General features: G+C 48.3%; 1 protein-coding gene across 1 annotated transcript; it reads left to right on the top strand.

Annotated features, from left to right (window-relative positions):
- Positions 1-19918: 19918 nt before the first annotated feature.
- Positions 19919-59143, top strand: NEIL3 (nei like DNA glycosylase 3). Its single transcript, XM_028526913.2, has 10 exons — positions 19919-20177; positions 34064-34191; positions 43598-43732; positions 44008-44221; positions 46429-46503; positions 48734-48900; positions 49968-50137; positions 51534-51954; positions 57441-57600; positions 58677-59143. The coding sequence occupies exons 1-10, from the start codon at positions 20022-20024 to the stop codon at positions 58857-58859; spliced, it is 1809 nt and encodes a 602-aa protein (XP_028382714.1). The 5' UTR covers positions 19919-20021; the 3' UTR covers positions 58860-59143.
- Positions 59144-71375: the final 12232 nt, after the last annotated feature.

Below are 71375 nucleotides of genomic sequence, written 5' to 3'. Positions count from 1 at the left end.
GCTCCTCATTTCCAACAAACTTTTAATAATTGAATCTAGCTCATTATTAGAACAGATCGAAAACCTGAATGCCTCCGTTAGGATATTTCGGCAGCAAGTAGAAGAACACACAATTCGTAACAGCCTACACCATAAAGCCACATAATGACAGGACTGAAGCTAGGTGGTTCTGAGGTCAGCCCAGCAGCCCAACAGCCATCAAATGTTAGGTCAGTGTTACTATGAATTATTGGCACCTTCCTTCACGGTCAAAGGCAACTGCCAAAGGTCCAAAACATGTCAGCGCGTAACGAGGTCCGAGGGCAGAAAGAAAGGAGGGGGAGCAAACACGCATAATTTTTTCTGTGTGTTTGTTTTCAACAGAGGAGTAAAACCCTTCCCAGGCATCACCCTGGACGCTTGCCCCTCTGTTCCATCTTCAGGATTGAGCCGTGCATCTACCCCAGATGAACCGACAGTAAAGACGAATGGGACTTACCAGGACTGGCTTTGACCTGCCACAGGTCATCCCTAGAGGTGGGTGCCATGCAAACCAAACCAAACAGGAGTGAGTCCTGTTCATGAAACAGAAGGAGACGGACTGTGCGGGGGCAGCTCCGAGGGGCTGCTCCCTGGCTGGTCTCACTTCGCAAGGTAGTCTGAGTTCTGACTATGAAGTACCCATGAACTGTCACCGCTGGAGTTTCCCGTGCAACAGTTTCAGACGCAGTTGTCTCTGGGCAACTGACACTGTGGAAAGCAAAACCACAGATAACAGGGATTACTGTATAAAACAATAGCCACATACTTAAAAATATAAATGGGTCTGCAAGCATTTTTCCATAAAGGGCCAGGCGGTTAATAGTTTAGGCTTTGTGGCCCATGTAGTCTTCTGTCACATACTCTTCTTGGTTATGTTGACAAGCCTTGAAAAGTGTAAAAAACGTTCTCAGCTTGCAGGCATACAAAAACAGGCCAGCGCCAGACTTGACCCTCACGTGTCAGCCCATGGACACGCTAGGTATGGTTCCGTTGCCTTTCATGCACTTGGTTAACGAAACTTGATTGAGTGTTTCATAACTGGCTGAGTGTGGACGATACAGCCACGTGTTACATATAATATGTTCCCCAGGAAAGCTCGTCATCAAGATAAACAAATTCCACATTGAAGCCCACCTTCACTTTCCCAAAGTGAATATGCCGGGAGGATTTTTTTATAACTAGGAATACAGACATTGATTCAAATCATCACAAAGTTACTTACAAACTTCCTGATTTCACATGGAAAAAAATCACACAGTTCCCAAGGAATTATGCATATTTGGAGCATTTATGTCCTACCTACAAGGACTGTAGGGAAGATGCAAAGCAGGTGAAGGAGAGCGGAATACACCGCCCTAAAATGTGCTGCATTGGCATATTGATTATTTGGAGCCCTAGGCACTTGGGAAACAGCAAACACAGGGAGAGGTTTTCTCGGAATTCCCTTATCTGCCTCAAGACAGACCCTCCAAGAGAGGCCAGCTGTCACAAATCAGTTCCCGGAGTCACACCAACCAGGGGAGTTGGACTCCTCACAGGAGAGGAGACTAGAACTGGACACCACACTCAGACACACATTATTGCAAACTATCGTGCCTCCCATCAACATGTTCTATTAGCCCCGGCTGGTGCAGCTCAGTGGACTGAGCACGGTCTGCTAACCACAGGGTCACCGGTTCGATTCCCAGTCAGGGTACATGCCTGAGTTGCGGGCTGGTTTCCCAGCAGGTGCCACGTGAGAGGCAACCACACACTCAGTGTTTCCCTCTCTTCCTCCCTCCCTTCCCCTCTCTAAAAATAAATAAATGAAACCTTTAAAAAAACACATGTTCTATTAAGTCCCATTCATTTTTCCTAAAAACGATTTCCCCCCCACCAAGGTGCTAGACTCCCCTCCCCTTGCCCCAGGAAGATGTACTTATGCCTGAATTCTAAGCCACCTCTCCGAGTTACTCACTTCTCTCTGCATATAGCCCAGGTATACAGGAGGCATCGTGTTTATCAGACGTCTGTGTGTTTGACCCTTGTTAATCTGTCTTTTAACCCAGGGTTCCCAGCTAAGAACTCAGAAGGGTAGAGGGAAAATTATTTTTCCTCCCTTACATAGTCAACGCAGTATAGAAATGTCATAACATATTGATGCAATTGCTGGTCCTGGTGCTCAATTCCTGTTCATTTCCTCTCTAAAAAACACATACATTCATATACATGTATATGCACTAAAGCCTAACACAGGGGTGACAAACTCATTTTCACCGGGGGCCACATCAGCCTCATGGTTGCCTTCAAAGGGCCGAATGTAATTTCAACTCCTTGACAGTTAAGGAGTAGTTACATTTATTCAGCCCCCAAATTATTCCAGCCCTTTGAAGGCAACCGCAAGGCTGATGTGGCCCCCGGTGAAAACGACTTTTACACCCCTGGCCTAAAAGCTCAAGTTTAGAAAGCACAGAGTTGGCGATTTTAATAGCAGTGGTTGTCAAAACAAAATAATCCATAAGATGAATGTAATAAAAGCCAAGACTTGTCACTGTGAGTAAATTTAATCCAACTCTTAATGTTAGAGATTAGCATCTTATTGCCAGGATCTCAGTATTTTTAAAGGGATTCCTTTAAGACACTGTGGAAAATAGACATGCTCTAGGAGCAAAAAAAAAAAAACAAAAAAACACACGTTTCATCTGAATCAATCTGACAGGGTCCGTGTTTGAAGAGTATGTTATCCTGATTTTCAAAGTCTCTCCCAGAATCTCCTGGAGTATCTGTTTGTGTTTAAGAGACACCCTCACCCCACCGCCTGGAACCCCTCACAGGGTCACTCAGTTACTTGCTCTTTTCTTTCTTTTTCAATATTTTATTTATTTTATTTTTAGAGAGGGAAGGGAGGGGGACAGAGAGAGAAAGGGAGAAACATCAATGTGTGGTTGCTGGGGGTCATGGCCTGCAACCCAGGCATGTGCCCTGACTGGGAATCGAACCTGCAATGCTTTGGTTCACAGCCCATACTCAATCCACTGAGCTACACCAGCCAGGGCTCTTTCTTTTCCATGTAGATGGAAAAGCACACTAAGCAGCCCTTCTAAGCAAAACAAAAGCACAAACACAGTCACCCAGACATATCTGAAAGAGAATACAGCGATGCTTTGGGAAACTGAAATTGCATTGGGGGGCTGCCCGAGCCGTCTGTAAAACGAAGTCAACCAGTTTGTTGCTCTCGTAGCAGCGGTTTGCTTCTGATAAACGTGCCCACTTTCTGAGGAAGACTTCCCCAGAGAAAGCTCCCACACCCACGTTTTCTTCCCCTGGACCTCGGAAAACAGAGCCTGCCGATGCCATGCCGGCTGCGGCCACACAAAACCGTCAGGGGACTTCTGAACAGCTTGGGGAGCAGGACCCCGCCGCAGAAGTCCCTGCAGAGCACCCCCACACGTCCAGGGGCAGGCACCCTGACGCGCTGCAGATGCACCTGAAAAGTGTGTGGCAAGTTTCCCCACCCGCCTTCCTGGTGCTTTTGTGCTGAGAAAGTTTAAGGCTGTTTTATGATTCAGAGCCTCATGACAGTGCTAGAGATGAAGTATGAAGTATTCATCATACAATCTCCTAAGAAGAACATGGCTTCGAGGGTCAGCTCTAAACGCCGGACCGCTTTAATGATTTGCCAGTGGAATCAGCCCCGAGTAATTGAAAAGATAATGGCTCTCGAGCCTGAAGATGGGTTTAAGCCTTGGCGTAATCACTTATCATTTCTGTGACCTTGTAAAACATCCCTTAATTAACCTGCCTGACCCTGCCTTTCCTCATCTGTCTAATGGGGATAGCGCGACACGCATCAAACGTGATGACGCTTTCATTCACTCCCCTCTTCGGTGAGTCTGTGTTTGAGTCCGGCTCTCAGCTTGGGGCTGGCGACATGAGTGGGGGGTTGGGGGGAGACAGGCCTGGCCCTGCCTGGCACAAGCAGAAGTGTTGGGGAAGCTGGGAAGCAATGGACGTGTCCTGGTTCCTGTCTACAGCAAGAAGGATGCCGTGAGCTGGGCGCATGGAACAATAAGCAGTCCCCCTTCTGATAATACATAACAAAAACCATCACTCAACATCGCGTTGATTCAAAGAAAAATGTTCATGCAGGCGGGATTAGAGTTTCTCTTTATTGTCTGAGGCCACTCAGATAAAGCACGTTTCTCGGAGGTAACAGGAAACCCGACTGGGTCCCCCTGCCAGAGCCTGGTTAGTCCTCCTCAGTCAGGGCTCCCGGCTGTGCCCTCGGGACGCACCGCAAAGACCCGGGTCCTACCGGCAGCGCCGTCTGAGCGGGGTTTAAAAGCTCAGTGCCGGAGCCGGTTATGCCGCGGGCCAGGCTGCTGATAGGTGCGTTATTGAAAGCTCAAGGAAACAGTTTAGCAAAACTTAGGCCAGATACGGTTTTTTAAGTATTGCTAGCAAAAGATAAAAGGAGTCTACCCATCTTCTAAAAGCATGACAGAGTCAAGATGTATTTAAGTCCTAATGGGTGTCTTATGAACTATTTTTTTAAAAATATGGATAATATAGAGTCTATTGTCAACACTGAAACTGATGCTTTAAAAAGGATCACAAAATTTCAGAGTTCAACATAATCTTAATGGTAACCTTTAGAAAAGGAAATAAAAGAATGGACAAGTAAAATCTTTACATACAGCTTTTCAACGGCAAACGTGGGACCGGAACACGAACACATGTTAATCTACGTGTTCCTTCTATGAAAGGTTTCATTGACTTCATAAATAAATAGTACAATATAAAAAAGTTGAACATAGTGAGTGCCATGTAATGTACGACTAAAGAGCATCATCAGGGAGGGATAATGATAAAGCAGCATTTTATTTGTATAACAACCTTCATTCATTCATTCATTCATTCCTTCGATAACTTTTTTTCTGGGTAACTACTCGGTTGTCATCTCCGCACACACAAACAAATAAAGCAGCTCCTGCCATTTGGAGATCGCCCTCCGTGGAAGGCAAGTGGCGACCCTCGGGGCACGCAGACAGCCCTGCCTCCCTGTCGGCGCCCTGGAGAAAGGACAGCGGCCGGGATCAGCTGGGCGCACCGGCGGCGCAGCGCTGGCGACTCCGGGCTGGGTTCGCGTGGGCCGCGGGACGTGCCCGGTCCGCTGCAGGCTGGCAGCCTCGATTCCCTGCTCTGTAATATGCTCCTCCTGCCTATCGCAAAAGGTGGGTATAAAGAATCAAGAAGAGCGCGCCCTGATGACTCTGTGAATAAAACACGCACAGTCATCCTAGACAAAGAAGCTCCTCCCCAGGACAGGAACCCAGACAGAAGGTGAGTGGTGAGCGGCAGGAGCCCCCACGGCGCCGGCTCGCCCACGTGCATCTCACCAGCTCCGCTGCGCTGAGAGCGCCCCCGTTCCTTGACGCCTACCCCCTGCCCCACTGCCCCCTGCGTCCTCGAATTTTCTGATCCATTAATAGTGTTATGGTGGGTGTTTTATTTTACCACTAAAAACTATTTACCAATTATTTATATTCTTCCATGCGCTCCCTTCACTGAATCCTCCCAGCTCTTGGAGGGGAGAGGCTTTTTATCCTCTCTTAGAGGGTGTATACGGAGGTTAAGGAATTAGCTCCAAGTCCCAGGCTTACACAGGAGGGTGGCCAGAGTCCAGCCCTCGGGGGTCTGCCTCCTGAGGCCCTGTCCATCTCATGGAGAGGTGGGCCAACCAAGGACCACTGGCCCAAAACCCTGCCCGTGGCCTATTTCTGCACGGCTCACACCTGAGAGTCCCTTTCACATTTTAACTTCTATTATCCTACACTAATGGTTGGAAATTGGCTTTTAGTGCCTCCTTGATAATGCTTCTTAATGGCTCCGACACAAAATTACAAGGCAAAAGAGTACGTGTATGCAAAACACACTGCGGCGAATCCATTTCTATGACAACGAATGCTCTTTGGAACAAGGTTTCTCTACCCATGCCATGTGCTGTTAACAGTAAAAACAAAAGACAAGGTCTTCATCCCTGCACAAAGGTGCAGTACATACATTTTCCAAGTTCGCACTGCGCAGCCCCAGCCGCACTTCTCAGGCCTTCATGGAAGTGCGAGGGGAGAAAAATACAAGTCCATATTTCAAAATCCAATTAACTGTGCCTGCCGTTCCTGAGCTCCACCTCATCTCCCTTTGGAAGTCGCTAATATGCAATATAATGGCATGTTAAAATCAAATACCAAGAGGAAAACGTAATAGAATTATATATGCCTTCCAATCGATGATATGCCCAGTTAAAACCACACAGTCCTATATGGGCTAGTAGTGGCAACAGCTCTCTGTGTGAAAAGATGAAATTCGTAAAATCTCATTCGGGATCAACAGTAACCAATGAATACGCAATTGATTTTGATGATAGCAAAAACTGAGTTTGAACCTCAATTAAACAAAATGTTATCCACCCACAAGAGAATTCCTTCCTTCTCATGAGTAGACCTATATTTAAAAAAATTAATTACCATCATTATATTTTGAATTTGACCAGCAAAAAAATGTGTGTAAATTTGTTTTCTGTCTTGCCATATAAATACCAGCACAAAAATAAATAAGCTTAAATCTCAGAATTGCCATCAAGTGGGAAAAAAATAAACCATCCTAATACTGGGGCAAGGATTTCCCAAAATTCAAAGCGGTGCGGATTGATTGCTTTAACTGTGTTGATTCATAGACTGTCTTCTCTTCAACGTCCGTTACCCCGAGAATTACACACGGGGTGACCGGAACTAAGAGCGCGTGACACAATGCGGTTTCCAGCGATGCACCTTACTGACGTCCCTCCGTGGTCAGAATCAGTGGCTCGTGGAAGAGGTACACTTTACGCCAGAATCTCCTAAACTCTAGGGCTCAGATCCACATACTTATCTCCACCCCGAGCCCCTCCTTTCTCGTGTCCTCGTGTGACCCTACCGGTTCCCTCCCCAAACCCCGCCCCCTGGGCGGCCTACATCCTGTCCACCTCCGCTCTGCACGCCTGGGTCCGAGCTTGCCCCTCACCTGACCAAGGGCCGGGTGAACACCTTAGGCTACGTTGTCCAGTCCCAACTCAGCCCCTTCGCTGTAGATAATTCTGCCTGCCGGTTTCCTTTCAAATGTGGAAAACCTGTATCATGATTCTGTGATAAAAACATCCAAATACCCTCCTTTTTCATTCCCATGCTATTTTACGATTCCTTTACATTTCCTTTTATGTTGTTTTATTGTTGTTGTTGTCGTTTTAGCACAAGCCTGTTTTTCCTTTACTAGGTCTATGTATTTCAACGGTACATTTAGAGCTGCTTTTAAATTGTATCTTAGTCTCTATCAGATTATATCACACAGCTGATCATTTGTTTTCTACAAGCCACACACCTTTAGGAAAGCACACGTGCCAAAATGTTAGTGATCGTCCTGGTCAAGGTCAACGCCTGAGTAAGAAGACAGTACGAGGCTAACAAAGGCGGTGCATCTCGTGGGACCAGGTGGGGGATGCGGGCTGAAGGCCAGAGCGCGTGGGATGAGATGCAGGAGAGGTCTGTGCTGCACCCTGGGCCTTGGTCCCTAATCCAAACACTCGCCATCACTGAGTATAGCTGGAGGAAAGACCAGCCCCTTTACGCTAAATTCTGCAAAGAAGGAAACACGCAAAAAGAGGATCCTCTTTGGAGTTTAATATAGAGTCTAAAGTCACTGCAGATGGAGTGACTAGGAGTAGGGGCACCGCGGCACCTGTGCTCGGAAGGCGCAAGGGGAGTCACCCGCGGTTGCAACCGGCAACCGTTCAGGTCCTCACCGAATCGCTACCGAAGTGAGCGGGGGGCACCAGCTTCCACAAGCAGGCGGAGACGATAAACAGGCTCCAGAAAAGCCATCCGCAAGGGTAGGATACAGAGCGGAGACGGGGATTCTAAAACCCGCTCAGAATACTGAATGGGAAGTCGGCACCGCGCAGAAGCGAGGCGGGAGGAGGGCTGACGCCAGGGGGCCTGAACACTGGGAAGGTCCTGGAACAGCAGTGAGAGCACGTGTGTCAGACCCAGCGTCTGGCTAGAGATAGCTGCTGCCACAGAGAAGAGTTAAGGGCAAAGATAAAGTTTAGAAAAACTGTCATTATGATGGAGGTCTCGCTTATGAAGTAAGCAAGCAGCATGAAGACGTGAATATGTGCAGAGGAAATAAACCACATTACACAAGAGCAGAGTGTTTGTGGTTCCGCTGTGTGAAAAAACATAGTGCATGGTACAATCCGAAGAAAGTGATATACCTCATTCCTGGATCCTGGTAGACCTTTTAAGCACTCCGCTTACCTTGTCAAAGACAGATTCTTCCCAGTAACCACTGATGACGCCAAGAGGTGTGGGTCCCTCGGGTTAAATGACACGCACTGGAGAGGGTTGGGTTTGTGTGACCTCCTGGTGAAGTACTACCATAGTTCTTCAAGGCCAACATCCTGTGCTTGAAAGCTCATTAAATTGGGACCCGGGTTCAAGTTCAGTTTTGATCTTTTCCATCTTCCGTGACTTTGGACAGCTCCTCTAAACCCTTTGACATCAGCTGCTTCATCTACAAAACTCACGTACTGATGATGCCCTCAGAAGGATGACTTTAAGAGTGGGCTATCAAGTACTTAATGCTATTCCAGACTGTCTGTTTTGCTTCAGATCCTGGAGTTTCTGGCAAACCCGCGGTGTCCCCGCTGAGCTCCATGACAGAGGAGCCTACGTGCTATTTGACAGGCATGCTGAGTGACTCCCTTAGCGGCGAGAAGCTGAGCTGACCAATGGGAGCTACGTTTCATCGGGTTGCTAGGGGTTTAATGCGCACAGCCTGGGCAGCCTCAGCTCGGGGTGACTGGCGGCCGTGACCGGTGCTGCTCGCCATCGCGGAGGAGCTCAGGGTGAGAAGCTCATCTAACAATTCGGAAGCAGCGACGGGACCGTAAACATTATGCACAGTTTAGCGTCGCGCCCCGGTGGACACTCAACACTGTAATCCACGGCGATAATGACAATGATAAACAGGACCGGACCCTGCAATCAGCGTTTAGAGCCATCAGCACAAAGCCGTGCACTCGGCAGGGGAGGCTGCGCCTGGGCGGCCTTGCACCAGTCCCTTTCCACGCCCCAGGCTGCAGGGCCAGGGCTGGAGACATGTAGGGCTTCTCGGAGACAGGAAATGGCCTGGTTTGTGACCCAAATAAAATGCTGACAAGCTGTCATGGAACCATTTTTGAATTCTGCTCTGAAACCTTATTTACATTCTTTGGTGGATGTTGCTCAAGGCTCTATCTTAGGGATACAGAATTCTCTCAGGAGAAAAAAAAAACGTTTTCTGAAAGTTATTTGTACCAGAAAGCTATCAACTTAAAGAATGCAGCTTGGAAGTGGTTTTAACTATAAGAAGTCAGTCTCTGTTTTTGGCTCGGGTATTAATCAGGAGAGAGAAAAAAGCTCAATGAATAAAGAAATGGAACCCGAAGAACTGAGGGGTGTTTCTCTGTGCTCTCGAGTTTGTCTGCAGTAGGCACGTGGCAGACACTGCTGTCCCCGGCTACTCCCTAGCCCCCGCTTCCTCTAAGCTCCCCAGGCCCCGATATTGGGGTAGATGACCACCAATGTTCCCGGCTTCTCGTGTCAATATTGTCACTTCCCCAAATGGCTTTGCAGCTCTGCGACCCACTTCTGGCCAGCGAGACAACAATCACAATCCTTTTCCTTTCCTTATTCAACCGAATGTTTTCCAAAGCTTCATTTCTCTTGGGACACTTTTTTTGGGGGACACTAACCCCATGTACAGTGCTAATCCCTTTCGAGTTAGCACCCGACTCAGAAGCAGGTTGCAACACACACACGCGCTGAAGAATTGAAACCGTTTGTAATCAGGCGGTCACATAAACGTCCGGTGAGGCTCCCACCCACATCGGACGCAGGCTAGCAGCCGCAGTGGGCCCTCGGGACGCGGCTCTGGGTGCCCTGGCTGAGCTCACACGTGAACGGAGTGCGGCATTTCTCAGCTTTGCCAGCCCAACCTAGGATGTGTCGTAAAGGGGAGTGCTGATCCCTGAAAGACTATAGAATAGGTACATGTGAATGCCCATAAGTGTGTGAGCACGTGGGTGTGTGAGCACATACTCACACACACACATACTCACACACACGCACCCCTCAGCAGTTTTCCAATTGCTTCACAAATGAAATCACTGCAACAGAACACCCCCGGTTTCAGCATTCAGCAAACAAGCCAAAAGTCCAGAATTTTCAAAGTTTAATAACGTTGGGTCTGATAAACCTTTCAAGCCCGAGAGATTAATAATAGAAAATAGCACCTATTATGGCTTAATCACCAGTCCAGACTGGGTCCAAGCCAGTGATAATTAGATCAGAAATGCCAAAGAATCCTTCTTGAGGCTTGACAGATAAACTCTGAACCTTATCTGCATAAATGAACAACTATCAAAATATTGTTCTTGTTTTTATTCATGAGTTTCAAGATATCTACGAATTATATAAGGCTGAGATTTTTCTGTTGATTTCAGCAGCCGATTAAAATTATGGGCTAAAAGTCTGAGCAAGAAGTGAACTTAAATTTTGCTGCTGAAACAAACTCTTCTGTTCTGTTGGTAAATCCATTTTAGTACATTATAGTCAGTCTGTTCTCGTTAAGACATCCAATACAGTAGACTGGACGCACTCAGCTACCTCCTAGATGTCTGCTGGTCCATCATGCAGAGTTGGGTACACACACAGCTGCCCAGTTACCTCTCAGGGACTTAGAAGTGAGTGAGAAGGCCAGACCATGCCCAGCTGTCTTAAACAAGCTCACTGTATTAATATCTGACCTCTGGTTAATGATGTAACCCGCTTCTCCGTGGTCTGCCAAGCTCAGGATTGAGTATTTTTGCTTAAACTTTGCACACCTTTGATTGCTTCACGCCAGCAAGGTCCATCTGTCGCTGTCATTCACAGCCATCAATTCCAGTGTGACCTCACTTCAGATCACGCCGGGACACAGCCAAGCCGAGCTTGGCATGTCCACAAAGCAGATAACATGGCACAGTGATATACCTCATGCACTTTTGTCTTGATCTCCAGGCCCATTTGCAGGCTCGAGACCCGTCCTGTGAGCTCTTTCCCGCCTTTGCAGTGGCCAGAAGGAGCTGGCTGAGCCTCTGGGTCTCTGCTCTTGTCACCTGTCACCTCTCACTCTGTCCTGCATGTCCACTCCTCTAATGGCCTTGCTGTCCCTAAAAACAAGCACACAGGCTGTTCATGGTTGAAGAGTTTTCCAGTTACTCATTATGTGACACCAGTGATCATTAAAAATAACGAGTCTGGCCCCGGTGGGGTGGCTCCGTTGCTTGGAAGTGTTGGCCCATACACCAGAATGTTGGGGTTCCATCCTCGATCAGGGCGCAGCCCAGGTTGGGGGTTCATTCCCCAGACGGGACACGTATGGGAGGCAGCCAATCGATGTTCCCCACATCAGTGTTTCCTCTCTCTCTCAAACCAATACACATATCCTCGGGGGAGGATTGAGAAAGAAATGATGAAAATAATGAGTCTGCAAGTAAAAAGATTTCAAACCTCTCGTAGTCTTGGTTCGAAGCGAGATGCTGGCTGAAAGCTACTAAGATTCCTGCTCCCAGCCTTTACGCCTTAAAAGGAGCTGCTCACTAACCCGCCCCGCGCACGGCGACCCAGCCAAGGCAGGTGATGTCGCCCCTTGGCCCTGAGCGGGAATTCTGCCTTTCGGAGGGAGGGGTACCTCGCTCTCTCCTCTTGCTGGAAGGAACTCGGTCCCCACCGGCAACCTGCTACTCACAGGAACTGCCTTCTGAGGCCGATTCCTTTTTGCCTCTCCATGCGCCCAAGAAGGCATACTTTATGCTGACACACTTAGATTCTTTCCCTTCATGCTCTGGTGGGAACTGTGGGGGAAACTGTCTCCAGAATGGTCGGCAGCCAAAATGACAACGCCACACCAGACACAGAGAGAAAACCACGCAGGTTCTTAATCCTGTCCCAAACTGCCACACACTACGCAGTTCAAAATGCTGCCGTGAAACTTTAGAGCCTGCTTATCTGATGATGAGCGGTGGGGAAGATTTAATAACTCAAACAGCTTCCTCCAGAAAATGTCATCACACGGCTCTGGTGTCTTTCCGCTTCTTCCTCGCTAACCCAGCACTTCGGAGTTTATCAAAATAGGGTCTTTCAGACGCTGATAAGTGAGCCTTCAAAAGGAATATAACTGTATCTCAAAAAAATTTTCCAGAAAACAAAAACAAAAATGGAATGTACAAGCCGTTTTATGAACTTAATAGCATGATGTTAAAATTGGGTAAGGAAAATATAAAAAAAGGGACACAAATAGTTTCCGTCCATTAGTCACAGGTGAGAAAGTACTAAATAAAATATTAACTAAATAAACTCAAAACCTATCAAGGGTAATGCTGCAGGAAGTGGTAGGGATTGTCCCAGGATGCTACAGTGGTTTACTGATCAAAGCTCCATCAGTGCGATTATTCACGAGAGTGGGCTAAAAAAGAAGATTAAATTATTATGATGAGATGGAGAAAAAGCGTTTAATACATTTTACACTTATTTAATGATGAAACAAATGAGAACAGGGAGCAAATACGTCTCCAAGTTGATAAAAAGTGTTTACTTAAAAGGCTCATGCAGATAGTACCGATGGAAGAAATTTTGAGCTCAACAAGGCAAGGGAATCTCTTATCACACTGCTATGTATTGTAGTGCCAAGAGCCCAGGCAACACGATAAGGAAAGGAAAATAATTAGCAATGATGACATTTGGAAGAAATAAAACTGTAATTATTTGCAAATGATAAGATTATCTACATAGAAAACACAAGAGAATGAACAAATTAGTGTAAATGAGTGTGTCTAATAACAGTGTGACATGAAATTGCCAGATACAGATAAACTTTAAAGATGAACAGCATTTGTCGACACTACTAGTCTCAAAATCTTGGTTCCTCCAAAAATTGATAAATAAAAATTAAAACACGTATAACCCTTACCGTTGAAAAGCAAGCCAGTTTACTTTAGGAGACCAGTGTGACCCTGTTAAATATTTATAAACTGTAATTACAAACATCAGATACGGCACAGCACAAGGTTGCCAGGGTTCCAATCTTGGTTCTCCCAGTACCTGCATGACCTCAGGTGAGTCACATAACCTCCACTCTCTGCCTCACGTTTCCTGCCTGGAAACTGAGGATGAGGATGAGGGTGATGACACTGACCACTCACGATGCTGTGAGGTTTAAGTGAATTAATACTGGGAAAGCACTTGAATACCGTCTACCACCAAGTTGGTGTCTCAAAAAAAATCAGCAGCTGTTCTTGTCATTCTAGAACTAACACCACTGGAGTACTACAGTAGGTGGCGTCGGCCTAACAGGTAAGGCAGCACCTGTAGAAGGTGCTGATAGTTTCGTCTTGTCCCCAGCTGGGCGTCCATGTTTCACGCTGGGGTCCAGCACCTTACTCAGTAAAACACAACTACAAATAGAAGGTAATATGCCACTCAGCCCAAACTAATAGTTAATAAATAAGTTAACAGAAAAAAAAATGTAGAAAGGCTTTTTTGACATTGAGATAATCTTGGATCAAGGGGGAGTATATATCATAATGTCAAATATGGGTAAATTTAAACAAACAAGTGAAACTTTCAGGACAGAAAAAGGTAGCTGATGTATGACAGGTTAGGAAAGGAAACCACCGCATACAAGGGCTTATTTTCTGGAATACAACAAGAACTCACACAGATCCCTAGATTCCCCGTTTCAAGAGAACAGGATCAAGCCCTGGCTGGTGTAGCTCAGTGGATTGAGTGTGGGCTGCGAACCAAAGCATCGCAGGTTCGATTCCCAGTCAGGGCACGTGCCTGGATTGCAGGCCATGGCCCCCAGCAACCGCACATTGATGTTTCTCTCTCTTTCTTCCTCCCTTCCCTCTCCAAAAATAAATAGGATTTTTAAAAAAGAGAACAGGATTATTTTTTTCCCGTGACTGCTGTTCCGTCTCCAGTCCTGGGATCAGAAAACCTCCCCACTGGCTGTCCTGCCTCAAGCTTTGCCGCCCATCTATCCCATCCTCTGAGACAGACACCTGAAGCCCTGATGGCTGCTGTGACAAGTCACCATGCATTTCGTGGGTTGAAGTTTACTCTCTGACTGTTCTGGAGGTCAGAGTCCCAAGTCCGGCTCACTGGCCTGAAGTCAAGGCATCCAGGGGAGGCTATTTCCTGGCCTCGTCCAGCTCCTAAACCCTCGTCCCGCTCACATCCCTGGGCCCGTGGCTCCCTCCATCCCCACTGGCATCAGCGTGGCTTCAGGACTCTGCTTTGGTTCTGTCTCTGCCCCTCCTGCCAACACTTATCAGGACCCTTGTGATTCCACTGGGCCCTGTGGACAACCCAGGGCAGTGTCCTCCTCTCGTAAACCTTCACTTGGCCACCCCTGCGGTGTCCCTTTGACCACGTTAGGTAACCTGCTCACGAAGTCCAGGGACTAAAGTGAGCCCATATTTGGGGGGCTGTCATTCAGCCCACCTCACTCAGACTTCTCAGTCTCAGGGCTGCTGTCGCTTTTATCAGGGCAGCTCTTTGCTGTGGTGGCATGTCCCGTGCCCTGTGAGATGCTGGGTAGCATGGCTGCCCTCTGCCCATTAGGTACCAGCAGCACCCCCTTCCACCTAGCTGTCACCAAATGTCACCAGAGAAAACCTCTGCTTCACACCACTTGCAAATCATTGAAGAAAGCAAACCATGCCCCTCTCCTGCACAGAATTATTTGTGTCTGCCATGATTCTCAACATCATGTCCCTACGCAGCATATCACCCTAGTTTCTCACGGCTTCTCTCAGTGTCCTCTGCCCTCATTTCCCACCTGGCCCCTGTCCTCCAGGTATTCACATCGTTCCCCAGAGCACGAAGCTCTCTCACCACCCCCTGCTTTGTGAGTATTCTTCTCCTGCCTAAAAACTCCCCTCCATTGTTCATGTGACAAACTTTTACTTCTTTCTCCTCCAAATGCAGCTGAGGCATCCGGGAGCCCAGGCCCCCTCTCCAGGTCTGCTCGGAGCACACTGCAGCGTGACCTTGGCCAGGGTCCTGGTGTGCCTTGCCTCTTTCCTGTGAGTTATCTCATCTCTTTCAGCTGCCCTCGTCCTGCAGCGCATCCGCTGCTCACATTGTTTGGTGAATGAATGAGCGATGGTGGATTGCATGCCTCGACTTGCAGGAGACGGACGAAAAATGTGGCTCCGAGATATTAACCAAAAATCACTTGCTTTTCTCTTTCCAAACAGAAAAATCAATCTATTCTTCTATCCTCTTTCGTGGACAGAAGTCGTCAGAATTTGGATCTTTTGTGAATGTCTCATAACTATTTAATTATTATTATTTCCTCCCCAATTAAGTTCATGCTCACACCCTCTCTTTACTTACTTAACGTGCTTCAGTGAAAACATGGATGAGAATGCTCCCTTCCACAAAGCATTTGGCAAGACACAGCTGGAATGGGAGCCTCACCGTCCTGTTTCACAGCTCCCTGAAAAGCCTGGGACGTCAGAGCAGTCGTGTGTCACCCAGGAGGCCCGGCGGATGCTTGCACGCAGACTCCGACTTCTCAGGCAGGAACCGTCACCTGGCTCTCCCACCTCCACCCTGCCCCGGGTCCCACCGCACTGCAGAGTGTCAACAGTCAGTGCAGGCTCCAAACACTAAAAGTGTCAACACGGAATCTGTTGCTGTGCATTTTATTACTCTTCTGGTAGTCTAGCGTCAAAAGTTTCTCTTAATGGGCAGAAACCGGAGACTCTTTAGGACATACCACCGAAAACACCTGCAAGTTACGTCCCCTGATGGCTGCGCGCTCCGCTCAGAGCTCAGATTAAGAGGATGTTGAGAGATGATGCATGCTACCTGCCTGCTTGGTAAATGTATTCAGGTAATGTATGCAAAACACAGGAGTTAAAGAACGTACCCCATGCTGCATGTTTATCATTCCAGCTAAAAATCTGTCTACAGGCCTTGTACGGGGAAGGGTAACAACAACGTTTCATTATCCAAAATGTCAAAACTTAATACGCCAAAGGGAGGTTTTTTAGACTGTCTTGAATTCCTATATAAGGCTGACCGAAAATTCTTAAGTTGTTGCTAAAAATATCCGGGGGCGGGCCGGAGTAACACTGACATTGCTGGAACTAGTTGGCGAAGACTAGACCGGAGCCTGCCTGAGCGAATCCCAGCCCCGTGACCCCTGAGCGAGAGACCTGACCCCTCCCTGCCCCCATGCCTTCCTCTGTCCGACGAAGATAAAAATAGAACTAACGTCACAGGTTGTTTTGAGTATCGAAAGAGTTTGTATTTCAAAACCCTTTGAACTCTGCCTGGCACAAGGAAGCACTAAACAAATACCTGGGATTGTTACTAGGGAAAACAGAGAAATGGTGAACTAAGGACTCTTCCAAGTGTTAGGAACTGAGCGATGTGTGAGAAACTCTACCCCCCACCAGAAGGAAATGCGATCTATCTGTTTCTTAAGGAAGAAGGAGCGGATAAGAGGTCCCAGCTGCAGAGGGGCGGGGGAGGGGGGGGGGCTAGCTGGACTGCAGTTCTGGATTTCAGTTTGGGGAAAAGAGTCTCATGAATTTGGGGGCTTGGGGTCCTGACACCTGCTCAGAAGTTTCTCTGGCTGCCGATGACCCCAGGAAAATGAAACCCGCTCTTCCTTATCCTGTGTTCTCCACACTGTGGTCCCAAGGAGTCTTTCCGGTGTCTTCTAGCCTGCCGCCCTGCCCGACATGCCCGCTTCAACCGTCTCATCTCCAGTGCAGCTCGCATCCTCCTCTGCGCCTCCTGCTTAGACTGTCCTTCACGGACCTTCCTCCTTCCTCCTTGCCTAGGGCCCCACTTCTTAAAGGGTCCGCTCGGTGCCCCTCTCTTGGAGCTGCTCCATTCATAAGAACAGTATTAATGACATGAGAAAGGTATCTGGGGGCAGAAAGGTCCAATTTTTTAAATCTTCATCATAATTCAACACACATTGGTGGAATATTGTGTGCAGTCTCCTCGCTACTATGGGAGGTAGAAAGATGAACAGGATACTCACCCTTCTGTCTTTTTTATTGAATGTACAGGGGTTACACTGGCTAACAAAATTATACTGCTGGTGCACAGGTCCAGAGCACAGCGCCTGTACACTGCACTGTGTGCTCACCACCCCCAGTCAAGTCTCCTTCCATCACCATTTACCCCCTTCCCCCTCTGCCACCTCCCCCACCCCGGCCCCACAATCACCACACTGTTGCTCATGACCGTAAGTTTCTTCCTTTTCTCTTTTTGCTCAATCCTTCCATCCCTCCGCACCCAGCCTCCCAACACCCCACCCCACCCCGGTTCTGACAGCTGCCACCCTGCTCTCTCACTCTTCTGCCTTCAAGGAAGGAGAGTCTCGTCTAGCACAGGGCCAGTATGCACCAAGCAACTCGAACGCAAGGGAGGTTTGGTAAGACCAATGGGAGAACCAACTTCACAAGGTCAGAGATTCGTTCTAACTATAACTGGAACGTTTCCTGGAGGCCGCACATTCCATCAGGACTTAAAACCTGGGAGAATTTCAGTAAACTGGAAGGGAGAGGAGCTTTGAAAAAGGTGATCATTTTTGTTTCTGGGCATATAAGCCTGGTTGGAAAGTACCCAGAGTTCTCATCATGGCGGGATTGTTTGTGAGGGTGAGACAACTCTTCTCAGGGACCCTGCAGAGGCACAATGTATGCGGCTTGCTCTCAGCTGAATGTAAGAAGGACAACAAAGAGAAGTATCCAACCACTCAGAGGCCAGTCCCATGTAAACAAAATCTGGCTGAGCCTGGAGGGCACGTGGGTGGAGTCCCTTAATGCCTTACTTCCCAGCTCTTCCTCAGCTCTGCAAGGAGCGCTAAACCTAATTCTACCCAGAGATTACATTTGCTCCAAAAGTGCACCACCATACAGCTCCTACAGAGACGTGAGACGTCCGTGGTGAATCGGATTCACGAACAGTGTGGGGGTTTAAAAACACGTTCACACATTGTTTGCCACTCCTCCCCTCAAGGGATAAAGCCTCATTCCCCACCCCCTCCCGACCCCCTTATGGGCTGTCCTGGACGACTGGGTTGGACAAATGGCAGCAGCAAAGGTGTGGGTGTGTCGCTTCAGAGAGAGGGTAACAGAAATACATGCCAGCTTTCTCCCTGCGTCTCTCTGGAGTCACACACCGTCAGGGAAGTCAGCAGCCACTCCACGGCAGCCAGCCGAGGAGCCCTGTAGATGCAGGGCTGTCCTCCCCGCAGCCACGGGCCGCACGCAGCCCAGGGTGGCTAAGACTGTGGCCCAACACAAAATCATACATTTACTTAAAACCTTGTTTTGCTCATCAGCTTTCCTTAGTGTTTGTGTATTTAACATGTGACCCAAGGCAACTCTTCTTCTTCCACTGTGGCTTGGAGATGCCAAAGGCTATCTAGGCGGGCCACCTTACAGGTGGATCTTGTAGCTACAATCAAGCCTTTAAATAGCTGCAGCCTGGCCAACAGCTTGATTGCCACTGCCCCAGCAACTCTGAGCCAGAGCCCCCCAGCCAGGTCACCGCCAAGTTCCTGACCTGTGGACCCTTAGAAATAACAAAGGAGACCCACCATCAGGTAGCAAACTGTAATGAAAACGGAGAAGTGAACAAGGAGGGCTTTTTTTTTTTTATCAAAGCACAGAGATTATGACTAAATTTCGGTGGTAGGGAGCACGGTTTCTTGATTCTTTAGTAACTTGACCTTGAAGAGCAAATTACAATGAAACAAGGGAACAAAGTACCAAGAATCCTGAACCTGACCCAGCTAACTTTTTAACCACTAACGTCTTGCCACAAAGAGGGAGATTTAATACTTTTCAAATTTTTGAACTCCGGTCTATAGTATAGCACATAGGGTCTTCTGGTTCGACAACAGCGCTGTGATATGCTCATGAAATCACTTATGGATTTGTGTTCTGTTTTGATGTGCCATTATTTTAGTTTTGCCAAAGGAATAGGTTTTTCACTATTCACAAAGTTGCATGGAGTCACCAGCCTTATATTTACATGTACACATCTCTGTGAAAGTTTGAAAAGCGACACATTGCCCTCAAAGTACACAGAGCCCTGCCTTTTACAAAGCGAATGCAAACAGCGTTGGTCTTGGCAAGACCCCTAGCAGGAAGGGAGTATGGATATGGGCGGGGCTCATTCCGGTGTGTAAACAAACATGAAGGGGTTTTTAATGTAGACACTAAAATACTGTCGTTATATAAAGACACATTTTCTAAGACATGTTAAACTTACAGGAAAAATAATAAAAGCTGCTTGCCCTAAAAACCCTCCTGGGAGCCCCTCTCCTCCCTCCCAGGTCCTAACAGGGCACGGAAACACCTGAAGCCGGCCAGACGACAACCTTGGATTTGGGGACCGAAGAAGAGGACGAGGTCACGAAAAGGGCAAAGCCTCAGAGCAAAGGAAATAAAGTTCACAACACTGGGGTTTCGTTCCCTTTTTGGGGCTCCACTGACCTGGCCCGGGGATGAGGAACTGCACTTGCGCTGTAGGGGTCCGGCCCTCACCGGCTAGGGGGACAGCGGGGTGGGGACCTCCGCGGGACCTGGGGCGGGGCCCGGCCTGGGCTGGGCGGGGCCTAGGGTGGTAGCTGGGCAGGGCCTCTGGGAACGGCCGGATGAGACTGGGCGGGCGCTGGGCGGGGCCTGGGTGCGGCTGGGCGGGGCTGGCGGGAGCTGGGCGTGGCATGGGCCCGCCTGGGCGTGGCCTGGGGCGCGGGAGATTTGAACTTCCTGTCCACGGAAGCAGTACCGGCGCACCGATTAGATTGCGCAGCAGCTTTCCCCCAGACTCCTGAAACGGGGGGCCCCCGTGCCGGATCGGGAGATGGTGGAAGGACCAGGTTGTACTCTGAACGGAGAGAAAATTCGGGCGCGAGTGCGCCCCGGGCAGGTGGTGACGGACGTGCGGGGCCGCGCTTTGCAGAGCCCGTGGAGCCCGGGCTTGCCTCACGCCGTCTCGGGGGCTGCGGTGTCCTCGCAGGTGAGCCGGTCCTCTAACTTGCTACGGGGAAAATGGAATAAAGACCCCTTCAGGTTCCCAGGGCCCAAAGTCGCCCTGGTCCTGGTTCCCTGGATCCCGCCTTTCCCAAAGTTTGTCTTGGCTTTATGGGAGGGACGAGTACCAGCTAGCGCACCTGCGCAGTGGCGCACTGTCCAGGGCTGAGGCTGCCAGAGGTGCCCAGGCAGAAGCCACTCCCTGCCGCCTTGCTTAACTTCTTTACAACCCAGCAAAAGATGGCTTTCTTGTGCCACTGTAGCTGCATTTTCTGCCTTTACCATGATCAGATCTCTGCAACCTCTGACTTCTTTTCATCACGCTTTCAGCATGAGGTTCTAGCTTCTCGCTTGCCTAACGTGCCGCGGTTGATAAACGTATAACAACCAATTTATAATTCTTAAACGGCACGTAGGAAATTTAGCACTAAACCTTCCTACGCAACTTAACGTTGTCATCTAATGAAGGGCAGTGAAACCCAGTTGCGGTTCCCTTAAGCGAATTTGTTTCCTTTTGAAGGAAATTGTAGCGCCGCGCCCTGCCGCTCAGGCACTCACTGCAGTTGCTGTCCTGTTCGTGTGGCGAGCTGAGAACTTGTACTGAAAAGTGCTGATGAAGCCATCACACTTTAAAAGCCCTGGGGGCTTTGTATTGCATGCAGACCATCGTATTTCATGGATGCATTCGGTACTGTGCTGGACTTCAGTTTTCTGCAAAGCTTCTTCATAGCTTTTGGTCCTGCAGGAAAAAGGTGCCATATGAACTGGCCTGCAAGGGAAAAGTATACGAAATTACATATGCTTACAACTTGAAAGAAATGAGGTTCTAAGTCTGAGAAAATACAACTTCAGACTTAGAAAAATAATAGGTTTTCCATCTGCTAATTGCCACTGTGTTTTATTTATTTTGACTTAATGTGTCAATAAGTAGCCTGCACCTAGTTCCTTTTTTTAAGGATTTTATTTATTTTTAGAGAGAGAAGAAGGGAGGGAGAAACAGGAAGAGAAACATCAATCTGTGGTTGCCTCTCACACGCCCCCTGCTGGGGACCAGGCCTGCAACCCAGGCATGTGTCCTGTCTGGGAATGGAACCTGCAACCCTTTGGTTCACAGGCTGGTACTCAAGCACATCAGCCAGGGTGCTAGTTTCTTATTATAATGCTTCTCAAAAATCTTTTCAGGATGCCACACTGATGGATCTTGTGTGAGCTCTTAAGAACATTAAAATATTCTTATAAAAATTACTGGTGCAACAAAATTTTGACTATAAAGACAGTGGGGGGGGGGCCAGAAATGAACTCTTCCCCTTGTGGAGTCTGTATTTTGGTTGGGAAGACGCACAGGCATACACTAGATGAGAACATAAAGATAACCTGATATGTTCTCTGAAGGACAGGAACATGGCTCTGTAAGGAGTTACATAGTACAGTCAGGGAGGCTTTGCTGGGAAAGTAACAAGCCCAGGTGAGGTGTGACAGGCAGGTGAGGGCAGATGTGCAGCACCTGGGTGGGAGACTGTTGGGGCAGAATGATGGCAAAGGCAGAGAGCTTCGAACACAGTGTGTGAGCCACTGAACAAAACCAGCGCAGCCGGGAAAGAGAGAATGAGAAGGAAGGAAAATGTTTTGAAATGAGACAGGCGTGGGATTGACAGGCTGGAGGCAGACCTCAGAGATCTTTGTAGACCTGGTTAGGGACTTTGTATTTTTCTTAGCAGTGGTAGTAGACTCTGAAGTGTGCTGAGATCCATTTACACTTTGAAGAGATCACTGGACCTGGGAAGGAAAAATAAAAGGCCGGAGGAAAGCCCGCATAGATCCTGCTCCCACAGTCAGGAGAGGACTGCCGGAGCCTTCGGCCGGGAGTGCTGGGGGTAGAGATGGAGGGAGGGGGCAGAACCACTGTTTTGCAGGTAAAGGCAGTAAGGCTGCAGTGGACAGACCATGCATGTATGTATGGGCCCTGACTTACATCGTCCAGCAGTGATGTATTCTGTGCAGGGTTTTATGCTACTTCCTGAGGATACAAAGACAAGGAAGATAAAGTTTCTGCTGTGAGAATCCAACGTCATGTGTTCAATAGGTGTCACCTCGTTGGTGTTTCGGCCACAGCAACATGAACGTTTTAAGCTTGTTGTGACTGTTACTAGTGGCAAGGCATGAAGTGCTTTTGAAGAACTCTTGTATTTTCCTTGGTTGATGAGAAATAATAATCGTGTGATAAAGGATTAACCTGATTCCGCCGACGAGGAAAGTGAAGCTCTCCGTGAATTTCTATGGGTCGCCCAAGATCACATGACCAGTAAGGGGTTAACCAGGGTTGGGTCTCCCTTCCCTTCCACTGCGCAGCCTCCACTCCTAGCTGTAGCTTCTCTCAGTTATGAAGGATGCGGCAGGAAAGAGGCTGAGCCAGTGGCAGGAGCACCACGTTACTCAGCATGCAGCCGCGATCGTTTATTAACTAGAGAAAAGAGACCTTGGGTCTCCGGCTGCGTCCGCCACCGTTTTTAGTTTTCTTCCATTTAGTCAATTCTCGTACCTACTGTGCTAACTCTATTCCGATGTCTTACACTCCTGTGTTCAAATTGCACAAAAGAGTTCATGCAGCTTAGTAATATAACACAAATGCTTCACCCATGGTCGAGCAATTATTAGCATCACTTGGAAACAATTCTAAAGAAGCTATATCCCTTAAATAAAAAGCCCAGCACTTAAAGCTGTTATGTTTCATACCCTGACATAGAGAGATAAATGCTGGAAGGAGTGTATTAGAACCACAGGCCTATTTTATACCAGTTATATGGGAACTGAATCTGAAAATCATATGGAATTAATAGTCTCTTTGTGATTATTGGGAAAGTCCCGAATAATTTTCCAGGGCTTCACTTTCTGGGCCTTTGGTTTGAAGAAGTAATTTTGTAAACATGAAGGGTCCTTTGCATTTTTGAGGGTGGTTGGATTCATAGCGGATTTCATCAAAATATGGCGCATTGGCACTGGCCTCTGACATGACCTCGAGTCGCAGAGGCCCTGTGTTTCCTGGATGTTTATGTCCGAGAGCTGAAGCTCCTGAAATAATTCTGCCACTGGTTTGTAATCTTTAGTTTTCACAAGACAGCTTTTAAAAGTAAGTTTATAACTGCATGCTGTATATCCTTCACATTGCAGTAAACATCCCAATAGAAAGAAGAGTTACAAAATATTAGTGAGGCATTTTAAATCAATTATTTAAAGTTCAGACAATCATTGCACCAACCCCACCCCCACCCCCCACAATTAGTCTTTTTGCTGTGTCCTCTTTGCTCCAGTTTGAAGTTCGTAGAGCACACGCTTTAATGCGTGTCTCCTTGGGGCAACTGGTCGTCCTTGAGAAGACGGAAGCCCAGCCACAGAGGGTCCCAGCCTCTGCCGGTCATGTGGACGGGACACGGTTTCTCTGCGTCTGACCCACTGTGTGGTCAGCACACGGTCACGCTACTGTGTAAGCACACTGCAGCAAAGTGCCGGAGCGCGCGATCCTTGCGGCAAGAAGTGGCGTTGGAATATAAATGAATGCGTCTGGTTAATAAGCTGTGCCGAGTCCATCCTCCCATTTTAATTGTGGGCGGATGCCATATTCTAGGGAAACCAGTGTGTGATCTGCATATGTGTTCAATCTGACTGCATGAGGCAGGCTGTAGAGCCGTGCTTATTTATTTATAAGCACTCATTTCATTTGGAACACGGTCCTCGGGCTGTTGTCACCCCTTAAGATTTGATACTGATGTTTAATATGCCAGTTACTCATGTATCTTCACATGTCCTTCACAGTGTCGTGAGCAGAGTAGGCATTTCATAAACATTTGAGTGGATGGAGAAGAGCAAAGGTGTGAATTGTGCAAAGTGATTGAGGAGTTAGAACTAAATTCAGTTTGGAATCTGTGGTTAGGAACGTGTATTTTACTATGTGAGTTATATGGAAATTCCTACCACAGGAAAATAAGGAAGCCGCATAGTATTAGTTTTCCTCCTTCCTTCCCCTTCTTCGTAGTGGAAAAAAATTATAGCTCATGTTAATTGCCATTGCATAAAGGGATGGGCTAATCTACAGACAGTCATTCTGCAGCTAAAAGAAACTCATTCCTTTAAATCCAAAGGGGTTTGAACATTGTATAGAACATGCATTACGTACTTCCTTGCCTTCTTAAATGGCTGAGTCGTTAAGTGGTTTCCCCTTAACGACTCAGGGTCATTACCACCAGCCTTTGGCGTTACAGAGAATCCTGGAACCAGCGGTAACCGACCGCAGGCTGGGCTCCAGACCAGGAAACCGAGGGGCGTGATTCCCCGTGGCCCCTGCAGCTTTCATCCAAGGCTGACACAGCTGTACAATGGAGAGAAAAGAACATCTAATCATCTTGGTTCTGGATCCCAAACCCTTCACGGCTTCCTTATCTGGGGACACTTATCCTCACGCCTTAGCTTGTTTGTTCCCAGTTGGATTAGAGGACATCCCAAACTCTTAGCTTAGTGCCTGTCTAGTGAAGGACATTCCTGGTTGCTGTTACCTTGCTCCCAGTTCAGGGCTTTCTCGCCCCCGTGTCTGAGGATCGCCCTGTTCCTCTCAGGGGGAGCCGGTAACCCTTCGTGCCCTCCAATCAGGTGCATTTAGCCTCGGGGTAGGTGCTTGAAGGTTCTGCTCTGACAGAATCCTAGACGGTGTTTTGTTGAATGGACCTAAAGATGTCCGTTTTAAAATTAGACTCTTTGATGGTTTAAATGGATAGATAAGGCACCTCTGACTAAGAAAGGTGTTGTATTAGGACATTTTTAAAAGATGTAGAAAAAAAGGAGAAGAAACAAGGAAAGTAAATCTGGTATTTTTTTTCCCCGTGGAGAAGCTCCGTAACTGCACCGGAGCTGAAACATTTATCCGTGGAGAAGCCCTGTTCTGGCCTGCAGCATCCACCTCCCCCTCCACCCACGGACACGCAGGATAGATGGCTATCCGCACAGTACGCCGTGCGCTGTCTCTGGAGGTCCGTGTTGTTTTGACAATTTTGTATTATTAAGCCACTTGAAAATGGGAAGGTGAACCCCTCTCAATCACACCTAAAATTGTAGCTAAGGAGATTTTTGTCTCTATTTCAGGGGGGGAGAAAGGATGTGATGTTCAAATAATACAGTAATAGGATTATAAGGGTCAACAGGAGAAAGTCAAGTGCACATCGGGCTACTGTGTGCTGTTACAGCAAAGACAATAGGCTTGGGGGAAAGAGTTGTTGAATGTGGGGCAGCTGACGCTTACACAAAGGGGCGGTTCTGCAGGAGGACCAGTTGTGAATCTTGGGTTTCATGCAAAAGCCTTGGCGAGTTCATGCACCACCACTCTCAGAATGAGTGGAATAAACCAGCCCAGTGTAGCAGAATTTCCTCCACCATTAAAATATGTGCAGGTGCTTGACAGGGTCAATCACACATTGAGGATTTTATTTTGCCCCAAGTCTGTTATCCAGAGCGGGTGATTTTAGAAATGACGGTGCACTGGGAATCAGAAGACTCGAGTCAAGTGTCGGCATGACGGGCAACTGATGCTAGGGTATTTGTGTGTCATTTTCCTCAACACCGAAATGAAGGATCAGCATAGATGTTTTTAAGGCAATCATTTAAATGCGAAGTTAATGTTCAAAAAAAAAAAAAAACCAGGGCATGCTAGGGCTGGCTGCTGAAAAATGCATCCAGTCCCTTCCTCCTAAGTCCCTTATAAAGTTCTTTTTACTTTACGGGAAATTCTGGAAAAAAATATAGTGTTTTACTTCCACCTTCCCTTTATTAGTCACTGGAATCTGCTCCTCTGGTATTTAAACCGTACGCCAATGCAGATAATTAGAAAATGAGAGACTGGAGTGTTAATAATTTTCAAAGCAGATAAAACAGATGGTAGGAGTTTTTGCCAAGAAATCTCAGGACAGTAAAGGAAGACGGGGATGGTGGGAGGGGAGACAGTGGGCCTGGGTTTTGAAGCCGCACTCAGATTGAGGAGGGAAAGGCAGAGGGGTCTGATTAATACCCAAAATGTTCAGACCCCGAGCCCTCACCTCCAGACACTGTGCGGGGCTGTCAGGGACTTTAGACGGGATGATCGTGACTGTCCCCAAGGAGCTCACAGACAAACGCGGGAGAGACAGTCACAGACAATATGGCGAAAGCCCTATGCCAGCGCTCATGGCAAACCCCACGCTCCGTAGAAAGCATCAGGATCATTCTGCTTCCCAGGTGGGGACCTTCTAGGACCAAGAAAACGACAGACTCTGTGTGTGAGCAAGGAAGAGGTCATGCTAACATTTCATTTTAACTCCCAAACACCTCATCAAGTATTAAGCAGCTCGCGCAAGCCAAGGTCACACGGCATCTGTAGCTGGAACCGCTTCTGCTGGGCCGAAGTGACTGATGGCGACAGGACCGCAGTTCCCAGAGCCTGTGTCTCTGCCTGTGACGCCTCCCCCACTCCCCCTTCTGCCGACACCTGTGTTGAAGGCTACAGTCACCTTCGTCGGGCCATAAACATCTCTTCTGGGTATTTGTGGAGCCTTTTATTGCATGGCTATTGCAGCCTCTCTTGTGTTGCTGGCGTGGTGCACGCTAGCTTTGATTATGGAGAATAGGGTAGGACATGGGCAAAGGAAGTGAGACGTTGCACCTTGAAGCCTTTGGTTTCCGGCCCCCTTTGAGGCTGTGTCAGCCAGGACAGTGTGCTGCCCTTTCCACTGACAGCTATGCGAAGAGGCAAAAGGGTCTCATGCATCTTAAGTACATGGCCCTTGGTATTTCTGGATTTGTCCTGCTGCGCGCAACAGAATTTATTTACAAGGGCACACGCTGCACTTTTGCTAATATGCGGCCCAGTAACCATCAAGCTTTGGAGGCCTGGCCTCTGGGACTCTCTTTTGCTAAGCAGCCAAACCTCCCCTGGGTAGGTCCCCTCAACTTTCTGAAATCTTGGACCGTTGACAATAATTTGAAAAACCTATAGATGCATGATTCAGGACAATGTTGATGCCTTGAAGTCATGCTGGATATAAAACCTTTTTTTTTTCACCCTAACCCTCAGCACTGGTTACAGAAGATGTTTTTGCTGCGCTCACCAAACATGGAACCCGGGCTCCACTGTAGACAGCCCTCAGGCAGGACCCCGTAGGCTTGTTTAGCACAGAGAAATTCCACGGGGACTTCCAGGCTAGGAATTAGGATAAGCGAGGTCTGAGCTTCTTCCTAATAAGCATTATTAGGAGCTCAGAGCATTTAACCACTTGGGCAAGAAAAGGTAGAGGTTTTCATTATAAGAACTCATTTTTCTGTCGTTTACCAGGTTTTGACTACTTCTTTGCATTGTTCTCTTCTGAAATGCATGTCCTATATTGATTTAAGAAGGAGTGGCACACAGCATTTTGGTATGAATTGTACTTTTACATATTGTGTGTAGCCAGTTACAATAAAATCCAATGACGTGTAACTGCTGAGCTACGGTTGGGTGCTGGGATAACCGGCTGGCTTTACATGGTCCAGTCCAGCCGTTGAACAGCCAGCCGTCGTCCTTACAGAGTGGGAACCCCCCCCCCCAGAATGAGCTGGGTTTCAGGACACCTCGCATGAAATGCAAATCAGGGCAGATGGCGATGCCAGTGAGCACAGGGTTATGTGGGCAAGTGCAGACAGGGGCGCCTCCTTTCCGTGGGACGAACACCGTGAACCGGTGAGGGTTTTGCTGACGAGAGTGACTGTGGACACCTAACGTGGCCCTCCGCAGTGAGGGTTCATGACGTTTTTTCATAGATTGGAACCAGTGACACCGTTCGTGTGAGGCCATTGGCCCCCACCTGACAACGATGAGTCTGGAGATGTGATGTTAGAACCCGGCAAAACTGAGTAATAGTATTACAGGTCACACATAACCCCAGATAAGCTAGGCTCATAAGGCCACCCTACTCTCAGCTGATGACCTTCGTTTCTACTTGCCTGAGAAAATTTAATCAACCACAAGAGAATTTGCACAACCACACCTACCCGCCTACCAGCCTCTCTTCCCCTGGAACCTCCCTTCCTCCCCGTCAGGGGGGTCCAACCTTTTGGCATCTCTGGGCCACGCTGGAAGAAGAAGAGTTGTCTTAGGCTGCACATTAAATACATTGTGACATGTAATCACAAAAAATAATCTCATAATATTTTAAGTAAATTTATGACTTTGTGTTGGGCCACATCCGTAGCCATCCTGGGCTGTGTGTGGAATGGTCCCTGTTCCCATCAAGACCAACAGAGCCGTGTGTCCTGGAACCTTCTCTTCTTGCCCCGTAAGGACGCAGCCGTCCTCCCTGCTGCGTGATTCACGTTTTCCTCTCGACTGGACCTTTCCCGTCAGTGTACAAACACATCCCCTCTCAAAACAAACAGAAGCACCCTGGACTCTGCGTCCCCAGCTGCCGTCCCATTGCTGCGTGGTCCTTACAGCATCTCCTGCTCATCTGCCTCGCAGACTCTGTCTCCAAAGGGGCTTTTGCCTCCTGTCGCTTCCCCGTAACTCTTGTCACTAAAATCACCTTTTTTTTTAGATTTTATTTATTTATTTTTAGAGAGGGAAGGGGGAGAGAGGGAGAGAGAAAGAGAGAAAGAGAAACATCAATGTGCGAATATGTGGTTGCTGGGGGTCATGGCCTGCAACCTAGGCATGTGCCCTGACTGGGAATCGAACCTACAATGCCTGGTTCACAGCCCATGCTCAATCTACTGAGCTACGACAGCCAGGGCACTAAAATCACCTTTTCATCACTAAATCTGGAGGTCGGGTCTCAGCCTTCCTCTTACTCGGTGCATCTGCAGTACTTGCCACTTCTCTTCCCTGAAACGTGGTTCTCCTGGCTCCTAGAACAGCACTCTTCCTCGGAGTCACCCCTGCCCTGTTGGCTGCCTTCTCAGCCTCCTTTTCTGGCTCCTCCCCCTCTTCTCCTCCACATCACAACACTGTGTCCGAGTAACTCGTGCTGCTCTCATCCACCTTTAAAGGTTCGGAAGCCACGGGCACGATGCTCACTGGGCAAGCTTGTATCTCCGCCCTAGACCTCGCTCCTGAAGTCCAGGTGCACGGTCAGCTGCCTGCTCACTCAACTCTCCACTCATGTGTCTACGGACACCTCCACCCCAATGCATCTAAGACCAGATCCCGGGTCTTCCTCTCCCACCCTGTTCCACCCGAATCTTCTTCATCCCGCTCGACAGCACTGCTGTCTTCCCAGTTATTCAGACCAGACACCTCCCAGAGTCAATCGCCAGCAAATCGTCCTTGTTCTGGTTTCTAAACACGTCCAGATAGTGGCCCAGAACTTCGTCATCTCCTGTCTGGGCTGTCACAGCCGCCATCAAAGTGCTTTTCCTGCTCCTCCCCTTGACCCCTTAGCCATGGTTCTACCAGCATCCAGAAGAGCATTGCAAAAAGTAGTGTAGGTCCTGTCTTTTTCTCCGCCTTACTTCTGTCAGAGGAAAACCCGGTCCTTTGGTGTGGACCCTGCAGAGCACACGATCTGATTCTCACTATGTCCGACTCCATCTGCCTATCGTCTTCCTGGTCTACTGTGCCCTGGCCACCTGCCTGCTAGCTGCTCGTCGGTCCATGGGCAACACCCTGCAGTGGCAAGTGTATGGATCGCTAGTCCTGTCGCCTACCTGTGGCTCCACCACAGCTCCTTTACGATGCACCCAGGCACCGTCCTCCTGATGAGACCGTGCCCGCCCCATTTAGCACTGCAGCCTGCCACGCCCTCCCTGGTGCTGACCTCCTGCTCATCTCAGTTTCTTTTCCAGACGTCCCAACACACTGCTGTTCTGTTTCCTGGTTCTTCTCTCCCCAGTAGAACGTGAACTTCCTGAAGGCCAGGGGTTTTTTATTGTTTTGTTTTGTTTTTCCATTGACACGTCCCCGGAATCTAGAATAAGGCCTCAGACACAGGGGGAGGTCAATAGACTTTCCTAACGCGAGCGAATGCAGGGCACGGCGCATTGTTAATAAGCGGGGTGCCGTTCCACGGGGCACATGGCACCTAGGTTGTCCGAATGTCAGAGCTGTAGACACAGCCAAGTGATGGACATGAACGGGGATCGTGGTTGACGGGGAGGGTTTTCAACTAAATGATGGAACTTCTTGTCAAAGCGGTTCCTTTCGCAACGTGAGCCCACTTCGCATGAGACAGTCGGCCTCGTTTACTGTTTGGCCAGGTGTTGTGACAGCAGCGTCTATCTCAAGGTCTATTCAAGGTTACCTCGTCTGGCTCTTTGCCAGGAGCCAACAGGCAACACGGTGAAGTCGGAATTCAGGAGAGGAAGGGCGGTGCGGGCAGGGAACGGAAGCAGTGGACTGGGAGCAACTGTCGTGCGGCTCCCCATCTCGGGAAGGAGCAGAGGGGGCGGTTGCGTTTAGGGCGGTGCCGTGAGCAGCAGTGAGTGACAGCCCATGGAAGTCCTCAGTGGGCCAATCAGATACTGCGTTTCTCTGATCCCTGGTGGTCAGGCTGTGCCAGTGAAAATGGAATATACATGAGTGTTACATATTAGGTCATGTTATGTCATATCATATCATATTATTGGAAGGCAGATAAGTGCCACTGGAGAAAAACCAGGCCCTGACGCCGAGTGGCGGAGAAGAGACGCCACTCGGACCTGGTTCGGTGTTTGCAGTGAACGCAGGGGAGCGCGCAAGATTGCGGCCCTCGCCGCGCCCCAGTCCCTAATGACGGCACGTGCCCACTTAGTGCTGCCGGGGAAGGGCCGCTCCCTGCCCGCTGGGGTCTGAAGCACAGAAAGGGGGGGGGGGGGGGCATCGGCATACAGATGCTTCAGCAGGACGTAGGGACAACGCCTCACCAGGCGACACGCCCAGCACAGGCTGTGACGGCCGTGTGTCTCCCCGGCAAAGATGTCGCAGGTGCGGAGGTGGAGGGAGGTGACAGGCCGCACAGGGCGGCTTTTTCCGACACCTGACGCAGGTGCTGAGTTTCCCGACAACTCGGGGAGTTTAAGCGCTGGAGGGAGATTAGCTGGAGTGGCCCTGGCAGCACACAGCCTCCCAGCCGAGGGGCAGGGCAGCCACGGCGAAGGCAGGGCTGGCCGCGTGCGGAGGGGTCCCGCCCCCCACCAGCCTCTGCTGGCGGCCCCGGCGGAAGCCAGCGGACAGGGTCACACAGGACTTCGGGGAGACTCCTGGGGAGGGGGAGTTCGCTGACGGTGGGGTGGGGGGAACAGGGCCGTGAGGCACCTGTTCAGGAGTGGAGGTTCCCACGGCCACAGACACCTTCCTGGTAGAATCTAAAGATACAAAACCTGAGCTACGCGGGGGGCGACGTTGACCCAGCCCGGCTTGTCTCTGCTCTGTGTGTCAGCACCGCGAAAGTGCCCCGGCTAGTTCGGGAGAACTTTTCACCTGCCCGTGGGTCGTCATGGAAACCTGCACTGACGCCTACCGTCTCAATCTGCACTTGCCTCGAGGTGCACAGAAGCGGCAGCGCAAAGTCTTTTGTGAGGCGGAAAAATGTCCAGGCTCTCGGTGCCTCTCCATCGGAGGGTGTCACTGATGACTTCACAAAAAGGAGGCAGCGTCAAAACTTGTTTTTCTTCGCGAGGACCCCTGGTGCCAGGCCAGTGCTTGATGGTCCGGAGGGGCCTGGGGCGCATCCGAGGAACAGCAGCGCCCCCAGAGGCAGGAGCTCCGAGGCCATGGTGACCTGTGTGCCTGCCGGTCCTGGTGCTGTGGCTGGTGCCCAATGGAACCTGCCGCTTTGGCGCGCTCCTGGGCACCTGTGACGCATCCCCAGTCCGACCTTGTGGACAGGCAGGGCATGACCCCGGCCCCCTGACCTCCAGGCAGGCAGGGAGTTCTCGCCTCAGCTCTAGCCATGACGACGATGAATGGTTTAGTGGAAGAATCGCATCTGTTCTTGTCTTAGCCTGCCTGGGCTCTCGTAATAAAAAGCCATGGGCTGGGGGACTTAATCACAGATTCATTTTCTCATCGTTCTGGAAGCTGTGAGTCCAAGGTCAAGGTTCTGGCCCATTTGGTGTCTGGCGAGCGCTCTCTTCTGGGTTGGCAGAAGCCCACTTGCCTCCCACTTGGCCTTCCCTTGTGCGCGTGAGGAGGAGGAGAGCCGGCTCCCTGGGGTCCTCTGCTGAGGACACTAATGCCGTTGGGCCGGGGCCCACCCTGTGAGCTCACTGAACCTTGGTTACCTCTCAGAGGCCCTGTTGCACAGACAGTCACGTGGGGGCCAGGGCTTCCACATGGGGTAGTTGAGGGGCACCCAAGTCAGTCCCTGATAGTTCTCCGTTAAACAGAAATACCTTTTTACCCCCTTATCCCTGTGAACTGGATACTACAGTTGCATCTTTTTAAAAAAGGGCTGGTTAGTAAACGAAAGACTAGAGTGGGCCCATTCTCTTCGGTGTTTAGCATGACAGCTGTCTGTAAACCAGAAGTGTGAGAGTCACTGGGTGAGACCATCCTACCGTGAGTGGAGGGAAAGCTGTGAGTTGCTCTTGGACTACGTCCCAAAACTGTTTTATAGTTACCCCCCCTGACACCCCCCACCCCACCCGCCCCCACCAAGATTTCACTGGGATCTTCTGAGAATCCTTTGTCCACTTGAGAAAATAGAGTTGGAAGTCAGTATGGATATTACCTATTGTGTCTAATATAATAATTGTGCATTTGTAACAGTATAACATTTCTATGAATGGTTTGAGTTCGAATGAAATAGTATGTACAACACACAGCTCAAGCATAAAGGATGACATTACCAACACCTGTGTTCACACTGCCCAGCTTGCGGGGAACACCACCAGTGTCTAAACCCAATCCGCTCCCCCTCCCTCGCCACAGGAGGGCTGGCCTGTGATGTTTACTACTGTCCGAGGTCCCCGTCACACTGTCCCGCATGCTGACTGTGCCCCTACCATGCACACCTTGGTTTTGCGTGGGGATGAGGAGAGGGGTGGTGGGCTTCATTTCCCTTTATTTCTAACACTGCGGGAGGGAGGGAGGGGGCAGGCCTCCTGTTAGAGTCCCCGGGCCGGGGCCACACAGCCCGTCTCGTGCCCTGCGCCCACACAGCCCTGACCAGTGAAAGCTCTCGTCCTGCACGTGGCCCCGTGGATGCCTCTCTGCAGGGAGCGGGCTTCAGGCGGCCGCTGCTTTTCCGCTGGCTTAGGAGTTCCTCATCGCAGGTCAGAATATCTCATCACGTGTTATCCTCCCTTCTTGACTGTTCCTCCGAGCACCTGGGCTGTGCGTTGGAAAGAGGAGGCTGTATTGTAACAGTTTTAAGACATTCACCACCATGTTCCCATGTTACCTTTTCATCTGTGCAGAGCTGTGCTGTCCTGGAAGAATCTCATTGTGATCGTGTTGCTAATTACTTTTGTCACCTAGTTTCTTTGGGCTCTCTTTTTTTTTAAAGGACTGCACAATAATTTGACAAAATGTACGTAAACAGCTGATTCCCTTGACTTGCCAGAGATCATGCTTCTCATTGGGATGCACCTGGGCAGAAAGGAACAGGAATGCATTTAAGGCCCTGGCTGACGTAGCTCAGTGGATTGAGTGCGGGCTGCAACCAAAGTGTCGCAGGTTCGATTCCCAGCCAGGGCACATGCCTGGGTTGCAGGCCACGGCCCCCAGCAACCGCACATTGACGTTTCTCTCATCTCTCTCTCTTTCTCCCTCCCTTTCCTCTCCTAAAAATAAAAATAAAAATCTAAAAGAAGAAAACTTAGAAATGCATGTAAGATTTAAATTATAACTTTGTTCAGAGTTGGCTCTGTGTTTTCCCATGTGTGTATGTATGTGTTTTCCACTAGGCGGCTGCAACGGACAGGAGTGCGGACTCCGGCCGGACCGCCCTGGGACTGCTGAGTGGCTCCGTGTACAGCGGCGCGGAGACTCTGGGGAAGGAGCTCTTCCTGTACTTCGGCCCGCGGGCTCTGCGGTGAGATAAACCTGCCCCGGGCGCGTGGCCTCCCTGCTGTGTGATGGGTAGGAGGCTTTCCCAGCAGCTTGCTGGGCGTCACCAGTTAGTCATGGAGAAAATACTCCACTTTTAAGAGCGCTCTAATAGAAGAGGCTGAGGTTCTAACACGGAAAGCAGTAAGCAGAAGAATAAATTGTGATGTCACTGTGACTTGGAGAGCGAGTCACTTTCTTTCTTTTTTTTTTTTTTGAAAGATTTTTTTGAAAGATTTTATTTATTTTTAGAGAGGAAGGGGGAGAGAAGAGAGAAACATCAATGTGCGGTTGCTGGGGTTCTGGCCTGCAACCCAGGCATGTACCCTGGCTGGGAATCGAACCTGGGACACTTTGGTTCCCATCCCGCCGCTCAATCCACTGAGCTACGCCAGCCAGGGCACTTTATTTCTTTTTTTAAAAAAAATGGATTGGCTCGGAGGGCTTCCTAAGAGATATCCGAGCAACGCAGCTCTGCTTTGGTCTCCTCCGAACCTCCTACACGGCTCCTCTCCCGTCCGGTGGCACCGAGTGTTTATTGCATTAGCAACATCCGTTTCTTGGTATGTATGACAGCTCCTAGCTTGTTTAAGTGTATCTCCGATGTCTTTATATTTTCCTGCCTGCGTTCTCTCTCTGAAGCCGAGGATGGAATTGGACACTTATTTACAGAGTTCCGAAACTCCCCACGGAGGAGACAGGTTCCCCATGGTTGTGCGGAGCTGAGGGAACTCGCTGCTGACCTGTGGGCGAGGGGACCACCGTACCCACTGCCTCGGGGGCCTCGGTGGTGAGACTGTGGGGATGCGTGTCGCTGGCAGAGCACGGCCACCCGCTGGTTTCTGCAGGAAAATGAAAGAGGCCCGTGGGTGAGTGTGCCTCTCCCATCTCGGTCTTCCCGGAGTGTGGCCTAAGCTACTGCACGCTGCAAAGACTGCCGCTGCTTCCTGGAAGGTGCCGAATGTTTCTTTAAGATACTTGGCAGTTTTAATCTTAAAAGAAAAGTCTCATGACTAGACTCCGTGCTTCTAACTGACGGTAAATAACGGCCATGAGGAGACGACATGTGACCATGTTATGAGATAATCAGAGACGACAGGATTGTTATTTAGTGTGCCTCATCTGCCCCGTGCTCAGAGGACTTCAGGGTTTATGTCATGGCTGGTCCCTGGAGGTGTTCCCCAGAGTCAGCAGTGGCTGTCCGTGGACAGCACTGTCTCTTCCCGTCTGGAGGTTGATCACAGCAGCACGTGCCCCTGGGCACGTGGGGCTGACCCGCCCCAGGCTGCGTCCCCGGGTGGGCCGAGCAGAGCGGGACGTGACGGCATCCTGTGAGGGGGGTTGCAAACCTTGCCGTGTTATTGACCCTCTGGTGTTGGGTGCAGGTTTATCTGTGGTTCCCCCCCAGACTCACGAGGGGCAGCATTTCTCCTGGCAGGGCTGTCAGGAAGGGGGCGAGGGGACATGGCTCTTCAAACTAAGGAAACGGTGCCACCCCTGAGCGGGTGTATGTCAGGGTGTGCTGGGGGGAAGTGCAGGGGCCGCTGCCTTTCAGTTCCCTCCAGCCTTCACGACTGTGGGGTATCACAGTTCCAGGTCAATGACAGACCAGTCGTTTGAATATGAACGCAGCATCCTAACATCAACTGTAGCCCGTTTCACAATGGAAGTTAGAAACGTGTGCTCACCAACCCGTGTTGTGTGGCAGAATGGGGACTGTCACAGAAACGGGACGGTTGTGTGAGTCTGCATGTCTGTGGGCAGGAGATAGAGGTGCAGTCTTGACTTTGGACTTCTGTTTCCTGCCCAGTGGGCTGGCCAGCCCTTTAGGGAGCTGATAGCTGGAAACACTCTTGTGCCTAATGATTGCTTACAGTTTTCCCTGAGGGCTCAGCTTTGTACAGTTAAAATTGCCCATGGGTTTGAGTGCCTCTTACAGGGCAGGCCGTGAACCTTTGGGGGGCGGGGGGCGGCACTGGTTGTGAATCTAGAAATCAGGCGTAGCCCACTGTCAGAGGCAGTGCCACGGAGATATCCGAAGATGCAAATTCTTCGGCAGGGACTCTCGGTCCTCCGAAGAGATGCATCGTAGTGCTCAGGTGCTTGTGAGAGCACCACATATAGAGTGCTACAGACACACACTCGTTGTAGGTGTACAGTTGTGGTAGGCGTGATTATACCTATACTTCTTCTGAGCACTGTATGGACGTTCTTCATGTGCAACAAAGAGAAGTCATTTTTAACTTCTTTAAACATGTCATGAGTACTCATCAGAGCAAACTGAGAAATGAAGAACAAGCAGGAATAAATGCACACATTCCCGCCCCACTACCAAGTGCAATCTCTGTGAAGTGTAGTCACGTGTATCGCCCGTGTCGGGGGTGCGTGCATCTACACGTCCACTCACCCGGACACACCCGCCGACAAGCTGCCGTTGGCGATCAAGATGAACACAGCTGTTCCATCTTGCACCAGCGTTTAAAAGATATATATTTTTAATGACTCTCTCTTTCCAAAACACTTCGCTATTTCCAGTCTGTGACGCGCATGATGCCGAATGTTAGCAATTATCATCCATGCTCAGAAACTATATCTGAAATATTTTAGAGGCCCTGCCATTCTAGAGACGCTTTATGCATGATCGATATTGCAATTTATTGCAGTTTAAGTGATATGATCCTCTAGACAGACATGCAAGGGATAATGTGACCATTCTTCTTAGGGCGCCAAAAAAAAGTCTCTATAGAATGCATCAGATGCTGCTCACAGAAGTGTTTTGCAGTTTAGACTTAGGTTTTGTAACCTGTCACTTCCCAGGTTAGCCAGGACAGAAGTGCACTAAAGAGGCTCACTGAGTTCTGGACATGGCCGTGGTGAACACCTACTGTGGTCTGCCCAACGAGCTCCCTGGTCTTCCGGGGGCATCTTTGTGCCGGAAGCTGGTTGTCTGGCTGCAGGAACCACCGAAGTCAAGTTGACGCTAACATAGTCTTACTAACCTCTGCTCTCGTGCTCAGTCTGAGACTTTCCTGAGACTGACTTTATTTTTTTCACATTGTTTTATTGTTGTTCAAGTACAGTTGTGTCCATTTTCCCCCGCCCCAGCCATTCCCACTTCTCACCCTTGATCCCACCCCCTTTGGTTTAGTCCATGTGCCCTTGACACATGTTCCTTGATGGCCCTTCCCCTCCCCCCCCTTATCCCTCTCTACCCCCCCTCTGGTTATTGTCAGCTTGTTATTCATTGCAATGTTTCTGGTTATATTTTGCTTGCTTTTTTGTTTTGTTGATCAGGTTCTACTTACAGGTGAGATCACATGGCATTTTTCTCTCACCTCCTGGCTCATTTCACTTAGCATGATGCTCTCCAGCTCCATCCATGCTGTCGCAAAGGGTAGGAGCCCCTTCTTTCTCTCTGCTGCGTAGGATTCCATTGTGTAAATAAATGTAGCATAGTTTTCTGAGACTTTCTGACCTGGTGGGGAGCAGGGTCCGGCTCTCTGACGTAGGAACCTGAGGATGTGTGGCCTTAGAATTGGCAGGTGGCTGAGTGCCTCGGCCTGTCGAGAAGACAGTGTGAGGTGCCGGTGGCATCCTCACGAACCAGCCCACACACAGCTTAGAGCCTCACGGGCTTTTGGGCCCTCACTCTGCTGTGCCTGAGGCCCCGCCCGTTCCTGCCTTCCCCGCCACGGAAATCTCCCGCACTCCCCGAGATCCCGTGAGCTGCTAAGTAGTCCTTGGTGCCTACATTTTTTTGAGTGGCGTTTCGGTCACGTGCACTTAAAGAGCTGACCATTATCAAAAGGGACAAACTTCCTGCTATAAACTAACTCAGTCACAGGGATGTCATGTACAGCATGGTGATGGTAGTTTTAATAAGGCTGCATATTTGCAAGTTGCTAAATGAATAGATCCTAAAAGTTTTCATCCCAAGAAAAACATTTTTTGTAACCGTGTGAGGTCAGGGGTGTTAACTAGACTGATGTGCTTATTTTGCAATGCATGCAATCATTGAATCATTGTGTCAGACAGTTGAAACTAATATAATGTTATATATTATATGTTAGACCTCAGTCTATGTCAGTCATAACTCAATTTCAAATAAATGATTGAATGAATGGAAAAAAGAAAGCTGAATATTAATATTAATGTCATGTCAGGCAGAAAATTAAATATTTTAGTTTTTGAAATGGTAACTTTTTTCTGTTTCAGCCACATATGCTTCGGTGTGTAGCTGGAGAAAATATAGAAACTTCCGCCTCATTTATTTGCCTGCTCCCTGCACCTGACAGCCGGCGGGGTCACAGTTCTGCTGCTTTCCTTTTCCTGCCTCTTTCCATAAAACACAGTTTTATTCTAAGTTTCCCCTAGTTTAAAAGTTATTTATGTCAATCGTACAACATTACGATAGTTCCAAAAAGCATAAAGGAAAAAATAAATAGCACCCAAAAAAGCACTCTTAACAGTTTTTGTGACTATCATAGATAAAATATAAGTTGTATACAAACCATGTATTCATCCATGGCATGAATTATAATATGATATTACATAGAATAATTTCATAGAAATGGGGATTTTAATTTACATTTGGCTTTCATTACACATAACATGCATGTTGTATTGGTCGGTCAATGTCGAAATATACACGTGCCTTATTATATATTGTACAAAGCATACCAGTGTACGGCTCTATCATCATTTTTAAAAAATATTTTTATTTATTTTTAGAGAGAGGGGAAGGAAGGGAGAAAAAGAGGGAGAGAAACATCAATGTATGGTTGTCTCTCATGCGCCCCTCAATTGGGGACCTGGTGCAGAACCCAGGCATATTGTCTTGACTGAGAATCGAACCAGTAACCCTTTGGTTTGCAGGCCTGCTCTCAATCCACTGAGCCACACCAGCCAGGGAAGATCTATCATCATTGTTTAATCAACCACTACTGATGAGCATTTTCCCTTATTTTTAACTCTCATAAATAACTCTGAAGTTAACATCTTTGCACACATTTTACTATTTTCCTGGGATACATCCCTAGATGTGGATTTGTTGAGTCTTACTTGCTGGTGCTCTTTATATCAGTTTTGTAGGCACGTAGAAATCTGTCCCATATGGAGAGCAAAGCGCCCCTGACTGGTGGCACAGGAGGGAATGGCGTGCATGTGGCCTGTGGTGGCTCTGAGCATGTGTGTTCATTCACGCCGCAGCGCCACGCTTTCAAAGCCCATGGACACGGTAACCTGGTGGAAGGTGGGGAACCTCAGCACCGCACGCTCACCTGGCCTGGATTCCTCAATTAGTCATTTAAATTTTTAGACTGATTTTAAGTTTCCTGCCCCGTTACCACTTCTGGGACATCTTTGGGTCTGGCTCTGTTGACCACTTGTCTCTTAGCATTGGGTTTTATGTCTTTGTCTTATTTTTTGTGTGCGTTGTGATTTTTCTTTGAATGCTAGGTATCACATTTGGAAGAACATAATATTTAAGCCTAGAAATAGTAATGCACCTTCCAGGAGGTGGTGAGGGTGGGGGACTGAGTGGGTCTGATGGCAGTTGAGTCTGGTTCAGGTTTTGCGGTGTGCTAGTTACCTGCCGAGCATCTGCCGGGTCCAAAACCCCAGCTGTTCCCGCCGCTTTGTGGCTGCTCTGTGGCTGGCACGGGGCCTGGAGAGGCAGGGACCGGCCTCTCGGTGCGCACTGCACGCTCAGCTCTCAACACACCCAGAGCGCTGCTGCCACAGGGGAGTCCGAGTTCCCGAGTTTCCTTCCTGTTTCCCAGTGGGAACAGTCTCCTCGCATCATTGCAAGATTCTGTTCGAAGCTGAGCCCCCGCTGCACCCCCAGGGGCAGGTGGCTTTTGATGCTGTTGGTCCTCAGTAGCGGTGCACTTGCCCTGGGCCTGGGGTGCAGGGCTCAGCCCTGTCCCCCCCCAACAGCAGACCTTCTGTGCTTGTCATTGGGTGCAAGACTTACCTCGCAGTGAGTCTTTTGGGACGGACAGAAAGTCTTTGGCTTTTACCTCTCCCTCCGCTATAAGGGTATAAGGCTTTTTAAGGCTCTTGCTTCACTGGAGTGTTTGAGAAGCAGGCGGGGCTTTGTGCAGATGGGTGCCCTCCCGCCGAGGGTGACTCCTTCAGGTCCCCTGCTACTGTGACTGCCCCCTTCCTCCCGCGCAGCCACCGCGTGGACAACCAAGGAAAGCACTCCGAGTGAGCGCACACCCAGCTCCCGTCCGCCTCCAGGAATTCTAAACCGACCTACCAGCCACACTCAGTACTTGCAAAGTTGTTGTGAAAATTTAGCTGTTTTTTTTTTCCTTACCCATTTTTATGTTAGCGGTCTCTTCTTCCCGTGCTCTACCATGGTGGGCCAGCTGTCTGTTTGTCTTTCCATGGAGGGCTTGTCACTCATTGGAATCTAGCTGCCCTGGCTGCTACAGTCTCATGTTTCTGATGGGCTCAGGAACATCTGTGGTTTTGTTTGTAACGCGATTTCTTTTTTCTCCTCGCTGGGGTGGGAGCTCTTCTCGCTTTCAGCTTCTGAAGTCTCAGGAGGAAGCACACCGAGCTTCTTCCTCTTCAACACGGTTAACACCGTATTTCTTCTGTACCCTACTTCTCTGCGTTCCTAGCATAAACTACACCTGTTATGTTTAGCTCTGTCATATCTCAGATACTTCCGACCACCTGGTCAAAATGTTCATAAGCAATCGCCTTATTAGCAGCGTGTCATCATTAACGTGAGTCTGTGACCGGGCCGCTGTGTATGCTGTTCATGTTGTTTATGCTGAAGGGTGTCCAGGTGACTCCGACGGGTAGCCTGGGCGCATGTGGCTAATGTTCCAGGTAGAATCAGGTCTTAGGTCCCGGTTTGTTTTAGGAAGTTATTTCTAAGTGGAGGGAGTTTCTGTCTCTTCGATTTTTAGTCTGGACATGATGTGTGCACTGTGCTTTGGTTGTAAGTGACAGACCCCCAACTCAGACAAGTTCAGTGGTTATTTATTGTAAGAATTCGGGGTGTCGTATGATCCCTGAAGGTAATGCAGCCGGGCCTCAGGGAGACCTGGGGGCAACGGCTCAACGGAGCGATGGGCTGAACGTGGCGGCGGGAGGACTGCCCTTCCCGAGTCTGGTCCTCACGGACCCTGCACTCAGGCCTCCGGGACTTCCCTGGTGCCCACGTCAGGGAACGCTGCCATGGGCAGCTCCCCTGTTAGAGGTCCCCAAAGTGCAACAAAGCGGACCTCTCTGTGTCCAAATCCGGAAGATCACTGGGAGAACTCGGACGAATCCAGCTTAGATGCGGATGGATCCTGCGTGACTCCGTGTCCGTTCCAGAGTCCCGCGTCTGAAGCGGGGTCGGGTGGGGGGGGGGGGCGGGCAGAGCCCACTTGGGGTTGGGCCTAACACTCACTGCGGTCAGACAGAGTCACGTGGTGCAGAGGGAGTGATCTCCGGGGACCCACTGGATGGGGAGGGGATGGGGGGCGGGGAGGGGAGGAGGGAGGGAGCTCGAGAGGATCAACAGACAGCAATAAGGTTCTAATAAAATTGTCCTGCCCTGGCCCGTACCTCAGTCAGTTAGAGCATCGCCCAGAGACGCCAAGGTTGCGGGTTCGATCTCCCGTCAGGGCACATACCAGAACCAACCAGAATCAACCAGCGAATGCATCAGTAATTGGAACAGTGAACCGATGTCTCTCCCCTTGCCCACTGTATCTTCCTCTCTCTCTAAAAGCAATCGATACAAAAACTGAGAAACATTCCCACGCTAGGTTATTATCATGAGGACCGTGGAGAAGCAACTTCAGCTCTCGGGTGTGCATGCCACGCGAGCCTCTGTCCTGGGTGGCGATGGTTCCGGCGCCAGAGACGTTCACGGCGCCTCAGCATTTTCCAGCATGCAGATTTCCCCCGTGCAGGTTAAAGGGGACCTAACAATAAACACATAGAATCTGCTGGTTCATTGGGGCTCAGTTATCACAACTCAGCTATTTAATAAAAATAAAATGAAAGGTAGTCCTTCTAGGCACCTTTCCCCGTAAATTGACCAGATTTATGGAGAAGACCAAAACAGGTGTACTTCCCGATGCAGGGTTCTTCCTGGGACGACTCCTGCCTCCGACCTGGGCCTTAGCCTTCCCGATGTTGTTGTGTAGGTGCCGTCTCATTATCGGAAGGGGTTTAGAAGCCCCTTCATGAGCCGCGTGGCTGGAGGGATTCTAGAGACGATGGCTTTTGGGCACGGCAGCTGTACACCTCCCACCAGGGTGGGACCCCCGTACACTAAATCACGGGTCCTCACGGGCACACACGTCTCCCGTCGAGAGCTGCGGGCATGTAGAACGCATTTGTGATGGATGGCAGGGCATGCAGAGGGTAAAACCCACATTTCTAAAGGTGGACTGGTTAACCTTGTACAATGCTAGAGCACGGCGCTTTGGAATGAGAAGCACCGCGCAGTAACACTCGCTGCCAAAAGAGCCGGATTTATTAACTCGACGGAGCAGTAAGGAGAAGGACCGGAAAGGCAGAACACAGTATTTCATCCCAAGAATCACTTTTGATCTTCATCAGAGGTCTCATAAAACCGTTTTCCTTTTTTTTTTTTTAAGCTGGACATGCTAATCAATCCTATAAAAACTGAAAGGTTATGAATTTTTTATCACCGCGTTGTGGCTTTCGAGTGAACCGTAAATATTTATAAATTCCCTCTTCCCCACACATATAAAGGTAGAAGCATTGGTAGGAAGGTAGAGAACTAGAACTGAAGACAATATCATTTTGAGATTTTCTTCTTTTTTTTCTTTTTTGATGTGTAAGATTTTGCGAAACATTTTATTATGTAGAGTAAAGCAGGGGAAGTGAAAAGACTTTTCAGTGTCTTAAACTGCGAGATACCGTTTTGTAGTGGGTAAACATTTCCCCATCCATTGTGGCTAGAAATGAGAACTTTGAATGTTAGTGGCTTTGTAGAATTTATAAAAACACAAACTGTAGGCAATTCAAATTTAGCCTCATCTCATCCCAAGCCTTTGAACCCGAGAAAAAGCTGAAGGCTGCTAGACTGTTCGTGAATAAAAGATGTTTCATCTGACGAGAAGAATGGAGTAAGGTCTGTTTTCTTGGGCTTATTTTTGAGGCCTTATTCTTTCTCTAAGAATTTGTTTTATTTGTGGACTGAAAAACTGATTGTCACATCTGCCAGTTTTTATAAAGATACAAAGCCTTATCAGAAAAATATATCATGTTAGCCACCACTGTTTGCCCTTTCAAAGTGCCTGCCCTGACTCACCTTTGTTTGCTGACAACCCAGAAAGTGAAGAGAAGGAACAGAAATGGGATGCACAGTGTGCTTTCTGCCACTCAAAAGGGATTTGCTTTTGTTTCAGGATTCATTTTGGAATGAAAGGCTCCGTCACAATTAATTCACTTGAGTGTAAAAATAAAAGTGGAGCCTCTCCTGTGTTGGAAGTCCAGCTCACCCGAGATTTGATTTGTTTCTTTGACTCGTCGGTGGAACTCAGGTGAAAAATAAAACAAAATAAAATAAAATAAAATAGTGCTTCAGCTTCAGAAGTCTAAGGGTTGGATCTATAGTTTTGTTTGGGGTGTCACATGTGGAAATAAATAAATACATAGAATTTAAAAAATTGGCTTATAATGGATAAAAGCTCATCCTAAAAGAGCCTTCAAATACTAGAGTCCATTGGGTTCTATTCTATCAAAGCTCATTTTCAGTGACACTCTGTGAAGTTGCAACCAGACGTATGATTCATGTGTCTTATGTCCCTTCCTATAGAAGCGCAGCAGAAAGCCAACAAAGAGTACGCACGATGGAAGAATTGGATGTATGCTCGCCCAAATTCAGCTTCCCCCGAGCCGAAAGGGAGCTTAAACAGCAGACCGGACGCATGCTCTGCGATGTCTTACTGGACCAGCGGGTCCTGCCGGGGGTGGGCAACATCATCAAAAACGAAGCTCTCTTTGACAGCGGTCTCCACCCAGCCGTGCAAGTAGGTCCCGTGCATTTTTTTTAAACGGTGTCTGTATGTTTAAATACCGTTAAGGGACCCACACGGAACACTTAAATCTGCATTGTGCGGTGACATTCTCCCCGGACAGGTCCCAGAGGTCTTGGCTCCTGTCAGTCTCTGTGAGGCCAGCCCTGCCCGCACCGTTTAAAGCTGTTCTCACCTCCCCGCTCCCGATCCATCCGCCCAGCCTCCCATCACTTGCTTTGCTTCTTATTTTCCCCACACCCTGGGTCACTTTCAAACACTGTGTACTCTTTGTTACGTTTGCTGTTCAAAAATCGCTCTCCTCTGCGAGAATGTGGTCTCTTCGGAGGGCGGCGAGTCTCCGTTCATTGAGGTGCCCGAGCATGCAGGATGCAGTTGGGTGCAGGGTAGGCCTGAGAGAAATATTTGAGGAGTGTGTGAACGAACTCAGCTCACACCTTTGCTCTTGTATCTGGCATAGTAAAGGCACACTCAGCAGACCCTCCTGACTCCTGGGAAATGCAGATTCCGTGGGATGGTAAGAATGGAAGCGAGGCAGCGGGGGCTAAGGGATGAGGGCTCAGCAAAAAAACTGGAAACAAAATTTGGAGTGCTCATTAAAATAGCTTAGTTTGGAGGGAAGGGCAAATACTAGACGTCTAGAGGAAGCTGCGAGGACAAGAACAGGGTTTGTTGTTTTCTTGTTCTTCAGCTGGAGAGATGCGAGGTTATTTATAGGTTGAGAGAAAAGTACCGGCTGAATGGGAGAGGTTAAAACCACAGAAAACAGGACAAAGTTGTGAGAAGGTCAGAGAGGTTAGACCTCAAGCCGGGTGGAGGGATACACACGTTTTCGTTTCCAGGGAAGCTGTGTCCGTTATGACCTTAGTCCAGACCCAAATGGTGTCTATTACTGAGCCATATTTTCTACACAATCCCAAAAACACCTTTATACTTTGTGTAATTATTTCCCGGACAGTTTTCGTGCAATCCAAATCAGTAGGAAATACGTTTTGAAAGAAACCCGTTAATGATAGTTCTATACCGGGCCCTGCTCAGTGACAGTGTAAACACACGAGTTCTTACACATTTGTGTCATGTGAGAACGATGAAACAGAATTTGAACAGCAGCCCTTTAAAAATCACCTAGACCTCTATGGAAAATGTTTCTGGAAAAAAAAAAAAAGAAGAAGAAGAACTCAGAGTATTGTTACCTACAGTATTCTTATAGTCTATCATAAGCTGATAATTTACTTTTTATCTTTCCATCCATCCAGCTGTTTATCTAGGAAAAGATCATTTGCTCATAACATCTGAGGGCTTAAATATTAATGGCATTTCTGAAGCTTAGCCATTAACCCCCTAAAATCACATGTATAATTACTGAAAAAGTAGTTAAACACTTCAACGTATAACTGAATATAGTATATCAGATGGGTTAAGAAAAAAATGAATGGTAGAAGTGCGTAAGTTTTGAATTAAAGTAAATCATTGAAAAATGGATATAATACTTCTGGAATGATGCTGTGGATCAGGTGCCTTTCGGTTTTACGGTCACTGATAAAAGAGTTCCTACTGTGTGGAGCTGTGGATGTGTTCCTATACCTAGCGCAGGCGTAGGGTATTGGACAGAATTTCCTCCGCAGACACCTCGAACCCACCTGGCCAGACGTCCGTTAGTTCGGCCAGGGGGACAGCTGTAGGCCGGCTGCGTGTGCGCCCGGAGACGTGCTGCAGCCGGGCCTGCTTCCGCGCTCGTCCGCGTGTTCACAAGGACGTCAGTGTTCCTGCGTGTGCGTGCATTCCTGTCTTTTGAAAGCTCGGTAGTGAACTTGATGGCCATCTACTCTTACGCCCATTTTCCCTCCCTTCCTCCTTTCTGTGCTTCTTCTCTAACGTTTCTGCAAACCCAGCAGGACTTGTTAAGGTGCCTGACGGCCAGTGCCGGCACGTTGCAGATGTCTTGTTCGGGTGAGATCGTCAATAAATACGTGAACTTAGAACTAAAATTTGTAAAGAAGAATTTTTTTAAAATTTGTAGTACTGTCACTTAAAAATAAAACCACTGTTAATGACACTAAATAGGCATGTGAGAAATGGAGTTCTAGAAGGTCGGTGTGTATTTTAAATCTATCTACAGTTCCTTCAGAACTGGCCAGTAGTATCGTTTTTCTATAGTGCACGAATAATGAAACTCTCCTGGGTTGTTCTTCTGCTTTAAGGTTTGTCAGTTAACGGATGAACAGATCCATCACCTCGTGAAAATGATACGTGACTTCAGCATTCTTTTTTACAGGGTAAGAGCAAATATTTTTCAGTTATGTAAAATGTCAGGTTTTTTTCCTTTTCAATGACCCCGAAAGAGTAAAAGCAGTGTATAGCCATCTAGTGGTGAGAGTGTAGAAGTGCAATCACGGAGAGCGCCCAGTTAGGGGCCTGATTGACATCTTGAGATGTAGGTCATGGGTCAGTCCAAACTTGTCTATTAATGCATTGAAGTATCTTTATGCTAAGTTGGGAGCAGCTCTGTTAGCCTTGACTTGACTGAATTTCTTTAAATAGAGCTCACTTCGTGTTTCACCACTACATTCGGTGTGGTTGAGATCATTTAGTTAACGTTAAGTTTAGTTTCTCCATCTGTAAAATGGGACAATATTTATTACCATGAAGACTGTTTTGAGAATGAACTAAATACTTGCTAAACTATAAATTTCACAAGTTATATATATACATATTTATACACATACATATATATGGATACATAGAGAGTTCGATAAACACATTTTATCTTTTAAACAAAGTATCGAAATATTTTTCTCTACAGTCTATTTTCTGTGTTCAAATTTTTATTTTCACTGTGTTCAGAAAGGCATTGTGAAATTCTTCATTAGTTGGCCTGGCGTATTGATGAACCCCTCGCTTTACACATCTGCCTCGAGTATCTATGGCTATTTCAGTATTATGTGTGATGTGGACCCCGGCTTGTGGGGTCCACGTCATCATGGAGGAAATATGAGACAAATTCACACGGACTACGGAGTCCTGTGGAGGAAAAGGGACTGCAAGGCTTTTCTCTCAAGGGGAGCAAAAGTCTTGGCCCTTGCTCCAAGGGGCTTTTATTTATTGTCTTACTGGGCACGTTACAAGAAGATCCTCATTAACTATGCACAGGCTCGCTTTAGGGGGTCACCTTGTACAGAAAACAAAGGAGAGGATGCTGGTAATCACATCACAGAAGAGGGATATTTGCAAATGAAAAGGCAAAAGTAGTTGAACCAGTTACATCATCCTTGGAAGGTTTAGCATGGTTTTTAGGAAGTTGCTTGGCATTAAATGTCCTCAATTCAGAGAGTTAGCAAAAAGCAAGACTCCTAGCAGCCTAAGTACATTGCAGGCCTGATTCCCCACGGGAAAACCTGTCTGTGGGCGTGGGTCCTGTACATCTCCCAGTGGGAGCTGGGCCCACGCCACGCAGAGCGGCCTCCCACAGTGTGTGCTCACTCATTCTCCCAAGGAAACATAGTTATAGACAGCTACCTATTTTCTGCCCAGATTAGGCTGGGTATTTCAGTACTATGCTTACATTAATGTAAGCTGTTTGCATGATTTTAAGCTGATATATGCTGAGCCATATTTCCGAGCTTTCAAATTTTCACGCTGCTGACGTAAACCCAGAATATTCTTTTGTAGGAGCGTAAATGTATGTAAGCAGAATAAAACTGGGGCAGGGAATATCAAGTGTCTTTTGAAATAGAACTTATACCAAAATGGAACGTGTGCTTTGCTAGGATGGCATTTGAATTTTCATCCTCTTTGTAAAGTAAATCTGCAAGATGAGAAACTACAAAGTTTCCTTGGTCAGGGCAACAAAGAAGATAATCTTGTTCAGTTTTCTGTTGGCCGAAACAAGAGCAGCTCTAGCATTCTAAAAATAATCAGATTTAAAGCTAATCTAGTCTTTTTCTTTTAACTACATAAGTATGCTTAATTCTTTCAAAACACCGTAAAAGCACGAAAGACGTTTTAAATTATAGAACTCATATCCCATGTAGATAAGAAGTTAAATATTTTCAAAGAACACTTTTTGAATACTAACAAGTAAAAAATAATGACTTAATTATTTCACACAAAGGTCTTATTTGACAAATGTTGCTGAATCTTATTAATACCCTTTTCTCAGGTGAAAGAAGAGATTATATGGACATAGGTACAATAATTGTTTTTATTTATTTTTTAAGATTTTACTTATTTATTTTTAGAGAGGGAAGGGAGGGAGAGAGAGAGAGAGAAACATCAATGTGCGGTTGCTGGGGCCATGGCCTGCAACCCAGGCATGTGCCCTGACTGGGAATCGAACCTGCAATGCTTTGGTTCACAGCCCTCGCTCAATCCACTGAGCTACACCAGCCAGGGCTTGTACAAGAATTTTTAAAGAATTATTTTCAGAAATGACTTTCAAGAACTTATCTGGCTTCTGAGCAACCCTGTGTTATAGATAGCATTACAATGTTGTTTGTTTGTTTTTAGTGCCATAAAACAGGATCTGCTGTTTCCAAACACTATAAGGTTTACAAGCGTCCTGACTGCTGTCGGTGCCACTGCAGAATAACTGTGTGTCGCTTAGGGGACAACCACAGAATGACGTACTTCTGTCCTCGCTGCCAGAAAGAAGATCCACAGCAAGTTGACGTACGGTAAGATGTGTATTTGTCAGGTATACTGGTTGCCCCAACTCCCTGACTCAATGGCCATTCATAAGAAAACATAACTGAATATCTATCAGGCTATTAAGAAGAAGGCAGAACTGAAGTGTTTGCGCCCTTGGAAGGAAATAGTGAAAGCCATCGTCAAAGAACCAGGATGAGCCAAAGGTCATTCTTTGGATCACTTGTGAATGAATCCAGTAGACGACCTCTAGCTCAGATGGTAACACCCAGCCTCTGGCTTTAATGTGTTTGTAAAGTGGTTGCGAGGAGGTGTAGGTGTACGGTGACTGGAGACCCGTGCCCGCAGACCTGGGCTATGGAATGAATAACAGGAGCACCACCGCTATGCGGGCCACCGTGATGGAGCGGCTAGCTGACACGGCGCTGTGCAGGCACTGGGGAGGAATTCGGGAGGCACACGACGGAAACGTAAACCTCTGCGCACCTTCCTCTCCGTGCTCGAATTCCCACGTGCCTCCTTCTCTCCCCTGATTTGGCTGAATCAAGATATTGTAGCTTTGCTTTGGGAACAGTACCCCTTAGTGAAAACATTATTTGAGACACGCTTCCTGGTAATCAGGTCCGATATTTGTAGTTGGTTTAAAAAAAAAAAAACACAACCACAACTCTTTGAATAAAATCTTTGATTAGATATTTTTGTCTTTTTTTTAAAGATTTTATTTATTTATTTTTAGAGAGGGAAAGGAGGGAGAAAGAGAGAGAGAGAGAAACGTCAATGTGTGGTTGCTGGGGGTCATAGCCTATAACCCAGGCATGTACCCTGACTGGGAATCGAACCTGCGACACTTTGGTTCGCAGCCCGCGCTCAATCCACTGAGCTACGCCAGCCAGGGCAGTATTTCTGTCTTGAACGGCCATCAGCAAGGCCCAAGTGAAACCATTTTGTTGAGATAGTTCGAACTTGTGTGCAAGAATAAACATGTAGTGTTTGGATGTACGTGTGGGGTTGTGCGGTAGTTTCTAAAATACTAAGACTGTACAAGAACAAGGCAATAGCCACAGTGCTAGTGGTTTGCTGTCAACATTCTCTACAGCAAGCTGCCAGCTAGAAGCACTGCCCTCAGCCAGACGCCTAGCGGCCGGGACCGTCCTGTGGACCAGGTGGCCGGGAGGTGTGAGGAGTACTGGGCGTGCGTGGCCTGCACGCTCATCAACACGCCTACTTCCAAGGCCTGCGACGCTTGCCTGACGGCCAGGCCTCCCGGTAAGACTAGGCCTGTGCTTGGGGCTCATTCCTTTTCAAAGAAGTTTAATTCTACCAAGTCTGGTATATTCCTTGCTCTGTCTCCGTACCTCCTCACTAAGGGAAACGCTTTCTTTCTGAAAGATTTACCGGGATTGCCGGCTTCTGCGTGTAAACCGTGCTAATATGCTGTTGAGAGGGAGGAAAACATGCTTGAGCTAAAGAAGTGTGCGCCTCTTGTAGCTCAGAAAACTGACACGATCACATCTGTTCTCCACTGTTGCTGATGAATTATTCAATAAAGCCTCGCTTTATGCAGATTTCAGCAACTGGCGGGTTTGTTATTCAGCCCGAGTGTTCCATAAATTGAAAGGGAGGATTTCTGTGAGAATGTCTCTGCAGGTGGAATAGAAAGAGGCGGAATTTTTTCCCTCTTCTTTATCCTCCCTACCCCTTGTTATTACAATCTTTACTCAGACAATTGTACTGATTTCATTGAAATCCTTCAAAATAACTCTTTGTCGCTCCCAGTTTCCTGTGTTCAGAGAGTAAAACCCTCGAGGGGACCTGCGATTAAGAACCATCTTGTTGCTGCGGCGTCTGTTGTGTTCTCGGAGTGTTCTTTCTCTCTCCAATTAGAGATGAGCCCGTTCGTCCTTGACTTCTGGGCCCCCGCATGGTGCTGGCTGTCGTGTTGTGTTCCGTCCTGTGGGCCGGGAAGGGACAGCGCCGAGGGGACCACGTCTCCTGTCTCTCCCTCTAGGCGTCTCCGCCGGAGAGCCCTCGGAAAGCCCCACTCCGGGTTCCCACGTTTCCCCCCGCATCCTGAAACGCCTGTGCACACGGGGCTATTTTCTTGTTGTTTCATTTCTCTGAGTAGGACAGACGTCTGTCTTACCTATAATCCAGGTCGTACTGTAGTACGCATTCTACAATCCCAGAATGCTTCATGGAAATATTTTGGAGAAATGTGAAGTCTTTGGAATTCATCTTTGCTTATTTTTCGTGAGCTTCTCTCTTTGTGTGGTCACTGAAAGAAACCTTCCTGACCATCTCGCTGCTGGACTCTGCCCGCGGGTCTAAAGCTTTTAGCGAAATCACCTCCTGGTTGCTGCTTTCACACTGTGCCCGGCAGTAACCAGCGGGAGACCCGAATCACCTTTAAGTGCTCCAAGAGGACACGGAGCCAGGTGCCTCTCTGGTAAAGCCAACCCTGAGTCCACGTGGGGGGAAACGCCGTGCTGCGTGCCTCCCCCCTGAACCAGAAGGCGCGCTGGGAACTGCTCGGGCCGCCTCTGGGTTATTAGTCCTACAGAGCAGCTCACGGCAATGAGCAGACTACCTAGTCGAATCAGACGAAAAGATGTTTCGAGGAGCGTTATGTTTATGCCACAGAGTGACTTATCTCTCCTTCCAGATTCGACACTCAAGACGGAGGAAAACTCTGCCCTTACCCACTTAGTGAAGTACCCCTGCAACAGCTTTGGGAAACCTGGTACCCAAGTGAAGATCAACAGGAAAACTGCATTTGGAACTACAACCCTGGTCCTGACTGATGTCGGCAGTAAATCCAGCCCCGTGGAACGAAGAAGAAAAAGCCCACGCCAGGCACCAGATGGGGAGTTTCGAAGCTCGGCTCCCACGGACGAGTGTGTCGGTGGCACACCCGCCCCTCCCGGGGAGAGAGCCCACGGCGCAGCTCCCCGCCCTGGCACAGGAGGCGCGCCCTCCACTGCCCGCTCGCGGTCCGAATCATCCAGTCCAGCGTGTAAGAAACCGAGGACGGCCCCCCGCTTGTCGCTGAGTCTGGACAGCCGCAGCCCTGGACTTCCCAACAGGTATGATGCTTCTCAGCCTGGTCTTTGCAGCGCTGGTGTGCAGTCCCAAGGGGCAGGAGAGCCCTCCCCGGCTGAGGCGGTCGCGTGGGTGGCGGTCACGTGAGCAAACCCGAGAGACCGTGACGGTCCGGTGCTTCTCGCTTCTCCGGCTTGTCGTGCAAGAGCAGGGAGGAGATGGAGAAAGTTGTTCTTTCCAGACCATAGCTGTACACGTGCCCAGCACAGGACATGCAGACAGTGTAAAGAAAAGTGTTTGAATCGCCCACAATCGTACCAGTTATCCATCACCACTGTTACCATCTTCTTCTTCTTTTTTAATCTCCTTCCAGTGAAAGATGGTTTTTCTGAAAGGGACATTATCGTTTACAATAGTTTAGCAAGTGTCTTCTGTTCCAAAGAAAGGGGTCTGAGGTCCTTTTAGGGACATTTCTGCTAAAGAAAGTGGCTGCATCTCAAGTAGCCATGGGGGATGGTGGTTTTTTTTTGTTGTTGTTTCAACCAAAAAGGCCCAAGGAGCATGGGTATCTGAAAGCAGGGGCTCGTGCTTCCCGTGAGTAAACGCTGCCCGAGCAGATCCGCCTTATGAGGCTACCAGCTCATCTAGAAGGCCCCAGCTGCTGTCACCAAGATACATCACCGTGATGATGATTGGCAGCTGCCACACTGCCTGTCAGCACTCCTTCCCTGTCTACACTGCTTCCATGTCTACACACCTCCCTGCCTTGTTTAGTCCTGGATCTGGGCCCCCCCCCACCCCAGCTGTCCCAGCCTGCTGGTGGCCTCCCCCGGAGAGGCACCTCCCCACCACTTTCTTTTCCAAGCTCTTGGTGGAGGGCCCCTCCCTTCAGGAACAGGTGCTGTGTACTCAGCGTTTTTAAGTGAAGTGAAGGTGAAGCGTCCTCTCCCCGTGCGTCCCGGCTTGTCTGTGGGGAGCGAGCCGGGAGACTTAGTGGGTGGGATCTGAAGTGATCTCGGTCCGGGGGCGGGGGGGGGGGGGGGTGATGCTGGTTGCTGGCGTCTCCGATGAGCTGGGCAACGAGCATAGGGACCGCCTGGTGCACGCTCCTAGAACAGTCTCCAGATTCCCTGGAGCCTGGCAGGTTTCTGAAACCGTTTTGGTCAACGGATGCTTTTATATCAAGTTCCCCCTCCCAACTCTAAATTCACTATCAGTCAATCCTAAGGATTTATCCTTGGCCAATTTTTAAATTTTATCTTGTTTATAATCACTTATAACAACTGGTTTAACTAGTCCACAATACTCTCCAATGATAGACATTTGAGTCAACGCAAGGGGACCAAACCTTGACTGGGTCGGTCAGGGCGCCACCTTCTCCTACCGACCCGAATTAACGTCTCAAGACGGACGTTCATGGAGGAGCTGGCCACGTGTGTGTCCGAGCTGGGAGCAGTCCTGCAAGAAAGTCGTTTCTGAGCAGCCTCCTCCGAGCCGTGGCTTCAGCGGAAAGCAGGAGATGTGATCATTCAAAACCAGTGTGGCCTTTGCTGTGCCCGGATGAAATATCTCGGCTTATTTTGATTTCCTTAGTGCTTCGGAGGATATCTCACACAATTTAACTAATGAAATAGGGATTTAAAAAAAATTTAAAAAGACATTCATGTGACCTTAAACTTGAACGATTCCTTCACGAGCCATTAGTAACAGGGTTCCGTGACGAATCACGGGACAGGCATGACTTGGGCAGCGGCAGCCCCTGCGTGGGGGCGGTGGAGGGCACCCAGGACTGAGCCTCTGCAACCGGTCAAGGTCAACGAGCAGAATAAATGTCAAGGGATGAAGTACGCTTACCCAGCCGCCCTTCTGTACCCGGCCACTTCGCCAGGAACAAATTGCAAATTACTGTCATTTGTTTCCTTTTTCTCCCTGTCTGGCAGCCTCGACGCTCATCTTGTGGACAGGATGCCCAGCGGAAGCTCACCACGTCATACCGTTAGAGCCGGTGGTCCACTCAGAGACTGGATCGCCGGCTCAATCTTTCTTTAATAATTGCAGGGCCGTTAATCTGCCTTTAGTACTTTTAATTACTGATCTCATCAACACACAGCAAAAGGCATATTTTCGGATGGATCTTTACATACACTTGAATTTTATCCAGCTGCTGGGTTATCAGTTAGATGGTTGAACCCATTTTTAAGCAGCAAAGAATAAATGCTAAGTATAGTTTTAAGTCTTTGCTCCCCTTGTTGTAAATACAGAGCATAATACGGAAATGCGTTTTTCAGAGCACACAGGTGTTTCAGGTTAAACTTTTCCCAGGATGATGCTAAGGCTCGCGTAGATGTGTCAGACAGATCCACCCACTCCTCTCGCGTCTGCGCCGCCAGGGTTGGTAGCCCAGGTTCCGCCTGTACTCACCAGGGACGTGCTGGCGCTGTGCCTGTTCTGGGTCACCTTTGAGAGTTGTCAGTCCCCAAGGATTTCAGAGCCACCGGGGTCCATCTAGGATGAGGCATTTAATCTCTGGTTGTTTGTTTTAGTTCTTGTAACACCGCTGAACCACAGCATTTACAACCCATGAGACTGATGCATGAAAAAAATATCTGGACAATGTAAAATCAGTGAAACCATGATAAATGGATCACTGAAAAAATAATATCCGTTTTAAAATTACAAACCTGGAATTGATAATATCCTTCTTCCTAATAATAGTTTTAATCTGATCTCTGTTACTTGTTTATTTATTAATCAATAAGTAGTTATTGAGAATCTCTTGTGTACCAAGCATTGCTCTAGGTTATTTTTTTTTAATTCTTAAAGGTTTTATTTATTTATTTTTAGAGAGGGGAAGGGAGGGAGAAAGAGAGAGAAACATCAGTGTGTGGTTCCCCCTCACAAGCCCCCTACTGGGTACCTGGGCTGCAACCCATGCATGTGCCCTGACTGGGAATCAAACCTGCAACCCTTTGGTTCGCAGGCCGGTGCTCAGTCCACTGAGCCACACCAGCCAGGGGATTGCTGTGGGTTCTAGTGACCTCTAGCCAAGCAAACCAGTGACAGCAGCAGCGCTGAATCCAGCCCACCACCTGTTGCTGCAAATAAAAATGTTTTGGAACAAACCCCACTCCCCTTGGCTGCCTTGTTTTCTGTGGCTGCAACACCACAAGCCATGGGACCCACCAACCTAAGGTCCGTGTTATCCGAAAAGATGGGACCCCCCTGATCTATAATGGTCTATGCTCATAGACCATTTATAATCTTCGTTATCAAAGTAAGAGTTTGCCTAAGTAAATGCTGTGCTGCAGTTTGGAAATTTTTAAAATAATGATTGAAACAAGGAGGGACCACGATGTCCTCAAATGAATCAGAACATTTAACTGTCTTGGATAATACTCCCTCGCACAGCATGAAGATTCGCTGTGCATCCTGGGAGCCCACTTGATTACAGGTGGCCTTGGCATCTCCATTACCTTCACTCAGTTCCGCGCACCTTGACGTGCCGGAGAATTACCCGGCGCCTCGTTACCGCGGGGATCCCGCTCTGCCAGGGCTCCGGGGAGCGGCTGGCACTCCTGTAGGTCTGGGGGCTGCCCTCTGACCCTGCTGCTCCCGTCGGTGGACCACACTCTGATCCAGGGATCAGACAGCACGCGGCTGGTTTTTCCTCCCTAACTCTACCCTGAGGAAGGGGTGGAGCGGAACGCCGAGGGGACAAACCCAGAGGCCACCCAGAACCCTTTCCTTTCCACCTTCAGCCTCCCTTCCGCCTGCCGGGACCCCCCGGAGGGCTCTCGGTTGGAGCAAATGCATCAGAAAATGTGTCACAACTTGTTATCTCGGACAGCCACCTTCAAAAGATCAGATAAAACTGTTTCTCCATGTGCCCTTTTTAAAAGGAGAGCACCATTTCATTCCTTGCTGTTAGTATTTTAACCCCCCTTTTTTTTTCCTCCTTAAAGAAAAATTTAAAAGCTCTGTTGATGACCCACTGGCTCCAATTTTGAAATCTCTTGACTTCTCTACAGCCATAAAGACCATCTAGATATTTAGCTTCTCTTGAAGTTCAAGTTTGAATATCCCCTGTCGTCAGGGTGGTCCCATGGAGGGGGTGGTGGAGGAGGAGAAGAGTGTGGTGCCCCTCAGCTCCCTTCTTTCCGGCTGGCATTACTCGGGACTCTAAAACAGAAGCCACTCTCCCCCACCCTGAAAAACTTACCAACACACTAGCTGTGGCAGAATATTCCCAGGCATGGCTTCCTCGGCGATTAGCATCTTTTAAATTACAACAGGCTCCTCCAGAGTCCAGGAACATCTAGTTTAAGAATCAAAGAAAGGGGAACTAACTACTTCTGATTTAGAAGTATTTTTTTTAAGATTTTATTTATTTTTAGAGAGGGAAGGGAATGAGAGAGAGAGAGAGAAACATCAGTGTGCGGTTGCTGGGGGTCATGGCCTGCAACCCAGGCATGTGCCCTGACTGGGAATCGAACCTGGGACACTTTGGTTCCCAGCCCGCACTCAATCCACTGAGCTACGCCAGCCAGGGCCTGATTTAGAAGTATTTTTAAAAAATGATTAAGAACGCTATTTTGTTCCTGACAAATTAATTTAGACAATGAGAAAGAATGCATCTTTTTGTCATTAAAAAAGTTACAAAATAGGGATATTAAAGACTGCTGGTTTTAATTCATGTGAGCACTTTCTCCTTTCAGCTAGTTCATTAAATAGACTCTTATAAGGGCATTATGAAAAATATGCATCAGATTTTAAAAGGTTAAACATAATCCTGGGGCTTCTTTTCAGAGAGCAAGTTTGCTCACACAGCTGCAGGGCGGGGGCCTCTGGCCTTGGCCTCCTATGCAGAAGAGCCTGCAAGCGCCCTTGGTCCTGGTGGGGGGTGGGGGGGGGGGAGTCGAGGAAGCTTCCCGGTTTGCTTCACATCATACTGCGTTCTGCTCCTCCCGTGTGCCTCTTCCTCGCGAAAACAGGACTGCAACAATTACAGCCTCTTGATCAAAGGAAAGCATACACGGTTGTTTGCAGAGAGGAGCCTAGAAAGAGCGACTTCTCTGACCTTGTCAGAGCCATCGCTGAGGGTTTGCCACCGATGAGAAAACAAAGGCTGTGAGTCTAGCTACCGTGTGGGTGGGGGGGGCCAGCTGGCCTTGAGAATATTTTAGAGGGAATAAAAGTCAGCACACTGATGCTGGGTAAGAGAAGGACCAGTGATCACAAAGGAAAACTTACGAAGTTGGACGTGTCGCATGCATAATTCAGCCGTGTTTTCATGCTCGGCAAATTTAAATGACATCCTTTAGGTCTACAGATCGCCTGGGAAGCAAACTAGTCTTACCTGGGAAAGCCAAGAAGTAAGACTTAGCAGTTTGTGTAGTTACCTAGACTTGATTGTGGTCCACTTTTTGATACAGTTTCATTGCACGGGCAGGATTCTAACACGGGGTGAGGAGCAGTGTGCAATCCCCTTAGCCTTGTCACGCTGCAGTTACTTTGTAACCTGTCGTTCCAGTGGACTTCAGATCAGCAGGACAGACGATGCCCGCATTCCCCGCTGCGGTCAGCACCGCCGCCCCTGCGTCCTCCGCGTGGTGAGGAAGGGTGGCGAGAACAAGGGCAGGTGCTTCCACGCGTGTCCTCTGCCTGGGGAAGCGCAGTGCGGATTTTTTGAAGTAAGTGTAAGATGCATCGAGCTTGCCACAATGTAGTTGAATACTTAGGTTATGAAAATGTGCCAAACAGAAATCCTTTTTCCCTTTTCCCTTTAAGTTTTAAATAGTCATTCAATCAAAAGCTTGTATGTTGAGTGAAGTTAAAATTCAAGGAGGTTTGTCAAAAAAATGAATCAAAAGTGGTTATGGTATCAGGAGAGTGTCTCATACTTGTAACCGTAGTGTAGGAGTGTAGCCTTGGCTTACGAAGATAGCAAGTCACTGAGTACCTTTTCCAGGCGGCTAAATAATTGAAGAGATTGATTTGCTCTTCCTCAGTTCTGGGTGTGACTCTTGTGAGTAGAGATACATGTTTCTCAACTGCATCATCGGGTGCATAACCAGAAAAAAAAAAAAAAAAGGAAATTGGGATCTGATTCAGTGCTGGAGCAAAGTTTTCTGGTTGGCCTTATCAGGAGGGAAAATGGGTCTTCAATGGGGCATCTTCCCAGGGAACGTTTGATAATGATTTCAGATCTCAACTCCTGCACACAAGGGACTCCATCCTACTCCCCGGATTGCTTCTCGGGAAGCTTTTGCAGATGCAGTGGAGAAAATATTATTAGCAATATTGATACTATCCCAGCCTGCTCTATACCTGTCTCGAGGCCAAAATGAGTCAGAGCAAGACAGTAGAATCTGCCCAAGTGAGTCTGAGCGACTGTGTATTGGATTCCTTCTTTTCCTAAGGGTCTGAGGACGTTTGGTGTTAGCACCACGAGAGTGCTTCTCTCTGAGTGGTTTCCACTAAGACAGACCTGTGGCAGGAACACTGCTGCTTGCTTTACAGTGAGACACAGGGACGCTCAGAGTTATTATGGCCACATGCTGTGCGACTCCAGCAAAGCTGCAAGAGATGCTTCTTGTAGGGTCTGAGCTTCTTAAAGCGTAAAGGCTGATGATGGTACCGATGTTACGGCATCAGACTGACAGTGATGGGGATGGAGACAGGGCGGCACCAACCAGAGGTGCCCAGGCGCAGCCCCACTTTGCTCCCGCCGCCGTCTGAACTCCCGACCTTTCTGTCTGTCCCGCAGTGGGCGGACCTGTCCTTCCCCTTCTGCAAGCACGGCAAGCGCTGCGTCCTGAGAACCGTGTTGAAGATGGGGCCGAGTAACGGGAAGACTTTCTTTGCATGTCCCCTGGGTAAGGAGAACCAGTGCAGTTTTTTCCAGTGGGCAGAAAATGGACCGGGGATGACCACTTCTCCAGGACGCTAATCTTTTCCCCTCCTGTGGAGCATCTAACGTTTAATCTCTTCAAACTACGTGTTCCGTCCCCTTTTATTCAGTGCAAAGGTTGTAGAGTATCGGTGGTGCTTTGCCAAGTTATTGCAGTGTTGGAAAACTGTTGTTGTTTTTTTAATGTATGCCATCTTTCCATTCTACGGTTTTTTAAATTTACCTTGATGAATGCTATTTGTGTTTTATCATATCTTTAGTATATTACACTTAGTGTGTATGTTTAATGTGTTTATTCATGACAATAAAATATTTTTAGTATGCACTTGGTCTCTTGTAACTTCTCTGGGGAAGAAATTATTTCTTTTAGGAGAGGATAATGCAGTACAATAAAATAATAAGCTATTCTGTTTGAAGTGAATAATTTTCTCAGGTGTTGCCACTACTCATAATATGTGATTAAAGGTATTTTCTGTTTTCTGAAATAAAATCTAAGAAGTAAGATCTCCTTAATGGAAAAGAATATTTGCTTCACTTTATTCAGCAAACATCAGTTTCCTGTGGCACGCTGGAGGTATGCCCAACACTTGTATTATCTCAAAGGCATTTCCATGGAAATCTATGGTGACTCAGAATATAAAAGTAACATTTAAGACTAGAAATTAGGAGTGGGGGGGGGGTAAGTGGTGGTGGGAAAATAGAGCCAACTGTATTCAACTATTAATAAAAATGATAATAAAACAGAAATTGTCAGTATATCTTTGGAAGAGAAGTCAATTTAAATTTTCCTGATCTTGATTTTAATATCTATTAATGTTTAAAAATAAGTCAACATCAAAAGCTCAATAATGTACTGTATTTTATTTCTAGTTTTAACTTCTTTTTTTCTTTCATATTTAGTTCAGGTAACTATATGATTATTTTGCAAAAGAAAAGAACCTTTACCTTAAGGTATTTCTGTATATTTGTGGGAAATTCTGTTCAGAGTGCTTGGATCTATTGAAAAGAAAAGAAAAGAAAAGAAAAAAGAAAGGGAGAGAGAGAGGGAAGGAAGGGAGAGAGAGAGAGAGGGAAAGAAAGGAAAGAAAGAGAGAGAGAGAAAGAAAGAAGAGGAAGGAAGGAAGGAAGGAAAGAAGGGGAAAAGAAAGAAAGAAAAAAGAGACGTGGAAGCTGGCTTGAATCACTTTCCATCCTGTCACTGCACGGAGCTCTAGAAATCCGCAGCAGGCGAGGTTAGCAGCCAGGCCAGGGCCTGTGTCCTAGTCTCCCATGAGCGTGCACTCCACCCTGAAGGGACGGTTAGAACCAGCCTGAGGCCGGCGATCTCAGCCCTGCGAGCTCCACGGGGCAGTGGCTCTGCGGGGCAGACCGGGAACCAGACTGGACCCTGGACGATCTCAGTGACCTGAGGCGACATTCACCGTGTGATTTCAGAAGGAAACTGCAGATTAATTGTGACAGGGAGGGGAAAGGCCTACTGTCCGTCAGGCTGTCATAAATGCCAGTCTCCAAAAATAAGCAAGGTAGTGACAAGGAAATAATAGGCAAATGAGCCAATCAACTTTAGTAGGAAAACCTAGATGCTTATCTAGGAAGAAATGCATGCACTTTTTATGAAGAAAATTGTACTGAGAAGTCTCAAAGAACCAGACGGATAGACAGACTAGGATCTTGGTTAGAAAGGACGAGCGATTTTGTTTGCTTTATTAATTTTAGAGAAAAGACAGAGAAACATCGATTTATTGTTCTACTTATTTATGCATTCATTGGTTGCTTCTTGTTTGTGCTGTGACTGGGGATCGAACTCACAACCTTGACGACACTCACCAGCTGAGCCACTCATCCAGGGCAAGGGTGGGTGTTTTAAGAATCGCATTCTTCCACACTTAATTTTGAGTTTTAACAACATTTAACATAGAAATCTCAAGGAGGTTCCTGCTCCCCTTGTAGAGGAAGCCCCAGCTGAACCCCGCTCTAGATTCTGGGCAAAGTCAAATACAACACTGGGGAGGGAAGAGGAGCAGGCCCGTTCTGGGGAGAGGTGAGAGTTGAGAAGAGGGAGCAGCTGGAGGTGATTTCCCTCCTTTTATACTTTTTATCCGGAGGGCAGCAGGAAGTCAGCACCAGCAGGCTGGCAGAAGCTGCGGCGGAAAACCCGCTGTCTTTCAGGCCTGAGAGCCAGCAGGCAGTTTGGGCAACCGGGGCTGCGGGCGCAAGGGAAGAAATCTCAGGAGACATTGGGAGAGGAGAGCGCTGAGTTCTGCGTGTCGGCCCTGCCTGTGTCCTCGACTCACCCCTGAGCCGCACATGCGTGGGTGGGGCGGACAAAACACAGAGCGACGACAGATAAAAGAACTGCACCCAGATCCGATCTGCCGCCCAAGGCAGTTCGCAGTGTGAATCCAACTGACGCAAGTTCCTGCTGAGACGCAAACACCCACGGACTCTGTAGAGGAATGCACCACACGCAGTCTCCACCAATGCCCTTGGCCGTGCTCAGAAGTCACTCTGCATTGTGCAACCTGAGAACCGAAATAACGTGACCCGGCTCCAGAGAAAAGACCAACAGCCCAGGGACCCCAGATGACAGAGGTGCTGGCGTCAGCGAGGGAGGGTTTCGAGCAGCTGTTGGAAGTGTGCTCCCCGGGTGCACGTCACAAGGAGCCGTGCCGGGCGGAAAGTCCGATCTCCAAGAAGCAGTCAGGAAGTCTGAAACGGAAAATATCTAAAGGGATAGGAAGAGTACCGTTGCCTCTGTGTCTTTAAAACGCACGAGGCCGCTGAAGACAAGTCTAACGCTGTCTCGTGTAACGCATGCAGATCCAGTGCGTGTGACAACCGTAGCCCAAGGGCAGAGAGGGCCAAGGGCCTGTCAGATCGCAAGTTCCCACGTTCCGTGGGAAGTGGCACCGCAACAGCACTTGTGAAAAGTATGTGACTGTTATGCCTACCGCCGGATTTGGGAGCTTTTCAATCTCTCTTTCTGTGAACACTTTCTCAGTCCCACACTCTTCCTCCACGCTTCTGAGGTGTCGGAGATGCAAGGTCATATCATCAGACTGTTACTGTCCCATAGGCCCCTGGGCTGTATTCATCCCCCCATCTCTTCTCTCTCCCTCTCTCTCTCTCCCCCTGCACCTTCTCTCATTTTTTTATCTTTCCATTACTTTCCATTGGCCTTATTTACCTAGCTGCCATTAAAATGTGGTCATCCATTATGGTCACGCACTTGCTAGCAGTTCCCGTCGCTGTGTATTCCGGGCCCTGATTACGAGCGGGTTCCTGTGTGAGACGAAAGGGCAGGTGTCCTCCTGAGCTCCCCAGAGGCGGTGACCGCCCTCCCCTTTGCGTCCTCACGGCGAGAGCACACGCTGCAGTCTGACCCGCGTTGTGTCGCTTGTCCCGCCTCTGTGTCCTCCCCCGGGTCCGCCTCCCCGAGGTGTTGTGTGGAACCGTTTCGTTCCTCCAGAACCTTAGTAGGTGCTGTGCCTCGCACACAGGGGCGACTTGGTGGACATTTGTTGAATTTCATAGTTGAAGGTTTAATATAATGTCAGTCTGTTGAACATTTTTAATCGTTTCACCGCTGTTCAAGCATGCATGCACTTAAATGCCATTGAGAAGAATGTTGCTGGTTTATTAGAAAAGAGAAAGAAACTGTTCCATGTCTAAAAGCTGTTAACTATTTCTAGTAATTTAAATTCAAGTCTCCTTTCTGGAGTTTCATAGACATTTGCCTACGAAGGGACAGGCCCAACCTAATCAAATCAAAGAGCGGGCATTTGTTGTAAAGGAAGAAACTATAAAAATGACGCCGCCGGACTTTGCTGCACGCTCTTGCACAACATGCAGAGAGGGAACCATACAGCTGCTCCTCGCCGTGCCCGGGAGGCTGAGCCTCCTCATTTTACAGGAAACCAAGTCAACTGGCTTAAACGAATTCTTATTTTTAACTCATTTAATCTCCGTTGAGCACCTAATATGCGAAACACTCAATGATAGGCTTTTTTAATGAAGATCGTGGCAGTACGTAAATGAGGTAGAAAATGAGAACAGACAGTGGCCCTGTGAACAAGGGGTGGTGGGTGGCGGGGAAGGCGAGCTTCCGATGGGGGGGCAGAGGCGATCCGGGAGGGCACGGCAGCTGGGCTGTCACCGCGGTGAAGGTTTGGGGAACAGCACGTAGTCCTGCGTGGCTAGACCATAGGGCGTTTCAAGGAAAATACAGGAAGAAAAATCTGTAAAGAGAGAATCAATTCCATTTTGCTGATGGAAGTGGAGTTCTTAAGAAGGGCCAGTGCGGAGCATGTAAAAACAAATAAGTCACTCTCTCGCCTTCAAGAGCCCACGGGACAAGGGGCAAGCTAAGGTGCACGGTACCTGTGCTCGATTAATGATGCCAGCAGAGGGCCTGGGAACAAGGGGTGAAGTGAAAGGACCTGTTCGGCTGTGTGGTGGGAGACGGTCTGTATAGGGTCTGATTCCTCAGATTCTGGAAGAAGATTGAGTTCTGGAGTCAGAGGGCTAGGACCTGTCAGTTCAAGGACCTGTCCCACCCCTTACCTTGACCTTGAACGCGTGACCTTGGACATGATATTTTATTGAGCTTTGACCACCGTGTGCTAGGTGTTAGTTACCACATCGGTTTGCTGGTGATCGCAGTGGTACCATCTCACGGTGTTGTGCTGAGGACAAGGGTACCCATTTAAAGGGCTGGCATGTCCCTTGTAGAACTCTTGAGGTCTCTTTGTTGTCTTTATTATTCACGGCACTTCTGCTGCTACTGCCATCACAACTCTTAGCAGGGAGATTTCGGAGAGGAGCTAGCAATGGCAGGAGCTTTAAAGAAGGACTTGAATTTCATCGCTGACAGAAGGGGTGCAGGGTGGAGGGAACAGGAGGAAGAGAGTGTGGGGCATGAGGAAGTTCACGCTGTGTTTGGGGAACAGAGAGCCCCGAACATTAAGAAAATGTATCAGGAAGACGATGCTGAGGTGAGTGTTAGTGTCCGGGGACACATCAGAAATTGGGAGAGAGGGAGCATGAAGAACTACTGAAAGCTTTAAGTCACGAAGAATGAAGTGATCCAAAGATTCAGAGTCGTCGATGGCATGTGTTACATTCTAGATGGAAATCGTATCTCCTGAGGATGGGTATGATCATTATGAATTGCAGCTCCCCTGATCCCATTCTCTGCCCGTGTCTCTGACTGCAGACGGGATTATGGCCTCAAGTAACCGGAAACAGGGCACAGACGGAGTTCCTGGGAAGCAGGTCTTAGGGTCACGTAGTGTCACCAGAGTGATGATCCCCAGCAGTCATTGACTGGGTCCCAGTCATTGAAATCCACTTAATTTTGTTTCTAATGCATTTGCAATTGAACTTACTGGGCTGACCTTGGAAAATGGGATCATACAGGTTTCCAGTGTACACTTCTATGATACAAGATCTGTATATGGCCCTGGGCGGCCCCACCCACAGGCAAACCATCTTCCGCCCAAGGCACACCAAGGCCTGGAGCACCCAGAACACAAGAACCCTATTGTTCTTGGAAGCCCAAGAATGAGAGCCGAGGGCTTCGGTGGTTGAAATACTCTGGATTCTTTGAATCCTGTTGGCTTTTCTAAGAAAAGAGCAGTGAGGGAGGAAAATGACAGGAAGTTTAAAAGAGATGGAGAAGTGAGAAAGTGACGGAGAAAATAGACCTTCTGACAGGGGAAGACGGAGGGAGGCAAGCAGGGGTGTCCAACCTGCAGCCCCGTGAGCTACACACAGCCCAGGATGGCTGTGAATACAGCCCAGCACAAAATTGTTCATTCCCTTAAACCATTATGAGATTTTGTGTGTGTGTGATTGCCTGTTGCAAAGTATACAACGTGTAGCCCAAGACAGCTCTTCTTCTCCAGTGCGGGCCGGAGACGCCACAAGGCTGGACACCCCTCCCTTTCCTTGCACACATCACACTCACGTGGCCATCAGAAACACACATTTATGGAGAGCCAAGAAAAAAGCAGCCGTCCACATTTCTAAAGCCACACCCTAGCTTCTGGGACCAAGCGCCGTCATGAAACCGAAGCGCCTGGAGCAGGTGCGCAGTCTCCCTGCAAGGTCACGTCCACTCTCCGTGGGAAACTCTCCGTCACTCCCGGCCACCAGCTTCGGCATCCTGGTTTATGTATTGACAAACGCTCACCTGCTTCTAATACGCATACATTTTTGTCATTATCATGTTATTACATTCAGCACTTAAAAAGAATTTATTTGGCCCTCCACGGCAGAAAACAATTTAGGCAACTGTACAGAGCAGGAAAAATGGTAAATCTAGTATTGGAGTTGGTTATTGACTCATTAGTTTAATAACTCGTTTTCTCCGAACTTGAATAATTGAAACGCATTAGAAATGATCCAGCACTAAAAAGTGCATTCTTCAAATGGTAAACACGGGGTCTAGGATCCAAGCGGGTAGTTATTACTTATTTAAAATAAACAAGCAAATCCCATTGAGATATGGTCTCATTTCCAGGAATGGTCTATTAGCAGGCAGCAGCGAGACAACAATTAACCGTATCAGCACATTAGAGCCTAATGTGTAAACTCAACATTGTCACAAACACACATCCTACCATGGCCTATTAAGTAATCAGAAATGATTGCAGATAATTAGCTGTTGAACAGCTGCGTAGGCTCCAGTACTCCATTCCTTATCAGACATGGAGACTTCAGATTGGAAGGGAGGTTGATCTGCCCTGTCTTGGTTGGGGTGGGAGTGTCGCCATGAAACGCAGATGGACAGAGTTGAATGTGCAATGACACGCTGCCTTTTACATGTCTCCTGATAGTATTCCTAATACTCACACGTGAGTGTGGTTCTCTGAGCCACAGCTGTGAAAGCAAGGATATTTCCAATGAGCGAGACTCTCCTGTAAATTTGAAAATGGAATGAAACAGGATAGTGTGAAGAAATCAAGACGGTATCTTTAATGAGTGCATATCGTTCCTATTTGTGGTTTTTTAAAAGATTGTATTTATTTATTTTTAGAGAGGGAAGGGAGGGAGAAAGAGAGAGAGAATGAAAGAAACATCGATGTGCAGTTGTTGGGGGCCGTGGACTGCAACCCAGGCATGTGCCCTTGACTGGGAATTGAACCTGCGATGCTTTGGTTCACAGCCCACGCTCAATCCACTGAGCTACGCCAGCCAGGGCTGTTTGTGTTTTTAGTTTGGATTGATTTCCATATTTCCTGTTCATCCCTTCTGTCTGAGACCATATTCAGACACAAACCTCAACGGTGGTGTGTGCAGTAAATGTATAGTTGCACTTAAATAAATGTACTCACGTATGCCTTTCTTAAATTAAAAAATGCAGTCTCCTGTTTTCCTGTCCCTTGTTTTACTGGAGAAAAGATGCTGGACAGAGCATCTGTTAGAAACCTGAGGGGCTGATAGGAAAAAGAAAGAATTGTGTTTATTTCATAGAGGTTTAGAGAAACAGAATTAAAAGACATAAGTTTAATTTTAAAAACAAAGTTCTAACATTAAGCGTTCTTAAAACCGAAACGGGTACACTGCGCAGTGCGGAGGTCCGGCCACGGGTGTCGCCAGGTAAAGTCAGTGACCGGCCTCTCCCAGGTGGATATGATCAGTGAGATACGGTCTCAGGGCCAGCCAGGGGCCGCCCATGGTGAAACTGTAGGAACTAAACCTCCAAAGGAGGCGGTTCAGCAAGAAATAAATGCGTCAGCTCTGATGGGGCTCAACCTCTGGGTGGTGTTTCCTGAACGTTTGCATTGAAGATTTTGATTCATGTGAAATTACATTGACCACAAGTTTTCTGTTTTTTGACAGAAGTTAGTTTCCATGTATTTACGGGCCTACCAAGGACGACATGGATAGATGAGGAGATAGGTAGGTGGATGGATGGATGGATGGATGGGTCGATGTTAATAATCATACGAGGTCTGGCTAGAAGTTATCCAGCCACATAATGTGAACCATAGAGACATTTATTGAAGGAGATAAGAGATACAAGAGGCACTGTGCACAGGGCAGTGACACCTCAGTCCCCTCCAAAGTGGGCACCTTGGACCTCACACAGTTCCCCCAGTCGAGATCAGCTGTCCTGTTGTAGTTTCCTGAATCTCATCAACAGTCTGAAATCTCTTTTCTTTCAAAGGTGATTTTAATTTTGGGGAAAGCCAGGAGTCCCAGGGCACCAAATCCGGGCTGTAGCGAGGCTGAGTCACCTGGGTGATTTGATGTTTCACCAAAAAACTGCACGAGACGTGATGCATGCACGGGTGCATCGTGATGAAGTTTCCAGTCACCAGTTGCCCATAGCTGTGGCCGTCTGGGTCATCTGTATAGTTTCTGTGGAGGAATGTTTAAGCTTAATGCAAAATTTGATGCAGATTCATTGCCCTATTTGCTCAGGCATTTTGAATGTGACGGCCACACAGTGCACATGCTCACTGAACAGCATCTACCGCCCCCACTGACTAGTGCGGTGAAGTCGTCATTATTCACACATGCGCATTCCAGTCCACGCTCCTTGGCTGCCAGGTCACATCGAAGTCATGCAAACCATTCTCGTTACGTTAACAGTGGCTGGACTTTTTCTGGACAGACTTCGTATAACGAAGAACCACGAACTTCACTCACAGTGAGTTAGTTCTGTTCTATGCATCTTATATTTGCTTCTCTCTAGTGATCCTCATTTTCATAAGCACTCACTGGGGGAATGTTTCTGTGCCCGGTGCTGGCTGAGGCTGAAAGCACGGGTGAAGAAGAGTTCCTCCAGGTGCTTCAAGTCTTGCGGGGGGAAAGAAGCATTCAAAGCAACAATTGCAGCTGCAGTTCGATGTGATGAGAGCAGGGTGGGGGGAGATGGGGTGCAGGGGAAAGTAGGGAAAGGGACTCCGGCGGCAGCGTTAAAGACACCCCCGAGACACACCCCCAAGGTGAGGCTGGAGGTCAGTTTGCCACGTAACATTTGGGAGGGGCTTGTAGGCAGACGCAGGAGTTTGGAAAAGCCTATTTGGCAAGGAAGGAGGCTGTTGCATTATACCTACAGAAGGCAACTAGAGCTAAAATCAACCGGCTCGGTCATTATTCTCATGCTGCTCACGTGCTGCAAATTACTGACTGCTCTCACCCAAATTTCCACGACTGGGCTTTCTGCAGCCGCTGTCTGTTCCCTGGCGGGGGTGGCCATCGAGGTGGGAATGAGAAGGTGTCCTGGCAGTACTGGGCTCACCTGGGGGAGCCTGGCGGGCTCCCCAGGTTTAAGGCCCGGAAACAGTGATGTAACCAGCTTTCCTGATAACCCTTCTGGAAGGAGTATGCACATGTGTCTTAGAAAAGATTTTAATGGACTCTATTAGCATAAACATGTGATTCTGTTCTGGCAATGTCTATTACTAATTAAGAAAATTAATTTGAAGTGAAAAGGGGACGTGAGGTGGAGAAAAGGCCCAGGAACGGACTGGGCCAGGTGACCTGACTGCTAACCCCAGCCCTGCCACCAAGGAGCGGTAATAATTGCCGCCCAGTAAATTGTAACTGCCGAGACACTGCGCGTGGATCTCGGAGTCTTCGGCCATAAAATAAGGAGGCTGTATTGGAAGATTTCTGAAACGCCTTTCCCAGTCTAAAATACCAGGGTCGTGAACAGGTTTTAGCATTCATTGTTTCCATTGCCTTTCCCGGCCTAAAATACTGTGGTCCCGGACAGGCTTTCACCGTAGTCATTCGCACTGCCCCCGGTACTGGGGCGGACAGGTCACCTTCAGTGCTTCGGCCGCTGTGTCTTCGGAAATCAGCCTGCTGGCTCCCCGCCGCTGTGCTCTCTGCCCATCACTCTTAAAGCTGTTTCCTTCCCGCCGTCCCCCTTCTGGGTCGGGGGTTGGCTCGCTCACTACGCAGCTGTTTAAGATGAGACACTCTCCCCCTTCTACACGTTGCCTCCCGTGTGGGGTCCTTGATTAAAACTCCCCGGTCGGCTCTCAGACGAAAACAGAGCAAACGGCACTCATCTCAGCGTGTGCCACGTCCTGTCTTGAATGTCAAGTGCACAGTTGCCAGGCGATGGGACTCCGAGAAAACAAGGACTCGCTGAAGTCAGGGTTTCGGAAGCTGGAGACCCAGAGAAAGAAGTTGACCTTTCCTTCCCTGCATGGTGCCTCAGAATTTCCCTCCCTCCCCACTCTTCCATCCTTCCGCCTTCCTTTTTCACTTCCTTCCTTCCTCCTTTCTTTTTTCCTTCCTTCTCCCTTCCCTCCTTGCTTCCTTCTTTCTTTTCTTCCTTCCCTCCCTCCCTTCCTCCATTCCTTCCTTCCTCACCATCTTCTCAGGTGTTTGTGTGCTGGGTATTTTCCTATAGAATTGCTTTATCACCAAATCTTGCACATGGAAACCTGTAAACTCCCTAAAGGAAGGATTTGGCCACCCTTCCCCACTCCCCCAATAACATTCACTGTCACACCACAAATAATTGCTTCAAGAGTCAACGCTTGGCCCTGGCTGGCGTAGCTCAGTGGATTGAGTGTGGGCTGCTAACCAAAGTGTCGCAGGTTCAATTCCCAGTCAGGGTACATGCCTGGGTTGCAGGCCATGACCCCCAGCAACTGCACATTGATGTTTCTCTCTCTCTCTATCTCCCCCCTTCCCTTCCTAAAAATAAATAAATAAAATTAAAAAAGAGTCAATGCTTCATGCCTTAGAACCCACGTTTCTAAGGCTTTACAATCCTTGGATCTCCTTTCCAAAATATTTCACCTGTGTTTGGCAAGCAGCTCCCGATGTTCGATTCACACATTTGCTGCTCCATCGGCTTCTGCTCCCTTTCAGTTACAACTGAGGGGCCTCTGGCTGGGGAGCTCCATGTGTGAGCGCTTTGCTTCCCTGCCTTCTGCGGGGCGTGTTTTAGCAGTCTGTATGTCATGTCTTGGGACTCCACTCCTCACACTTGCCTGCATCATGCAGCTTTGGCCTTGGCCGGCACACCCTTGAGACCCACCGAGAGCCTGTGCCTGGTGCATCTAAAACTTGGCAGTAACCCCTCTCGGCCTCGGGTGGGAAGTGACAGGAGGAGGCTCTGTTTTACCACCAGTCTGCGGGCAGAGCAGCTCCCCGCCCCGTGGCCTTGCGCCCTCTACTGGTCCGATCCGCCGTAGCTCACAGTCCAGGGCTTTACACCTGCTGTGGCCACAACATGAGTCCAGCAAGCACTGTCATTTCATTTCAGGGGCGCACACAGATCATTTTGGTCCATGGTCAAGTTCAGGTCTGCGAAACCTTCAAAGCTGGTACCTGTCCTAAAATTATTGGCAGGAGTTCATTTCCAAATGGTGCATCACCTTCGGAATGTGGTTTCTATGGAACTCTCTCTTGGTGCTACTTTGCCAGGAACGTTAGTGATCATCTTTCTAAATAGTCCCCGAGCGGATGGTGGTTTTGTCACGGATCACCGGTGAGCCATTCCACTCACAGCATCAATCTAATTCTACTCCTTCGACTTGTATTCATTCTTGGCTTTCTCCATCTCTGTCCCCTTTATAAGATATTCATGAAAATATGTGTAAAAGCTCTTTAAACCTCAAATCAGTTCAGGCACCTCTGATTTTGTTGTTGTTGTTGTTTTTCAAGTAAATCCTGTGCACATTCTTTGTAGAAATAATCAAAATTGTATTAAAATAATGCATCGTATAATTTGTGGTTTAATGCACGACTGTCTTCCGATTTGAAACGAGTGCTCACTGCGGATACGGACTTTCTTTCCCTCAGCACTGACGCCCCAGCCCTCAGGCCGGCGGCCTGAACACAACGGAAACTCCGTAATGGTTGTTGAGTTCATATTCTCCTATTACCTGATTCCATTGACTGCTTTCTGGGTGTTATTATAATTCTAAAAATGCAATCCTTTGGCCTCAAAACTGATAAGGGCTGCTCCTGGCTGATAGGTGCACTCTCTTCTGGGCAAATCTACATGTGAATAGGCCCTTGGTCCGCATTGCCATGGAAACAGCCTGGGCCTACCTGTTTACTAAGTAGGGCACTGGGGTGCTGCTTCTCACACTGGGAGGAGCTGGAGTCACGAGAGTTCTGGCTTCCTCGTGCCTCATCTGCAGACCCCCCCACCCCCACCCCTGGCACACACACCTGCAGTTAATGTGTTCTTTCTTCAGGTGGGCTACAATGCAATTGATTGTGATGAGAGCACTTAATCTATTCACTCTACCTGATTAAGTTACTCCTTGATGGTGTTACAGCTTCATCCATTTACCTCGATTAGATTGTTGCTGGAAATCTATGGATACCACCAAGCTTCAGCTATTATCAAATTCCTCAGGGTGTTTCTAAATTTTTCCACATAATCTCGTTGGCTGTTCCTTAGGGTGTGTCATTTCTGCAGATGACTGATCTCACCCATTACCTGTGGAAGCTCCCTGGCTTTATTCTTGCACGGCAACTTTATCCCAAAATCCTGAGGCAGTGCTCCTGCCTCCACCAGAGCTAACCAGGCCTGGGAAATCACTCCTGTGGTCGCCTCCTGTGGTC

The sequence above is a fragment of the Phyllostomus discolor genome, chromosome 11, assembly GCF_004126475.2.
Source record: "Phyllostomus discolor isolate MPI-MPIP mPhyDis1 chromosome 11, mPhyDis1.pri.v3, whole genome shotgun sequence".
Lineage (NCBI taxonomy): Eukaryota > Metazoa > Chordata > Mammalia > Chiroptera > Phyllostomidae > Phyllostomus > Phyllostomus discolor.
The sequence above is the reverse complement of the archived record's forward strand: the minus strand, read 5'-3'. Positions and strand labels throughout refer to the sequence as shown.

Bases quoted from the DNA above. Each gene is read 5' to 3' on its own strand.
- NEIL3 (XM_028526913.2), top strand. From the start codon at position 20,022: ATGGTGGAAGGACCAGGTTGTACTCTGAACGGAGAGAAAATTCGGGCG. The intron at 44,222-46,428 runs GTAGGTCCCGTG...TTCTGCTTTAAG, and splicing joins GTCTCCACCCAGCCGTGCAA to GTTTGTCAGTTAACGGATGA. The intron at 50,138-51,533 runs GTAAGACTAGGC...CTCTCCTTCCAG, and splicing joins CCTGACGGCCAGGCCTCCCG to ATTCGACACTCAAGACGGAG.